General features: G+C 33.4%; 5 protein-coding genes and 2 non-coding genes across 9 annotated transcripts; 4 read left to right on the top strand and 3 right to left on the bottom strand.

The window, feature by feature from the left end:
- Positions 1–902: 902 nt before the first annotated feature.
- LOC131616400 (polyadenylate-binding protein-interacting protein 3-like) lies at positions 903–7,200 on the top strand. Of its 2 annotated transcripts, none has more exons than XM_058887722.1 (15): positions 903–1,102; positions 2,158–2,320; positions 2,415–2,576; positions 2,874–3,010; positions 3,224–3,414; positions 3,691–3,874; positions 3,976–4,152; positions 4,691–4,794; positions 5,215–5,281; positions 5,398–5,431; positions 5,694–6,001; positions 6,110–6,256; positions 6,410–6,505; positions 6,599–6,655; positions 6,897–7,200. In XM_058887722.1, exons 2-15 carry the CDS (start codon positions 2,185–2,187, stop codon positions 6,930–6,932), a joined length of 1,836 nt encoding a protein of 611 aa, XP_058743705.1. In that variant the 5' UTR covers positions 903–1,102; positions 2,158–2,184; the 3' UTR covers positions 6,933–7,200. The 2 variants fall into 2 exon arrangements, with proteins under 2 accessions (XP_058743705.1, XP_058743704.1); XM_058887721.1 differs by having other exon boundaries at positions 904–1,102; positions 3,976–4,209.
- A 9,724-nt stretch (positions 7,201–16,924) lies between these two features.
- On the top strand, positions 16,925–19,103 carry LOC131618177 (nuclear transcription factor Y subunit A-3-like). Its single transcript, XM_058889438.1, has 5 exons — positions 16,925–17,043; positions 17,200–17,430; positions 17,827–17,924; positions 18,249–18,416; positions 18,493–19,103. The coding sequence occupies exons 2-5, from the start codon at positions 17,226–17,228 to the stop codon at positions 18,847–18,849; spliced, it is 828 nt and encodes a 275-aa protein (XP_058745421.1). The 5' UTR covers positions 16,925–17,043; positions 17,200–17,225; the 3' UTR covers positions 18,850–19,103.
- Positions 19,104–20,752: 1,649 nt separating this feature from the next.
- On the bottom strand, positions 20,753–20,825 carry TRNAK-CUU (transfer RNA lysine (anticodon CUU)). Its single transcript has one exon. It is a non-coding gene; the product is annotated as a tRNA-Lys (tRNA).
- Positions 20,826–30,660: 9,835 nt separating this feature from the next.
- TRNAK-CUU (transfer RNA lysine (anticodon CUU)) lies at positions 30,661–30,733 on the bottom strand. Its single transcript has one exon. It is a non-coding gene; the product is annotated as a tRNA-Lys (tRNA).
- Positions 30,734–39,266: 8,533 nt separating this feature from the next.
- LOC131616399 (PHD finger protein ALFIN-LIKE 4-like) lies at positions 39,267–43,166 on the top strand. 2 transcript variants are annotated; one of them, XM_058887719.1, is made up of 5 exons: positions 39,267–39,518; positions 41,071–41,103; positions 41,910–42,138; positions 42,251–42,386; positions 42,569–43,166. In XM_058887719.1, exons 1-5 carry the CDS (start codon positions 39,422–39,424, stop codon positions 42,839–42,841), a joined length of 768 nt encoding a protein of 255 aa, XP_058743702.1. In that variant the 5' UTR covers positions 39,267–39,421; the 3' UTR covers positions 42,842–43,166. The 2 variants fall into 2 exon arrangements, with proteins under 2 accessions (XP_058743702.1, XP_058743703.1); XM_058887720.1 differs by having other exon boundaries at positions 39,268–39,518; positions 42,572–43,166.
- Positions 43,167–47,660: 4,494 nt separating this feature from the next.
- LOC131618176 (uncharacterized) lies at positions 47,661–50,329 on the top strand. The gene is made up of 8 exons (XM_058889437.1): positions 47,661–47,906; positions 48,007–48,099; positions 48,577–48,632; positions 48,895–48,990; positions 49,109–49,186; positions 49,505–49,567; positions 49,642–49,815; positions 49,944–50,329. The coding sequence occupies exons 1-8, from the start codon at positions 47,720–47,722 to the stop codon at positions 50,124–50,126; spliced, it is 930 nt and encodes a 309-aa protein (XP_058745420.1). The 5' UTR covers positions 47,661–47,719; the 3' UTR covers positions 50,127–50,329.
- A 4,178-nt stretch (positions 50,330–54,507) lies between these two features.
- LOC131616398 (uncharacterized) lies at positions 54,508–56,356 on the bottom strand. The gene has a single exon (XM_058887718.1). The coding sequence runs from the start codon at positions 55,748–55,750 to the stop codon at positions 54,701–54,703; it is 1,050 nt and encodes a 349-aa protein (XP_058743701.1). The 5' UTR covers positions 55,751–56,356; the 3' UTR covers positions 54,508–54,700.
- Between the last annotated feature and the right edge of the window lie 15,733 nt (positions 56,357–72,089).

Below are 72,089 nucleotides of genomic sequence, written 5' to 3'. Positions count from 1 at the left end.
GGAGAACCACGGTTCGATCCCCCGCAACTGCGATCGGGAGGGGGCTTGACCCACTTGATGCCAGAGCTGTTCCCCCGAACCGGACTAAACCGGTGGTTATAAACCAAAAAAAAAAAAAAAAAAAAAAAACATAAAGTAGTCTCACCAACACTTTAGAATATTATATATTACGTCATTTTATTAAACACTAAAATAAAAACACATAATATTTATTTTTATCTTTCTCATTTTTTGAAAAGATTTTTTTACTTTTTTTTTTTAATTAAAAATTTCATAACTTAAGACACATTTTAAAACAGAGGTTAATGGTAGTATACTTTTAGTGTAAAAAAGGATTACACATACATCTAATTAGAAGATTTTACATCTAATTAGAAGATTTTAAAGTATCAAATCATAAAAATATTTTAAAATTTACAGCATGACTTGGTACTTTATATCGTCCTTGGTTGACAGTGTAAAAATAATTTACACTGTGAGTGCACCATCTCTTTTCTCTTAAAATATCTATAAAAATATAAATTTTAACATCAAAATTTTAATTAAAATATAAAAAATAGATACTGCTCTAGCAAGGGGAAATTATTTTTACACTATCAATCAATGACAATTATGTATTCTGCCAAATCCGACTATAATATTTAAATTATTTATATGATTTAACACTCTAAAATATTTTGATAAGATGAATGTGTAATATTAAATTTTTAAAATATTTATAAAAATCCAAAAAAACATTAAAATATTATATTTAATATCAAAATTTTAATATATTTTGGTAATAGTAATAAAAATAGATGTCCATGTTGTATATGTAAATGATAATTTTACACCTATTATTACAAAAATAAATATTATGAATCTGCTATTAATTATTTATTTCATTGTTTCGTAGCGTTATTTTTATTTTTATTTTCTTCCTTGTTTCAAAAAACCGATGCAGTGTTGATTCTGAATTTTGGATCACGACGGAACCCTCGTTTCTCCCCTTTCTCTCTCCGTCGCTGCAATTGCTGCCTCCGTCGTTTTCATCATTCCAATCCCTAATTAACCCCCCAACTCACGCTCTTGCATTTTCACCTCCGATCAAGAGTTTCCTCAGGTATATCATTTTCGATCCATTTTTTTTTCTTCTTTTTCCTCTTTCGATTCCGTGGAACAGCGAAACGAATAGAGAAGTTTGGTTTTTTTTTTTTTTTTTTTTGTGTTTAATTTTGAAAATTAGGACTTGGTTGGATCGTGTAAATTGGTATTTATGGTTATGAATTTATGTGATTTCATGTGGTAGTTAATTGGTTTTGATGTGTGTTGCATTTTATCGATGATGATTGTTGTTATTTTGAAGAAGGATAGGAATGGGGATTTGAGGTAAAGGAAAAGGGGAAATTTGTAAAGTTAAGATCTTTTGCTGATTCTCTGCTGACTTGAAGTTGGGATTTCAAGTTGACTGTTGGCGGTGTTTGAATTTTGAAGACCTTGTATTTGTTTTGGGAGGGGAGTTAAATTGAGGGGATTAAGGTTCCATTTTTGTGATAGGTTTTGGAATATAGGAATGGTTTTTAGGTTTCAAAGATTGATTTTTTTTCTTAGGATTGAGATATGATTATGTGGTGATTATTATACAGATAAGTTGCATTGATATAGGTATAATGTTTTTTTTAAAATTTTTTTTTTATGGTGAAAGCTAGTAAAAAATTGTGAGGACCGGGGACATAGGTTTCATTGCTAATGAACATAAGGAAGAACTTGATATTCCAGTTGGGAGGGGAATGGCTAAAATGAGGGGAAATAACAAGAAGAAACTGGAGAGTAAAGCAACTTGAGTTTTCAAGGCTTATTACAAAAAAATACTTTAGGAATAGGAAATTCAGTCAAGACTCTTGAATGTAGAATTATTTTCCGTCATTTGATAGGCCATTATGGCGTAATTTGATCCATGTAGCCGACCCCACTTAGTGGGATAAAGCTTGGTTGTTGTGGTTCATTATTACATACCAAATCTAACTAAATATGGAATTAATTTTAGATTACTACATGACTGCATGGATTTTGGCTGCAGAAAGATATCAGAATCTTGTGTGCTTATATCATATTGTATCTTTCTGCTATGCAATGCTGTATGTGTGTGTGTTTGATATGACTTTCTAACTGCTCTAGGTTAGTGGAGCAAGGCTGTGGGTGAAGATGAATTTGCAACAAGTTGGGCAGCCTAAATCTTCTAATGGATATGGTCGTCGGAAATCTGAAAAAGATGGGGCATCCAAATCGGATAATAAGATTCCCCCTGGAAAATCAAATGCTGGCAGATTAGCGAGTACAGGTGAATATCTAACCCAAGCTGTTTACTAACTTCTCTTTCATTTACTGCTTTATCGTCATTGAAAAAACTATTTTAATGACACTTACTTCTGCAGGTGCAGTGACAAGTAGTAAAGGTGGTAGTTATGAGAGTCCTTCACGTGATCGACTGGTATATTTAACAACATGCCTTATTGGGCAACAGGTGGAAGTCCAGGTGAAAAATGGATCTATATACTCTGGAATATTTCATGCTACAAATTCTGAGAAGGATTTTGGTATGTTCTGTTATGTTTGTGTTATTGATTTTGATTTTACTGGAGACAATATTATTCTTAGCTTCATCCTTAAATAGATTCTTGTTTTCTATTCCAGTTATTTTATAGAGATAATACTAAAGTAGACTTATTTAAATGACAAATGTTAGTTAGTATTTTATTGGAGGTAGGGATCAAACCATTTTCCTCCTTATCATTCCACTCCTTAACTTCTCTCCCCAACCAACAAGCCAACCTTATATCACGTAATTTGACATTTATTTACTGCTCATATCATCATCATCGCCGTTCTTTTAGGTATCATCTTGAAAATGGCTTGCTTGACAAAGGATGGGTCTTCGCAAGGGCCGAGCTCCGGTGCGGAATTTGTCAGCAAAGCTCCTTCTAAAACTTTAATTATACCTGGAAAAGAACTTGTACAAGTTATAGCAAAGGTTTGCTATATTTTATTTATTTGCAACATAATTTCAGTCAAGTTCTGCAATGTTATTCTTTTTTTTTTTTGCTTTTAAATAAATATGTATGGAATTAGAAACTGAATACTACTGAACAGCATTGGAAAAGTTTTAGTTCCAGGATTAGGTGAAGTTGATTTGAAAACAGTCAATTTGTTCATTGACGGTATCTTTTATGTATCATTTTGGCAGGATGTTGCTGTTTCTACAGGTGACCTAGCCAGTGAATCTCACTATGATGTGCATCAGGAGATCATGGTTGATTCGGTAATATCTCAACCTCGTCATGTTGATTTGGGGAGAGAATTACACCGATGGGTGCCTGATGAAAATGTTCCACAATGCCCTGAACTTGACAATATCTTTGATGGCTCTTGGAATAGGTAGTTTTATATTTCTCTTATCATCACTAATCAAAATTATACAGAGGGATATTCACAAAAAATCTGGTCATGAATTATACTTATATAGTTATTATATAATAAAGAGTAAAGGATTTTGTGGTAGGTCCTTACTTATCAGGATGAGGATTACTTGAGTGTATGATATTGCTGCTACCATTCTTAATATCCTGCTTTTCTTTATTCGTTTTTTCTTTCTGATTGTAAATTTTCACAGCTTCTCCATTTTTTTACCTTGACATTTTTGTATTCTTCTAGCTCTAGGGGCTGGGATCAGTTTGAAACAAATAAAATGTTGTTTGGAGTAAAAAGCACATTTGACGAGGAACTCTATACTACAAAGCTTGAAAAAGGGCCTCGGATGAGAGAATTAGAGTTGCAAGCACTAAGAATAGCAAGAGAAATTGAGGGCGAGGAAACCCAAGATATTCATCTAGCAGAGGTTGGTGTGGGTTCAGTGCATTTTCGCCCTTTGGAAATTTCTGTATATTTTATTATTTACATGTGTGAATGAATTCCTCAAACTTTAATTTTTCTCAACAGGAAAGAGGTCTTTACCCTGATGACTTTGATATTGATGAAGAGACCAGATTCTCTTCCGTATATAGGGGTAAAGGTGTTGACGATGAATATGACGAGAATGAAGACAATTTTTTGGATTCACAAAATTCCGAAACGTTTGGTGATATTTCCGATTCAGTCATTAAGAGACCAGGAAAGGTAAGTGGTGGGAAAGGCAAAAATGGAGCTCAAACATGGTCAAATTTCTCCACTATGGTATCTCTTTAACCAGTTATTTATAAGTGTTTATTTAGTTGGTTTCAATTATTTGTCAACTTGAAGGTTCCATTGGCTTCTGAGCTTGTCCTTTCTCGTGATTGAATCCTACCATACTGTGTATATGTATTTCTTTAGCTACATAGAGGCACCACCCTTGATGTTGTTCACACTCTACCTGAATATTATGGTTTTTTCAGTTCCAAATATTTACTGGTCCAGTATGCTCTCTCAACCTTGCTTAAACAATTTGTGTTCTGTTCGGTTTTTCAAGTTGGCGCATCTTTTGTTTTGATATAATCAAACCAGTGCTTCTTGAACATCTAAATATTTTAACAAATTATAAAACATTTGTCCAAAATAAGTAGGTACTAAGTGCTGCCCTACATTTTGCTTTGTCCTCCCTCCTCTCTTATAAAGTAATAGTTATAGAATTCAGCATTATATTTTGTTTTACCTTCTTATACTTGATCACTTACAGTCATCTCAGTCAAAAACTGGTGGAGATGGTTCTTATGATCATGCTAAGCAGTTATCATCTGAAGTCTCTGGTCAAAGTTACTCATTTTCAGATGTGGAAAGCAGGTTTTTGTTTTTTGCTTTTATTTAGTTGTTTTATTTGCTTAGCTGTAATTTTGTGAATTTTTTTCACCAAGGGTGGCTTTTCAAATAAGTATTGATAGAAACCAGAAAAATATGAACACTGAGTATTATTTAATGCAAAGCATTGCGCTTGAAGCTCTTACAAAGGAGGATGAAACAGAAACTTTAAACCAGAGTTCTATGAACTCCTAAACCCGAGCGAATTGCTCCTAAACCAGAGAGTAACTCTTCTAACAACTTTCTAACAAATTTTCTGAATGAGTCTCAACTTCCCTTCCCTCTCTCCTTTTATAACTGAATATCCCCTTAAATTAAGGAAATATTCTAACTAACTCTCATTAGACCAAGAGTCCCATCAAATATCAATTTCATTAAAATTTCTCCAATCATTTTAACTCACAGGATTCAGGATAACTCTGTTTGTGATCTAATTGGAGCCAATGGTAACACCAAGGAAGAAAATCAGACGGTGAGTTGAAGTTTCAATGTCACAACCCTCATACCATGTCTTCATAAATAACTCACATCTAATTGCTGTAATCTGATATTCTTAAATCTCATTCTTTTTTGCATTACTTGTTGCAGCAAGCTGAGGATGTACAGCTGTCAAAATATCAGGGTTTGTGAAATTTCTCTGAGCTCCCTATGAATTGATTATATCTATAAACCTTTATGTCTGAAGCTGTAAATTTAATGTGGATGAAACTAAACCAATGCCATTTAAGTGGTTATTCTGTTTATCATAAATAAAGTGCCGAAGCTTTCTAGTACTACCAATGCTACTTATAAATGAAAGCTCTCACCTACTTTTGAATTTCATTTGGGTGTTGCTTCTTTAAGAAATATTTGCATTCCTTTGATAATGGCAATTCTTAGTGCAGATTTGAAACCTGCACCTAACTTGAAGAAAGACGGATCTGATAAAGTGGGATTAACTCCTACTAATGCCTCCTCCTATGCCCCCTCTACTCATATTTCATCAAAGATTGATGAAAAAACTGGATCACATGGAGACTTGACTGGGGGTTCAGAATCTGTCAAAGCAAGTTGGGAAACGAAGTCCTTAAATTCACGAGGAAGATCAGATTTTGCAGCAGGTTCGGCCACGTATTCTGGTCCAAGTTTATCACCAAGTTCTTCACTTGGTTCACTGTCTTCAGACAAATCAACTCTGAATCCCTATGCAAAGGTGTGTCTGTTATTTATAGAATAGGACACCACACTCGCAAATGCTGGTCTTTTTAATTACTGTTGTGGCATGTCTCAGCTTTCTTTTGTGGTTTCCTTTTGTTTTCAGGAATTTAAACTGAACCCTAATGCTAAGAGTTTTGTTCCGTCTCAAGCACCTGTTAGGCCTCGCTCTCCAGTGTCTGATGGTTCCTTCTATTACCCAGCTAACGTTTCTACTGTACCGAGTATGCCAACCATGCCAATGGGTGTCGGAGTAAGTATTTCTTGGAAAGATAGTGTCTACTCTCCTATGAATTGAACTAGTCACTCCATAGGAGACTCTAAATTTCTTAGTCAGGTTTAATAGTCACACTCTATAATCTGACTTCTCCTTACAACCTTGATTATGTCGAATATGGGTGTGCAGGTTGGAACTTCTTTTGCCGGGCCACAGCCTATGATGTATAATCCACAAGTAGCACAAATGCCATCCCAACCATATTTTCATCAGAATGGACCACAGGTAGGATCCACTTTCGGTTCTCTCTCGTTACTTTTATGTTAACATACAATATAAATATTTCAGAATGATTAATTTTATTAAATCTAATTACAGTATGGACAAATTCATGGTCATCCTAGACAAGTTCTATACATGCCCAATTACCTACCCGTAAGGACTCTGTTTTATTCTTTAGTGTTAATTTTCTAATCTTATTTGATGAATGTTTTTTCATTTATCTTTTCTCTGGTTTGGAGACTTAACACGCGTATGCTTTGATTTTATGCATATCAGTTTTGTTGTTTTTGGCATTATGACAAATATCAAACCAGCTACCTCAATAACTATATACTTTTAGGTAAACTTTCACGGTCAATTTATTGTTGGCTTAATCTCTTAGTTTTTTTTACAGGAGACGCCGCCGCCATATAAGGGACGTAACTATTAATCGCTAAGTTGACTATGTTCTTGACAAGTTAGCCCTTGCTTGAAAAGAATTGACGAAGTGAGTTTCAAATGAAGAAGATAGTTTCAGCTTATGGAAGGATTCTCCATAGAAGTTCCTTATTTTACAAGCAAGCGGTTCATTCTGGAACATAAGTTATTGATCTTTTGATCACTCACATCTTTTGTGATTCCTGTGTTTTCCTTAATGTAGTAGCTGCTTTACTCAGATTGGCACTCTTTCTTTATTTATAATGCAACAATTACTCTAATTAATGTGTCTCCCATGGTTTAATTACTACTGCACAGTCTTTTGACCTATAGTCACGCCTACAGTGCCATGGTTGTTAAAATCGAGTCTTAACTCGGAAAATTGTCATATTTTATATTTTTAAGGTATAAATTGAGTTAAATTGTTTGTATAATCGAATTTGGGTAAAATCAGTTATCCAAATTAACATGTAGTAAACTCTGAAATTGGATAGAATTGAAAGCAATTTTACTTGATTTTATTTGAGTTATCTGATTTTATTTGATTTTAAAGAAACTAACTTTTGTTTTATTGGGTAGATTTAACTCTTAACAATTTTAAATTTTTTAAAAAATGTTTGTATAATTTGGGGACGGACATTTACTTCATTTGATACAACTTTATGAACATTCGACATATCAGTAAGAAATAGTAAATCAACAATTTGTTTTCTCAGTTGAAGGAACACTAATAGTGTAGTCCTCAAGCTAGGTCTCTGTGCATTGATTTTTCTTCCCCAACACGTAAACATTTTCTGCCATTTTTAAGAATATTGATTTAGAAAACTACTTATTATGGTGTCAATACTTAGTGAACCTGTAATTAAAGTTCATAAACTCCATTTTTTTACCAATTATTCAAATTCCAAAGAAATTCACTTCACTTGATTATGTGAATCACAATCACATCTCACCTGCATTAGAAGACTAGAAGCCTTCGGAGTTTGGAAACAACAAGATCAAATACTTCTTAATTGATTACAATCAGCCGTCGCTCGCGATATGCTTCATCGTGCATTAGAAGCCTTGAAGCCTTCAGAGTCTGGAAACAACAAGATCAAATACTTCTTAATTGATTACAATCAGCCGTCTCTCGAGATATGCTACATCGTGTCATTGGCGGTAAAAGTTCAAGGATACTTTAGGACAAAATCCATACACATTCTCAACAATTTCTAAGGTGAAGTTGTGTCAACTTTAACCTGAGCTCTAATATGCATAGTTGGAGAACTGAAAGAATTATGTCTAAGAATTTCTGTTATGAGTTCAATCTGTGTTTGGATCTATATATGCTACTGTTAAATTAGCTTCGTTTGGCAGAACACCTTGATATAATCCTTGAAGTGGCTATATATGCTATTGGCGAACTAGTTTCACCGGGCGAATACATAGATATAATATTCAAAATCTAATTATATTATGAAGAAGATAACAAATAAAATGATACGACAAATAAAGCGTTAAAGAGATAAGGAAAGAATACGTCAAATTTATCCTGGTTCAATCAAAAATCAACATCCAGTCACCAAGGATATCCTCCTTGAGATTTTCACTACCAACTGGGTTTTTTTAGTTCAAATATAAATAAGAAATTTTCTTTAGGAAGAGGTTTGGTAAAAAACACATGCGAGTTAGTAAAAAAGTTCTTTCGATTCACAATTTCAACTAAGCAATCCACTTAAAAAAGATCCATAATAAAATAATGTCTAATCTCAATGTGTTTAGTCCGAGAGTGAAGTAGCGAATTTCTAGTGAGATTTATGACACTAGGGTTGTCGCACTTAATTGAAACATTTTTTGGTTAATACCTTGACTATTGCATGATTCCGATTATATATGCGCAACAACTAACTACAACGATGTATTCTGCTTCGACAATGGACAATGCAACACTTGCTTGCTTTTAACTATGCTAAGAATAAAGAGAATTTCCAAAAAAATCCAAAAAAGTGGCACGTTTCTGTGGTACTAACCCTTTAAGATATCATAAATCCTATATGTTGTGTGCTAGTGAGATATCTCATAATACATATAAACAAATATGATTCTTTGGATATTAGCTTGAAAAAATGCACATATACACTAAAAATATAATATGAGAGTGACTAGTGGTAAGATAAAGAAGGGAGTCTACCATACCTCTATATTTGATTTCTTCTACATATTTGCCTCTCTCATCTTCATTTAAGTAATCATATGTGCTCATGTGAGTTGATATTTCTTTGTCATTTTTTATCCCCAAAACTTTTTCGAAATTTTTTGCAATATTTTTCTTGATTGATGAAGGCTCCTTATTTTGTTTGATGTATTTGAATTCTAAGAAAATAACGAATTTTATCCATCATTGACATTTCAAAGTCTCTTTGCGTTATATTAAAAAAAATATTTACATAGAGAATCGCCAATTACACCAAATATAATATCATCAACATAAATTTGAACAAAAAGGATGTCATACTTAGATTTTTTAATTAAAAAAGTTCTATCTACCTTTTCCTCTTTAAAAATTGTTTTCAAGTAAAATATTGCTCAAACACTCTTACCAAGTGCAAAAGGAACTTTTTAAATTATAAAGAGTCTTTTTCATCTTGTTGAAATAATTAGGAGAAACAAAACTTTTAAATTCGAGAGGTTGATCAACTTATACTTCTTTGTGAATGTAGCCGTTTAGGAACTCGTTTTTCACATTTATTTATAAGAGTATAAAATTCATGATACATGAGAAAGCAAGAAGCATTTGAATGACTTCAAAATTTCACTGAAATCTATGCTCTTTTGTTGATTGTATACTTTCCAAACAAATCTTGTTTTATTTCTTAAAACAATACTCCCTCTGGTCTCGTTTATAAGAAAAAGTTCACGTTTTAGATGCATTGAGTAAATAATGTATCTGAACATCATATTGTTCAGATACATTATTTATTCAATGTATTTAAAAAGTAGATCTTTTCTTATAATTAGGACCAGAGGTAGTATCATTTTTCATCAAATTTGTTGCGAAATAGCTATTTGGTTTCAAAGAGTAGATTAGTCATAGGTTTGGGAACAAGTTTTCAAATATTGTTTGTTTCAAATTGATTTAATTATTCTTGTATAACAAACGATTGTTGAACAAAAGACTCCAAGCACAAAATTTCGTTAAACGAGCAATTAGATTGAGCTCGAAAATGAAACTCTAACATGCTATGTATCTTAATTGAATAAAGTGGCTTCCTAATTGATTAGGAGCCGAACTCCCTCCTTTAATCGATTAGATGAAATCTCTAATCAATTAGACAATACATTTAACTTTCCTAATTAATTAGCATTACTTCTTAATCAATTAAACACTTGTCATAATTAGTTTTTAGAATAATTAGAAAAAATATAAATATTTAAAAATGGTTTTAGTGTGTTTGTAAATAGCCTTAATACTACAAGTTACTTTTGCTTAATTTAAGTTCAACGGATAAAGTACAAGATAAAAACACTAAAAGCTTTCACATCTTCAATTTCTTTTATTTGATCAGTTTGATTCTTTTTTAGTTTTTTATAGAGAAATTTGAATATTTTGCTTTGAATTTGTTTTTTAACCGATGATATTTGTGATTTATTTTTTTTTGTTCAATCATCATCATTAAAATATTTAGATGCACAACACATAAAATTACATAATTTTTTATGATGACAACACATAAAATCAATATGAATGAAACACAATAACTTTGGAATTTGGTACCAATATTTTTGAATAGTTTTTAAACTTAGTCAACAAAATATGTGGAAAAAAAAAAACTCCAGTCAACTTTTTTTTCTTCTTTAACTAGGGAGCCAGTGGATTTAGGTAAATGGAAGCATTGAAGAGGAACACAGAAGTCTATGAGTAATAAGAGTAGAGTCGTCAATATCATAGACTTTGATGTTGAATTGAAATTTCAAACCCTCAATTCTTTTTGGGATAAGGATATCCTCTAAATATAAACTCCTAAAAGTAAAATGTATGTGATCATTTATTTTTAAGGGCTTAAATAGTATTTTGGTTTTCAGTAAATTGGTGTGTTTTTTATTTTCGTCTCTAAACGAAATTGATCCTTTAATGTTAAAATTCTTTTGGTTTTAGTCTCTAAAATCAAAATTCGCAAGATCCTGCGAATTTTAACTTTAGGGACTAAAACAAAAAATGTTTTAACATTCAATAATCATTTCCAAAAAAAAAAAAAGATACATGGACGAAAATCAAAATCACGTCAACTTACATGAACCAAAAAACTATTTAAGCCTATTTTTAATTAAGTGGGTGTTGTAGTATGACGGGAGAAATTACTATAAGATAGTATCAAAAAATATATATATATATATATATATATATATATATATATATATATATATATATATATATATATATATATATATATATATATATATATATATATATATATGAGATATGATCAAATAACACAAGGTGTCAAAATTTAATTTGACACCAAAATATCATATGATATATATTACAAATGATTGAGCAGAAAAATAAAATTATAATTGAAAAAATAATTTATTGACAAATTTTGCTCTCAATGTATTCATTTCACATATTACACATACTTGGTGTATTTGTGGCGGTTCTCTATTGAGTAGTATTCACTATTTCTTTATAACTTTGTTTGATCAGAGAAATCACATAAAACGAAAATATTAATGGGGGTTGCAATTCAGAGTCTTCAAATTCCTCAATTAATATTTTTTTCTACATTGGATAAATTTACAAAGTACCTTACCTTTTGATTCTAAGTCCTCCATATCATAATCTTCTTTATGTTGTTTACCATATTTTGGGTTGCTATTAGTTCTTAAATCTCTTGATCTAGGTTTTATTGCATATTTAGAAAATTTTTAGTGATTTTAGGACTTTGACGCGCTTTAACATATTTAGTGATGCTATTAATTATTGTGAGTCCACCGTATTTAAGGTGAGAAAAATACACACAAGAAGGGGGTGATTTGTGTATAACAGTTTTTTTTTTTTAAACTCCAACTTTAGAATCTGACAATGAAGCTTAGATTCTGAACAACGGTTAGAGTTTGAATTAGATACAAAGTTTAATGTACAACGGATAATAAGATGCAGAAGTTCTGTTGATCTCTTGATCATATTCACATTGTTTCTTCTCTCATTGAATCTCTTACACTGTTGTGAATATGACTCACTCTACTTTCTTTTTCTCCATACTTCCTTTCACCCTTCTGGTTGTATATATTCTTTTTCTTTTGTTTTTGTTTTCATATCATATATTCAATCTCTCATATTCTCTTTAAATAGATGATGAAAATAGATCCGTTAAAGAGAGAAAGATTGAATATTCAAACAACAAAAATAGTCATTTGAAGTACTTTAGCTAGAACCAAGTAAAGTGAAGTAAATTTCACATCTAGCATAAAGATGTTGAGAGGAGCAGAGTAGAATGACGTTTGTAGTGCAAAACAATTAAAGAGACATGAGGGTGATGATACTGACAATGATACTTTTTCTTGATTGGACATAAGGTAGTGTATCGTTATCACGATATCTTCTTTAAGATGTCTTCTGATTAGGAACTTCCACTACTATGAAAAAACACATATAACAAAGATCGCGAAAGACCTATAATAACCGTTGAGCAACTATTATTAGGTAGAGTGTGGCTGTAAGTGAATTATTTACAATCACATTCTATTTTCCGTGATAGTAAACTAGATAGCGCGCTACATACAACCACTATTATATTAGACAACCATTGTTGTATATCTTTTAATAAAAGTTAAAAAAATGCAACAGTAGAACAACAACAACAACTAGAATAACAAGAACAACATCAACAACAAGAACAACAACAAGAAGAAGGAGAAGAAAAACAACAACAACAACAACAACAACAACAATAGCAACAAGAAGAAGAACAACAATAATAACAACAAGAACAACAATAAAAAAAAGAAAAGAAAAACAAGAACAACAACAACTAACATTGCTAACTCAAATCCATAATTTTCTTGTCTCATTCAAGTTGGAGAAGAGATGATGGAGTTTTAAAATTTGTTAATGAAAGAAATAATATTTTCGAGTTTTGTTTATGAAAGAAATGATGTTTTCGAGTTTGATTTAGTGGAGAAATATTATAGGCAAAATTAATCCAAATAGTCAATTCTATTTAGTGGAATAAAACTTGATTGTTAGTTGTTGGTTTGTTGCAAAATTTATCAATTGCTTTGGTGTGTGTAAAAAAATATAAAAGACATAACAACTAAAAATAAACTAAGACAATTAATTTGGTGTTGACAACATTGCTTTTTTTCTATCAAAAAGAGAACTCAAATTTAATTTCTAGAATCGTTCATTTGTAAAATAACTCAACCTTATAAACAAATTGGTGTTTTGTTGTTGATTTGAAATTAGTCTCAAAACTTATTCAAAATGATCTAAATTGTGTGATTACCTTAAAACTACTATGTATAAAATATACTAATTATAATGTTGTAAAAAGGATGCCCCGATGAACAAAGTATAAACTGTTTCTTTGTGATCAAGAAACACGCAAGGGTAGAAAATATGATAAAACAAGAAGAACAACAAAGAATTAGTTATAACTTCTATTCTTTACTTTCTCTTTAAATCAATATTACAAGTGTTACAAGAATTACCAAATAACAAATGAATTACCAGGTCGAAATCGGAAGTAAACACAGTGGTAGAAATGGCTTCTAACAAAACGTATGCGTGCAGTATAAAGATCTATTCAGTTTGCACACATAATCTCCATTTCCCTTTTTGACATACCCTTCAGGTTGCCTCATCAGGATCGTTTCATCTAGATCACCATAGAAGAACACAGTCTTCACATCCATTTGTTCTAGTTCAAGATCAAATTGTGCCACCATGGCAAGCAACATTCGAATAGATCTGTGCTTCACAACAGGAAAAAACATATCATTTAAGTCGACACCTTCTTTATGAGTGAAACCCCTTGCGAACAACGTTGCCTCATATATTATCGATGCCACTCCTTTGATTCCTTCCTTAGCTTTGAAAATCCATTTACAGCTGACTAACCTTGCTCCAACAGGTTTCTCGATCAGTTCCCAAGTGTGATTATCTTGAAGAGATTTCATCTCATCATTCATGGCCTTCAGCCATTAAGTCTTATTTCGAATTCTCATAATCTATAAAAAAGATCTGCATACCCACTTGCAGAGATTAAAGCATAAGCTATAAGATCTGCATACCCAAGTCTCTGAAGTGGCTTGATGACTCTTCTCGGCCTATCTCATGAGAATAGGTAGTCTTCGACAGTGTCCTGAACTTCCTCAGCATCTTCTGCTTCTTCTTCGACTTCATTTGGGATATGCAATTCAGCATCAACATGCTCCACCTCAACAGGAATCTCTACCTGTTCCAGCTCTTCGTCAGATATTTCAGCACTTCGAACAACATCATCAATTTTCTTAAAAGTCATTTCAGCTTCATTGAAGACTACATCTCGATTAGTGATACTCTTCTCGTGACCTGGCTCCAGGCACCATAACCTATAAGCTTGGACTCCTTCAGGGTATCCCATGAACATGCATTTAAGAGTTCTAGGTTCGACCTTGTCTTGCCTATTGTGAGCATAAGCTATGCAGCCAAATACTCCCAGTCTGTCGAGATCTGGTGGATGTCCCAACCAAACTTCTTCAAGTGTCTTCATATCTAACGCAGTCGAAGGACATCTGTTTATCAGATATGTTGCTGTCGAAACAGCCTCAGCCCCAAACACCTTCTTTAACCCAATACTAGTCAACATGCATTTGACTCTCTCCAAAATAGTTTGATTAAACCCTTCAGCCAAACCATTTTGCTGTGGAGTACCTGTAGTAGTTCTATGCCTTGCAATACCAGAGTCAGCACAAAAACTGTCAAACGTTTCACTGCAAAATTCAAGGCCATTATCGGTTCTCAACCTCTTGACCTTCCTGCCAGTCTGATTTTCGACCAGAGTCTTCCAACTTTTGAAATTCTCAAAAGTTTCATCCTTAGTCTTTTGGATGAATACCCATAATTTTCTGGAATAATCATCTACTATGGATAGAAAATACCTCGCTCCTGAATGTGATGGACACATTGCAGGCCCCCAAAGATCAGCATGGATGTAATCAAATGATCCACGTGTTCTTTATTTGCCTTTGTTGAACTTCACTCTGCAAGATTATCCAAGTACACATGGTTCACAGAACTTCGGCTTTTCGACTTTATCTCCATCAAGCAGATTTTATTTCGCTAATTCGACCTGACCCATTTCACTGACATTGCCCAATCTCATGTCCCAAATTTCCATCTTCGGTAAAGGTTTCGTGGATGCAACATTTGTCGAACCACTTACAACTTCAGCCTCAATGGTATACAAGCCTTGTTTCTTCACGCCTCTCAAAACTTCCTTCGACCCCTTCATAGGATACTTTTCTCTCCTTAGAAAACATATCCTTTCTTGTCGAATTCACCAAGAGAAATCAAATTTCTCTTCAAATCTGGAACATACATGACTTTAGTCAACAACCTTATTGACTCATCATGGAGCTTGAATCTCACAGATCCAACACCTGCAATCTTGCAAGCTTTTTTGTTTCCTAGAAATACAAATTCACCATCTTGATCATATAATTCCTGAAACAAGTCTTTGTTTAGAGTCATGTGCCAAGTGCAAACTGAATCCATAATCCACTCCTTACTCGAGTCACAGCTTGAAACCACAAGAACATCACATGATTCAAAATCATCTTGAACAATGGGTGAATTGCCATTATCCTTACCTCAGTGATCTTTCAGACGTTCAGGACGCACCTTTCTTGCGTGAACTTCCTTCTAAAACACTCTCCGACTACAGTATGTAGGTCTTTGACACCAGCATGTAAACATACTTCGACGACATACATATTTTCTGTCAAATCAAAAGCTACCATTCAACATAATAGAGTTTGATCCATTGCTCACATATAAAACGTTAAAAATGATTATATATAATAATAAAGGAAAGTCTAATTATCTGTTCAAAGTCACTCCATCAAAACATTGAGTACTCTCCTTTGGAGTCATACCCTAGTTTCTCATACAATATAGCTCTCCTTTAGAGCCATACACTAGTTTCACGCTATGGTTTGCTTCCTATTGGTAGATGCCATCAAACAATTTCAACATTTCATGTTGAAAAGCAAAGAATGTCCATAACCACCTCGAATATGTAAGGCATCCCACATTATATGTGAGTACTCTCTCAATCATAACTCATTTTACTCCTCTTTTTATTATTAATATAAATGTTAAAGTGTTACTTTTGCAGATTCACCTTATACAAATATATTGGAGATTCATTTCACGTCATCAATACTTTAATGTTTTCATACTATTTAACAACTATAGATAAGTTTAACACTATTTATTTTTAAATATATTATCAATGTTTTTATTTTTTGCTAATTCTCAAAAATTAAGATAATATTAAGTTAACTTATAATTGATAGGATAACACTTTTTACATATTTATTCTTTAAGAGAGAATTAATTTTTCCAGTCTTAATATTAAATGCCTAAAAATATTAAAAAATAACTAAAAGTATATTAATAAAAAAATAACTAATACAAATTAAATATCAGAGTTAATATAATAAAAAAGGATATATAAATCTAAAAAAAACTTAATATTTAAAAATTTAATAATATTTTTTTAGTAAAATATATTCAACAGAATTAACTATATACTTACATTTAGCACGTGTGTATATATACAAATAAAGTGTAAAAAAAGAAATATTTTTGTCATTAATAATAAAGAAAGAAATAATAACTCATATTGGGAAATTGAGAAAGGTGGTGTGATGAGAGAGTGCCACTTGATTGACGTGTGTTAATGCAAAGAGAGAGAGAAAGAGAGAGTGAGAGAGAGAATCTGTGGTTTAAGGAAACATCTCTTCAAGTTCAATCTACTGAACTCAACAACTACACAAACTGAATGAATGAATGTATCAAAGTACTAGAAAATCAACTACTAGTGTTTTTTGTTTGTAAGGTATCACACTTTGAAACTTGACATGCACAGATTCTGGTTAGTATCAAAATGATTTTTGACTTGTCTATGTGATTTCTCCCTTGTCAATAATTTTGAACGGTTATTTCTATGCTAAATCTTTGTTTCCCAATTCATTGTTTTATGAAGTCATTTATTTCAAGGTAACTGAATTTTTTTTTTCTATTCTAATAGGTAAGTGTTGAGTTGGGTGGAAAACAATGAAGCATTCATTGACATGGAGGACTCCTTCTGAATCTGATGTGCAACAATCTTCCATCTCTGAAAATCTTACCTTGAAAATGAGTGTTTTGCCACAACAATGTGAGAAGACTAAGGCCTTAGATTTTCAATTTCAAGATCAAGATTCATCTTCTACTCAATCAACTGATCAATCTTATCTCGAAGTCGGTTCGGGCCAATCAGGTAAAAAAATACGTATCTGCATCTACTCTTGTTATCACTTGTTTTTTTGTTACTTTTATCGGCCTTAGGTGTAGATTATCATGTTTTCTAATATGGTATCAGAGTCTATCCAATATTCGTTGGACCATCTGTTATCAAGCCGCTCTGGTCACAATCCAAACGATCAATCATGGATGTGAGGAGAGTGCGCTAAGAGTCTATCCAAGACTCTTTGGAAGTATACATCATCTTAAAAACCTCATTTGCAGGGTTCAATTAGGCGCAACTCAAATTCTAAGACAGAACGCAATTGTTACGTATTATGTCTCGAGAAATTGAATTTGATTTAAATAGATTAACAAGTAATTAGAAAACTTTTATCGCTTTCTAATTCATATTGATGAGTATTTTCTCTAGGTCCAATTTCTGTCCAGTGTAGCAACTCTTCTGCATTCCCTCATACTGAGGTATGCTTTAGTGGCCCGATTGCAGCTCCAAATGGATCACAGAATAATGTAAGATTTTATAGTCTATTCATTTCTTTTTATTACCTTCCTTTTGAATTTGAATGAATTTTGTCCAAATTTTTTGAGATACTTTCTTATAGTTGTTTGTTGCTTTGAGTAAATGCTGCGGTGAATGAATCATGTTTATGCCTTTACTATGCTTCTTAGAAGTGTATGTGGATTCTATATTGGATTGGTTTTGAAGCGAAAAATCATCGGACTCAATCATTTTGGTTTTTTAACTATCATCTAATCGGTTACGTTTTCAATTTATATCCGAATTCCATTGAGTTACTTACTTGTGGCACCGGTTCGCTATCAAAATCTTGCTAGATTCATCATGCTCAGCTAGCAGGAATGGCTCCGGTTCGGGTTCCTTTGCCTCTTGATCTTTGTGAGGAGCCTATATATGTGAACGCGAAGCAATACCATGCTATTATGAGACGTAGAGAGTATCGTGCAAAGCTCGAAGCTCAGAACAAACTCATCAAAAATCGGAAAGTAAGTGTACTTTTTGATTCCTTTCCTCTAAGGAAAATTTCTACCGGTTAACAACATTTTGAATATTGTTTTGCAGCCATATCTACACGAGTCGCGTCATTTGCATGCGTTGAAGAGAGCTAGAGGCACCGGTGGACGTTTTCTAAACACCAAAAAGCTCCAAGACGGCCTTAATGTTTCCACGACTACTCGATTGAATCCGAATGAAAATGTGTCTGAATCTAAGGCGAATCAAGTAGAAAACAATAGAGAAGGTGCTTCTGCAACCACATGTTCTGATGACACAAGTGCTTCTAATAGTAATGACATGTTCCAACAACATGAATCTGAGTTCAGATCATGTGGTCACCCTTCTCAAATGCAGGGTTTCTCGGCCGATATCGGTAGTGGTGGCGGTGATGGAAATCAAAACCATCTATCGGTCCTTATGTGACAGACATGCTTGGAACATTAGCCAATTATTCTTCTCCATTCAGATGAAATGGAGAAGAGTATCGCTAGTGTTCCACTGGAAAGTCATCCTTGGCTCATCTTATACTATGTCTTAATTACTACTTTTGCCTTGTTAATAATTCTAGAACAAGGATAGAGATCTAAGATCTTTGCGAGTTATCATGTTTTGTGGCTATGGTAACGTTTGGTCTAAGAAACACTTGGCCGAATTAAACCTACTTGTGAAAACTATATATTTATATTTATCATCTTAATGAGATAAGACTTGGTTGATGTCATCGTGGCAAGAAATATATATTTTTTCATGTTCCCAAATGAATGTTGATAAGCAAATGGAGTTAATGTGGTGTTGTAGGTTTGATCTTATATGCTGATGATTTTGTTGTTTTGAAGTAAGAAACTAGATTGGTTGCTATTCATGTGAGTGAATCACTAAGATAATGTTATTATATTAAAAGGTTTAAAGATTTCTTTATACCACATTTTACTTGTAATATCTAGTTTTTTAAAATTGGAATTGGTCTATATTTTAATTAGTTTTTATGTAACCTATATTTGAGGGGATCAAAATTTAATTATTTATATTATAAGGATTAATTTGGACACAACAATGTGGTCCTCGGAAAAATTCAACTTGAGTGGCCTTTTGACTTCGGTACCAATGAGTATTTGAAGATCATGAATGAATTGAATAGAGATTGGGCAACATTGAATATCTAAGATATGGAATTTTCTTAGTCAATTTCTATCTTTGATAGTAACTATATCTTTATTAGAATTAATATGGATTCAACACTTATATTATAGGGTAGGTTGAGATTTCTAACAATAACTTTTTCTTTCTTCTTTCTTTAAAATTGTTGTGTCCAGCTTGCGGGGAGTCGAACAGTTCATTGGATTTGAAGGGGTGACGTTGTAAGTGTGCATCGAGCCACGCGTCGCATTAAATGTGTAATGATGGATATGCTAGATGAGCCGGTGCTCTCATGAGCGCGTTTCTGGAGCTTCTTATAAATAGGAGGGAGTAGTGTTCATTTTCACTTTCGCTTCTCTCTCTTCTTAGTTTTCTCTGCATGCACCCTCCTTGCGTCGCTGTCTATCGCCGTCTTCCGTTGTTTGAAATTGCCCGACCACCGTACAACCTTCACGTAATTTCTTCCCTTTTCATTGTTTTTGCAAGTTTTAGCTTCTATTTTTTACTAGAATGCATGCGGTTAGGATGAACAGAGGGATAGATTTAGGCGTTTTTCAGCAAATGTTGGTGTCTGACGGTGGTTCTTCCACTTTTGGACGCCGACGTTGATGAGGATATAATTGAATATATGAAAATGCATAAAAAAATGAGAACATAATGATATAGACCCTCATGACGGGAAATTGTAAAAGAAATTAAGTTAAATGTTTTATATTTCCACAAGTTTAAAGAAATAAATAGTCGTATGCAGAAGTTAACTAACCAAAGACATAACATTTTGGGGTTTATTTGACAGGACAATTTATTTCCTTTATTAGTGAGGACTTTTGTAGGGATTGTTTTGGGTTACCTTCCCATCATTTTCATAATTTTTGTGTTTTATTTGTTCGATTATCTTTTTCTCCATGTTCTTTTAGTTGTGTTAGACTTTAGCCCCAAGCTTGTAATTTTCTTTTATTATTAATATACATTTATTTATAATACAAAATAAAATTAATCACTTTGAGGATTCTAAAAATATATTTTAAAATGTTTTAAATTGAATCACCAATACATAAATAATAGTAATAAAATAAATATATATATATCATTTTAAATAAAGAAAATCATAAAAATAATAATAGAAGAATGCCTAAAAAAATCAAATATATGAGAAGAATGTAAAAAAATAAATAAAAAATAAAACAAACGCCCACCGTGGGGCTCGAACCCACGACCACAAGGTTAAGAGCCTTGCGCTCTACCAACTGAGCTAGACGGGCTAATTGATTATATTGTTATTACTATTATTATTATTTTTATTATATATATATATATATGAACACTTACTCCAAATCTTAACCATTGATTTTCATTAATCTAACGGTTTTAATTGATCATTTAATCTAATTATTTTTGGAATTTTTTTTTTATATAAAACTTTAATTAAAATAGTTGGATTAATAATAATCAATGGTTAAGATTTGGAGTAACTGTTGAACACTCTTGGAGTAAATATAACCCTCATCAATATATATATATATATATATATATATATATATATATATATATATATATATATATATATATATATATATATATATATATATATATATATATATATATATATATATATATATATATATATATATATGTAAAATGCTAAAATTCTAAGTTCACAATCAAACAAGATATTGAAAAAGGCTTTTTACAACATTAAGTGGGAGTTTCTATGAGATTACTTGTTGAACTTTGGATTTTCTCACCATTCAAATCATTATGCATTGTATCATTTCCTCCTATTTATCTATTTATAAAATGAGAATAAAGTTCTATCCTTTCAGTTCTTCCATGATCTTCGACAAAGGAATTTGTTATCGTTTTACCTCTTCATCATCTGAATGGAGAAAAATTCTATTGCAATCACAGATGTTAATTATGGTTCTTGGAATCCAATTTTAATCTCTAAAATTATACTTCCTTTGTCGCACCTTTCTTTGTGGATGGTGTTCTCTTGTTCACAAAGGCGAATAAGTCTCAAATTAGAGTTATTGTCGCCCTCTTGGAAAGATTTAATCTTGCATCATGTTTGAAGACCAATCTTGCTAAATTTCGCACTTTCAAATGTTTTAACATCCCTCAGACTAAAATAAATTAACTAACTACAATATCAGGCATCCGAAGTACTACTTCTCTTGACAAAATACCTTTATTTTCCTATTCTCATTAGCAAAGCTAAAAGATCTTATTTTAACTTCATCGTGGAAAAAATGCAAACACACATGGTTTCTTAAAAAACAAGATTCTCAAAAAGCCTGGTAGATTAGCCCTTGCTATACCAGCTTTCACATATACCTCCTCTTACTACATGCAAATCAAATGGATCTCTCAGAATATTTGTAACACACTTGACCATATGATTTAAAATTTTATTTGAAAGAGTACTATCACCATATATATTCATTTGATTGAGTGAAAAAAATTACAAGCTCAAAGAAATTAAGTTTCCTGAGGTTCAATTAACAAGCTGGCTGATCGAACCCAAGGTCACTCAACTTTCCTATGTCATTAGGCTCAGTAGAGTGGGCTAGAATTTTAGCTAGCAAGTTCAAACCAATAACCACATTATTTTTTGATTGAAAAAAGAAACTTGTATTATAAAATAGTTCTAAATTACTAAGTTTCACATATCATAATTGCATTTTTTGGGATTGTATATTATATAAATAACAAAGAAAGGCGGGAAGAAAAAAAATATCACAAAATTAAATGAATGAAGAACACTAGAACTACAAAACAAAATTATAGCTATAAATAAAGGTAACGATTGTGAAAGAAGCTTTATCACATCTAACCAACCGAGCTAACCCGTGTTTGGATTCAAGCTGATTACATTCCATGTTGATTTGTGGTGCAAAGGCAATCAGCAACATAAACAAACACGATCTAAGTGATTGTTGTGTCATCTTCTCTTATGTATTTGAAATGGATCAACCCAAATTTTATCCCATAGTTTTCAGCCTAAGATTGTGAAAAACTATGAAGAACAAATTTGTATTATAGTCTCCAACAAACGGTTATATTCACATCAACAAACGGTCATATTCAAAACACAATGTTAAATTTCCCATTTCCCCCAAATAAATAGCAAAATAAATAGCAGTTCCTTGAATTTCAAACATGTTATGGGTCATGGAGCTCAATAACAACAACAAATTAAGAACTTGAAGAAAATGAAAATCTAACGAACATATTCATCAATCATTAATTAAAATTATATAAATATCTCTAAACCAATATACAACAAAAGGATAATGATAACATCAGCAACAAATTAAATTCACCTATTTACTACATGATTTTGTAAAGGAAGAATGCAATGACATAAGACCTCTAACGAGTGAAGATGGTAATTACCTAAAGTAGAACAACAAGACGTGTTATCACAAAAGAGGCGTGCGAGAAATGAAAAAAATGCAAGTCAGATATATATATATATATATATATATATATATATATATATATATATATATATAGAGAGAGAGAGAGAGAGAGAGAGAGAGAGAGAGAGTGTGTCTTTTATATGTAAGAATATGCGAGAATGAATGACATATTTATCAGCCTTTAGATCTTAGTAGATGATGGAGATTTAAAAGCTCCCTTTAAATAACATAATTGAATCTCCTTAGTTTATTATTTCTTTTTAACTCATTAAAGTTAAAATTAAATTAAATTGTTTTTGTGTATCCTATAATTTGTTTTCTTTAGATATCTTTAAAAAATTATGAAAATAAGGTGAAAAAATTTATTAAAAAATCATAAGTTTTTATAAATTTCCAAAACAATGCAAAAAAATTTATATCAATAGATAAGTTCAAATAAGTCAATTTAAACAAACTATAAGTTGATTATGTTGTTGGGTCTTGTAAGTGTTTGTAAGCCCAACTAATGTTTAATATAACCATTATTGGTTCATTAGGGTAACAACAATAAGTGAATGTTACGTGCAATACATACAAATTAATTTTGTTGTCTCTCTTTCTCTTTTATGTGTATGTGTGGTTCTAACAAGTGGTATCTAGAGCCTAGAGCTCTTGTTTCCTAAGTATTCAAGATTTTGTGTCTATGTTACTTGTTCAAAAAGTGAACATGACAAGTTCTTTGTAAAATCTTGAAAATAATTTTAGTGGGAAACTCTCGTGTTCTTGACAACAAGAGTTTAGATAAATTGAACAAGAAAATCAAAGTGATCTTTGGTTTTCAAGATGTGATGGAAATGGTGAAAACATACTCACAAGATTTTCCTAATGATGCTTCAAATACTTAGGTTACTTCCCATAATGAATCGAAGAAGAAGATTTCAAGGCAATGTTTTTCATTCATCAATGTTTTGATACTGTCAATTTCAAAAAAAAATAAAGAAAGAGAATGTTACTTATTCGAAGAAGAAGTGGGATATTATTGAAAATGGTCATGCTGGTGATAAAAAACTCAAGAAAGTTCACTTATAAACATTGACAAGCCATTCAAATGGTTGGAGATAGAGAACAATGAGAAGGTTGTTGAACACTTGAAGAAGATCATGATGATCGCCAACCAGATGAAGATTTGGGTGACGTTGTTTGTGGTCAAACCGTCATGAGAAAAATGATGTGCATTTTATCCTCCAAATTCGATTACATTGAGGTTACAAATGAGGAGTCAAAGGGTTTGTTAGTGTTGAAGGTTGCAGAACTAGAGTGTTCCTTTGAAACACGTGAACACATGGCGTAATAAAAAACACAAGAGTGAGTGATTGAGATGGATCTGCAAGCTCAAACATCCAAGAAAGATAATGGCTCAAAATGGAAAGGAAAGACAAATTTAAGAAAGACGGCCTTAACCAGATAACTCCAAGAAAGATGATCAAACCAAATCTTCTTCAAGAAACAATGGTGTTCATCAAGATAGGAATGGAAAGAACCAATGAGCATGAAATAATTTTTTGAAGAAAGAGTGGTACATTGTTGAAAATGGTCATGTTGGTGATGAAAAACTCAAGAAAATTCACTTACAAACATTGACAAGACCATTCAAGTTGATGGACATAGAGAACAATGTGAAGATGTTGAATACATTAACAAGATCATGATGATCACCAATCAGATGAAGATATAGGGTGAAGTTATTTGGGATCAAACCATCATGAACAAAGTGATATGCACTTTATCCTCCAAATTTGATCACATTAAGGTGACAACTGTGGAATCAAAGGATTTGTCAGTGTTAAAGGTTGCGGAACTGCAATGTTCCACTGAAGCACATGAACAAAGAGCGTCATAAAGAACCCACGAACGAGTAGCGAAGCTGGCTTTGTAGGCTCATACATCCAATAAAGGCAATAGTTATAAATGGATGGGAAAGAAAAAAATCAAGAAAGGGGGCCTTAACAAGATAACTCTATTTCTTTTTACTTATTGTATTGTGAATCACATTCTCGTCCATAGAACACTAAATATTATTTGAGATTTACACTAACATTTCTCTTCTAACGAGTCCTTCACATATTGTAATTTTTATTAAGGTAAATCTAAATTTTAAAAGGATCACAATTCAACTCTCCCCTTATTGTGACATTTATATCTACTTCAAGATTTTGTGCCCTATAATTTTCATCAAAGGTTTTGCCTCGATCCACTTTGTAAAGTAATTGATAGAGAAAATAAAAAAGTTAAATGTCCAAGTGTGATGGTAAAAGGACGCATAATAACCATCCCAACCTCAATTTTTGTTCTCTCGAGATATGGTCAATATATCTTCTATAGAACCTTGCCATGAGGATCATTACCATCATTAAATAGTATTTCATGACAATATGTTTGACATGGTATTCTCCTTAGACTTGTAATGTGACAAATAGTAAGTAGGACTTTATTGTAACCTCTTATGCTCCCATTTTATGGCCATTTGTAGATTGGTTAAGAAATCTTCATACTCTGCTTGATTGTTGGATGCGAGGAACTCAAATATTACCGTAACCTCTGTAACATCCCGATTTTTCTATTTTCATTTAATAGTTATTTTATAATTAGTATAATTATTTAATTATTATTTGGTGTGATAATTATTTAATTTTGTGTTTTATGCTAATTGGATTAATTAGACTATTAGTAGTATAATGAGTAATACTAGCTATTGGGCCTAAAACTTATAACAGAGGTAATTAGATAGTAAGTGTTACTAAGCCCATTAACTTAAGATAAAGATAGTAAGGAATTAGTTTATTTTCATAACACTATCATTAAGTAAGAGGAGAGTTCAAGAGAAGAGAAAGAAAAGGAATTGGGGGAAATCTTGAAGAAGAGGGAGTTTTGATTTAAGGTAAGGGAGAAAATCTTCATTTTCTTTAATATATATGTATGCAATGGGTAGTTGTATGCTTAGTAATCATCTCTTTATTTCATAAGTTTCATATGATAGGGTTTGATGAAAATTTATGGGATTTGTGAGATTAATCATGTTTAGTGATGTTTAAATGTTAACCCATGAATAGAAACATGCTTAGGACCCACATATATATATATATATATATATATATATATATATATATATATATATATATATCTTAGATTGCTGTTTGGATGAGTTTTTGTTGATTGAGAATGATCTTTGCATTGCTGTCAAAAATGAGTTTTCCCCCAAAAATCGCACAGTCGCGCCGCGGAAAGTCTTGGTTGCGCCGCACGAAACTCTCTGACTTGACTCGTGCCGTGGAGGAGGTAGGACGCGCCGCGCCAATCTGTTATGAAATTGATTTTTTGACTAGGGATCCTGTATGCTTATGATTTTAGATTGATTTCCATGAATTTTATTAATTTATTCAAGGATGTTTGGATAGGTTTTGAATAAAAAATGAATCGATACCTGATACTTGTGTTTTGGTATATGTATGATGTGAATTTGTTAATGGAGTGAATAACATGAATTGACTGTGTGCTATATGTTATAAATGATCATTAAATGCTAAGTGTATGTTTGTTTAATGATTGATGAGTATTGTGCAACAATTTGGTGAATAATTTGAGTTGTGCGAATTATGTGATATGCTTGGATAATTAAGGCTCTGTGATAATCTTAATTGCAGATGTTGTGAATATTGTTGCACATGCATTCATGGGGAGTTGGAACTCCGGTTAGCTTTGATCCTTGTGTGGAAATAGAGGTGTGACTTTGTTCCTTTTGTGGATTCGGAAGCGATGAACTAAATATTCATATTTTGAGGGCTTTGGTCTTGTCCGGATCGGAAGTGTGGCTCTGGTTTTAATCAGGAGCGGTGGGCTTTGGTCGAGTCGCATTATGTGTTATGTGATTAATTGAATGAATGTGTTTTGCTTGTGTGGTATTGGTATTTGTATTATGTGCAATAATTGTAGAACTTGCTCAAATTATGAAGAGTGATGAATGATAATGCTATTGTATGCTATATTCATTGTTCATATATTATGTATTCATTATGATGTGAATTCTCTTCCTTCTGTTTGAATGATGTTCATGGTGACATCGCGCAGGTTCTGACGAGTTGCGTGTTTGCACGAGGATTTAGCCGAGGAGCTTATCAGTTATTTCATTTTGCTTTAGGTAGTGATTCAAATGCTCTGATCATGTAACACTGGGCGGTTTGAATTCATGTTTTTAGATGTTTGGATATTTATTATCTTTATTGTGTTTTGACATGATATTTTGGATATGTTATGTTGAAGGCTATGTTGCCTAGTTGTTGGAGTTCATATAGCATATGTTGATTATGTTAATTTGAATTGGTAGATGAATATAGTATGACATGTATTCATTGAAATTATTTGAGGATTATTATTCCGCGTGCATTATGCATAATTAATGAAACACGAAGTTTTCAATTTGTGTTATGAATTGATCAGGTGCATGTTTGTATGTTTTGTTTTGGGTTTTCATCGCTATGGAAACAACATGTGACACCCTTTTGTTTATGCATTGTATTTTACTCTTTGAATGTTTATAATATTTGAGGTTTAGAAAAGGGGTGTTACAACCTCCACTCGAAGGTCGAGGTCATTTTCCGATAAGACTTGGGAACCACTCGTCTTAATGTTGGATGGTCCATCCATGAATATTATCCATTTGAGTGATGCTTATGGCTTGATTCTTGTAGTTTCAACGATGAAATTGACTAGTACTTAGCTTTTAGCCCTTTCCTTGGTTTGTATGAAATGTCAAATTTAGAGAGTTCTACATGCCACTTTTTCATTCTTCCTGCTAAGTCCAGTTTGAAAAGTACTTGTCTAGTAGGATATCTAATTCTTACCAAGTTACCATAATGGGCTTCACAAGGAAATAATGCATCAACTTTTTTATCGTTGTTACAAGGGCAAATCAATTTCCTCCACCTTCTAGTATCGCACTTCCAAACCTTGTAATACTTTTTTGATTGAATAAACAGGTTTTTGGGTAATGTATGTTTCACAAAGCAAAACTTCCCCTGCCACTTCGTGAGAGGTAGATGCCAATTGTCTTCCATTACTAGGTTGTGCTAATACGGGTGTCCATGATAACACTTCTTTGAGTTTGGTAAATGTAGCTTCAGAATTTAATGCCTATTCAAACATGGGTTCTTTCCTTAGTAATTTGTAAAACGCCAACGCATGGTGAACAAACTTGGAGATAAACCAAGATAAATATATCATTATTCTATACAATTTTCAAATGCTCTTTTTAGTTCTTGAAGCCTTCATGTTGACCACCACCTAACATTTGTCTGGTTTAACCCAAATCCCTTTCTCTATGAGGTAGTATCCCATAAACTTCCCAGGTCTTACTACGAAAATGCATTTTCAGGGGTTTAGCCGCATGTCATGCCTTATATCTTCTCAGAATATGGAATCCTCTTTGTTAATTCCTCGTGCATAGATTTGGGTAAGCTTCCTAAATTCTAATGACTTTAGAAAGATCCTCTCTTACATAGATTTAGATGAAATCCCTGAGTTAAGCGCCAAGTAGACATTACGTGACAAATATTATTGACTTTGACCAACAAAACTAACAAAAAGGACAAATGTGCAATGCTTGAAGAATTAAGTGATTAAGTTGGTCTTTTTGAAAGTTAAGGAATCAAAATGAACTCCCGAAATATATATAAGGAAAAAAATATATTTAACTTTTATATTTATATTTTAATTCAAAATACAATATACATTTAATTTTTTAATACAATGTATTCATGTTCTTTATATGCCTGGTTTTTTTAATACAATGTATACCTATTCTTTAATGCAAACTTTTTTTTTTACTCAATCAATGCAAAGTTTTTCCTTTGACTCAATTAATATGAAATGAAATTTATATAGCTTTATTAATAAATATTATGGTTTTATACAAACTTTTAATTATTTTTACTAATTTTTACTAATATATAAAACCCTAATTTCTAACATAATTGTAAATGAACAAAAAATTGTTTCCAGCGGCGCGTAAAAAACTCACATGTATAAAATGTATATGTTTAATAATTGTTTCTTGTATACAAATTTTTAATTATTTTTACTAATTTATAATTTTTTATTAAATTTTCTCTCATTTTTATCTTTGAAATTGTGATTTAAGAATATAAAAAATAACCTCTTTATACAATTTTATATTAATAAGTTAAATCAATTGTAAATTTTACAAAACCCGACAAATACTATATACATATATATTTTAAATTTTCTCTCTTATGTATTCAATATTTTTCTATTTTTAATTAATGTATAACAAAATCTCTAAAATTGAATTCTCCATGATTTTATTTTAATTTTTAGAATTCTCATTTTTGGAGTAAGTGGTTTCCCTAAAATAAAAAAGAAAGTGATAAACTAATCTTTAATTTTGAAAAAGTGAAAAATAAAAAGACCGGGAATCTGATGCAGGTGGATGTGAGTTGAATTCCAACTTGCAATTGCAAAGCAACACCAATTTATTTATCTCAATTAAATAAAAAAACAATATATATTTTTTCGACGGTAACAATAATAATATTAATAATAATAATAATATAATAAAATAACATTAACAAATCCGAATAAAAAAACCTTAAAAAAAGGGAAGAATAGAAAGAGTTATTGCTGTTGTGTTTGGTGTTATGTTGTGAAACACACAACTTGCACTTCTCATACTTTGCAGAGAGACGAGAGAGAGAGAAAGCGAGAGAGAGAGAGAGAGAGAGAGAGCTGGTGCTCTCATGAACGCGTTTTTGGAGCTTCTTATAAATAGGAGGGAGTAGTGTTCATTTTCACTTTCGCTTCTCTCTCTTCTTAGTTTTCTCTACATGCACCCTCCTCGCGTCGTTGTCTACCGCCGTCTTCCGTTGTTTGAAATTGCCCGACCACCGTACAACCTTCACGTAATTTCTTCCCTTTTCATTGTTTTTGCAAGTTTTAGCTTCTATTTTTTACTAGAATGCACGCGGTTAGGATGAACAAAGGGATAGATTTAGGCGTTTTCAGCAAATGTTAGTGTCTGACGGTGGTTCTTCCACTTTTAGACGCCGACGTTGATGAGGATATAATTGAATATATGAAAATGCATAAAAAATGAGGACATAATGATATGTACCCTCATAAATAGACGGGAAATTGTAAAAGAAATTAAGTTAAATGTTTTATATTTTCACAAGTTTAAAGAAATAAATAGTCGTAAGTTAACTAACCAAAGACATACCATTTTGAGGTTTATTTGAGGACAATTTATTTCCTTTCTTAGTGAGTACAGTTGTAGGGATTGTTTTGGGTTACCTTCACATCATTTTCATAATTTTTGTGTTTTATTTATCGATTATCTTTTTCTCCATGTTCTTTTAGTTGTGCTAGACTTTAGCCCCAAGCTTGTAATTTTCTTTTATTATTAATATACATTTATTTATAATACAAAATAAAATTAATCACCTTTGAGGGTTCTAAAAATATATTTTAAAATGTTTTAACTTGGATCACCGATACATAAATAATAATAATAATAATTAAAAATAAATATATATCATTTTAAATAAAGAAAAATCATAAAAATAATAATAGAAGAATGCCTAAAAAAATCAAATATATGAGAAGAATGTAAAACAAATAAAACAAACGCCCACCGTGGGGCTCGAACCCACGACCACAAGGTTAAGAGCCTTGCGCTCTACCAACTGAGCTAGACGGGCTAATTGATTGTATTAATATTATTATTATTATTATTGAGGAAGCGTATATGTGCCTCCATTTAAATTTAATAGTTGATAATTAATTCTCACATTCTCATAAGATATTATATATATACATATATATAGAGATATATATATATATAGAGAGAGAGAGAGAGGGGGAGAGAGAGAGAGAGAGGGCATATCATATGAGAATGCCATATTTATATGAGAATGTGAGAATGAATATAAACCATTGAAAAAGGCTTTTAACAACATTAAGTGGGAGTTTCTATGAAGTTACTTGTTGAACTTTGGATTTCCTCACCATTCAAATCATTATGCATTGTATCATTTCCTCCTATTTATCTATTTATAAAATGAGAATAAAGTTCTATCCTTTCAGTTCTTCCATGATCTTCGACAAAAGGAACCTATTATCGTTTTACCTCTTCATCATCTGAATGGAGAAAATTTCTATTGCAATCACAGATGTTGTTAATTATGGTTCTTGGAATTCAATTTTAATCTCTAAAATTATACTTCCTTTGTCGCACCTTTCTTTGTGGATGGTGTTCTCTTGTTCACAAAGGCGAATAAGTCTCAAATCAGAGTTGTTGTCGCCCTCTTGGAAAGATTTAATCTTGCATCATGTTTGAAGACCAATCTTTCTAAATTTCGCACTTTCAAATGTTTTAACATCCTTTAGACACAAATAAATTAACTAACTACAATATCAGGCATCCGAAGTACTACTTCTCTTAACAAAATACCTTTATTTTCCTATTCTCATTAGCAAAGCTAAAAGATCTTATTTTAACTTCATCGTGGAAAAAATGCAAACACACATGGTTTCTTGAAAAACAAGATTCTCAAAAAGCCGGGTAGATTAGCCCTTGCTATACCAGCTTTCACATATACCTCCTCTTACTACATGCAAATCAAATGGATCTCTCATAATATTTGTAACACACTTGACCATATGATTCAAAATTTTATTTGAAAGAGTACTATCACCATATATATATATATATATATATTCATTTGATTGAGTGAAAAAAATTACAAGCTCAAAGAAAATAAGTTTTCTGAGGTTCAATCAACAAGCTGGCTGATCGAACCCAAGGTCATTCAACTTTCCTATGTCATTAGGCTGAGTAGAGTGGGCTAGAATTTTAGCTAGCAAGTTCAAACCAATAACCACATTATTTTTTTGACTGAAAAAAGAAACTTGTATTATAAAATAGTTCTAAATTACTAAGTTTCACATATCATAATTGCATTTTTTGGGATTGTATATTATACAAATAACAAAGAAAGGCGGGAAGAAAAAAAAGATCGCAAAATTAAATGAATGAAGAACACTAGAACTACAAAACAAAATTATAGTTATAAATAAAGGTAACGATTGTGAAAGAAGCTTTATCACATCTAAACAACCGAGCTAACCACCCGTGTTTGGATTCAAGCTGATCACCTTCCATTTTGATTTGTGGTGCAGAGGCAACCTGCAACATAAACAAACACGATCTAAGTGATTGTTGTGTCATCTTCTCTTATGTATTTGAAATGGATCAACCCAAATTTTATCCCATAGTTCTCAACCGAAGATTGTGAAAAACTATGAAGAACAAATTTGTATTATAGTCTCCAACAAACGGTTATATTCACATCAACAAACAGCCATATTAAAAACACATTGTTAAATTTCCCATTTCCCCCAAATAAATAGCAGTTCTTTGAATTTCAAACATGTTATGGGTCATGGAGCTCAATAACAACAACAAATTAAGAACTTGAAGAAAATGAAAATCTAACGAACATATTCATCAATCATTAATTAAAATTATATAAATATCTCTAAACCAATATACAACAAAAGGATAATGATAACATCAACAACAAATTAAATTCACCTATTTACTACATGATTTTATAAAGGAAGAATGCAATGACATAAGACCTCTAACGAGTGAAGATGGTAATTACCTAAAGTAGAACAACAAGACGTGTTATCACAAGAGAGGCGTGCGATAAATGAAAAAAATGCAAGTCAGATATATATATATATATATATATATATATATATATATATATATATATATATATATATATATATATATATATATAGAGAGAGAGAGAGAGAGAGAGAGAGAGAGAGAATGTCTTTATGCGAGAATGAGTGACATGTTTATCAGCCTTTAGATCTTAATAGATGATGGAGATTTAAAAGCTCCCTTTAAATAACATATTTGAATCTCCTTAATTTATTATTTCTTCTTAACTCATTAAAGTTAAAATTAAATTAAATTGTTTTTGTGTATCCTATAATTTGTTTTCCTTAGCTATCTTTAAAAAATTATGAAAATAAGGTGAAAAAATTTATTAAAAAATCATAAGTTTTTATAACTTTCCAAAACAATGTCAAAATTTTATATCAATAGATAAGTTCAAATAAGTCAATTTAAACAAACTATAAGTTGATTATGTTGTTGGGTCTTGTAAGTGTTTGTAAGCCCAACTAATGCTTAATATAACCATTATTGGTTCATTAGTGTAACAACACTAAGTGAATGTTACGTGCAATACATACAAATTAATTTTGCTTTCTCTCTTTCTCTTTTATGTGTATGTGTGGTTCTAACAAGTGGTATCTAGAGCCTAAAGCTCTTGTTTCCTAAGTATTCAAGATTTTGTGTCTATGTTACTTGTTCAAAAAGTGAACATGACAAGTTCTTTGTAAAATCTTGAAAATAATTTTAGTGGGAAACTCTCGTGTTCTTGACAACAAGAGTTTAGATAAAATTGAACAAGAAAATCAAAGTGATCTTTGGTTTTCAAGATGTGATGGAAATAGTGAAAACATTTTGGCAAGATTTTCCTAATGATGCTTCAAATGTTTAGGCTACTTCCCATAATGAATCGAAGAAGAAGATTTCAAGGCAATGTTTTTCATTCATCAATGTTTTGATACTGTCAATTTCAAAAAAAAAATAAAGAAAGAGAATGTTACTTATTCGAAGAAGAAGTGGGATATTATTGAAAATGGTCATGCTGGTGATAAAAAACTCAAGAAAGTTCACTTATAAACATTGACAAGCCATTCAAATGGTTGGAGATAGAGAACAATGAGAAGGTTGTTGAACACTTGAAGAAGATCATGATGATCGCCAACCAGATGAAGATTTGGGTGACGTTGTTTGTGGTCAAACCGTCATGAGAAAAATGATGTGCATTTTATCCTCCAAATTCGATTACATTGAGGTTATAAATGAGGAGTCAAAGGGTTTGTTAGTGTTGAAGGTTGCAGAACTAGAGTGTTCCTTTGAAACACGTGAACACATGGCGTAATAAAAAACACAAGAGTGAGTGATTGAGATGGATCTGCAAGCTCAAACATCCAAGAAAGATAATGGCTCAAAATGGAAAGGAAAGACAAATTTAAGAAAGACGGCCTTAACCAGATAACTCCAAGAAAGATGATCAAACCAAATCTTCTTCAAGAAACAATGGTGTTCATCAAGATAGGAATGGAAAGAACCAATGAACATGAAATAATTTTTTGAATAAAGAGTGGAACATTGTTGAAAATGGTCATGTTGGTGATGAAAAACTCAAGAAAAATCACTTACAAACATTGACAAGACCATTCAATTTGATGGACATAGAGAACAATGAGAAGACGTTGAATACATTAACAAGATCATGATGATCACCAATCAGATGAAGATATAGGGTGAAGTTGTTTGGGATCAAACCATCATGAACAAAGTGATACACACTTTATCCTCCATATTTGATTACATTAAGGTGACAACTGAGGAATCAAAGGATTTGTCAGTGTTAAAGGTTGCGGAACTGCAATGTTCCACCGAAGCACATGAACAAAGAGCGTCATAAAGAACCCACGAACGAGTAGCGAAGCTGGATCTGTAGGCTCATACATCCAATAAAAGCAATAGTTAAAAATGGATGGGAAAGAAAAAAAATAAAAAAAAGGGGGCCTTAACAAGATAACTCTATTTCTTTTTACTTATTATATTGTGAATCACATTCTCGTCCATACAACACTAAATATTATTTGAGATTTACACTAACATTTCTTCTCTAATGAGTCCTTCACATATTGTAATTTTTATTAAGGTAAATCTAAATTTTAAAAGGATCACAATTCAACTCTCCCCTTATTGTGACATTTATATATTCTTCAAGATTTTGTGCCCTATAATTTTCATCAAAGGTTTTGCCTCGATACACTTTGTGAAGTAATTCATAGAGAAAATAAAAAAGTTAAATGTCCAAATGTGATGGGAAAAGAACGCATAATAACCATCCCAACCTCAATTTATGTTCTCTCGAGATATGGTCAATATATCTTCTATAGAACCTTGCCATGAGGATCATTACCATCATTAAATAGTATTTCATGACAATATGTTTGACATGGTATTCTCCTTAGACTTGTAATGTGACAAATAGTAAGTAGGACTTTATTGTAACCTCTTCTGCTCCCATTTTGTGGCCATTTGTAAATTGGTTAAGAAATCTTCATACTTTTCTTGATTGTTGGATGCGGGGAACTCAAATATTACTGTAACCTCTGTAACATCCCGATTTTTCTATTTTCATTTAATAGTTATTTTATAATTAGTATTATTATTTGGTGTGATAATTATTTAATTTGGTGTTTTGTGCTAATTGGTTTAATTAGACTATTAGTAGTATAATGAGTAATACTAGCTATTGGGCCTAAAACTTAGAACAGAGGTAATTAGATAGTAAGTGTTACTAAGCCCATTAACTTAAGATAAAGATAGTAAGGAATTAGGTTATTTTTCATAACACTATCATTAAGTAAGACGAGAGTTCAAGAGAAGAGAAAGAAAAGGAATTGGGGGAAATCTTGAAGAAGAGGAAGTTTTGATTTAAGGTAAGGGAGAAAATCTTCATTTTCTTGAATATATATGTATGCAATGAGTAGTTTTATGCTAGGTAATCATCTCTTTATTTCATAAGTTTCATATCATAGGGTATGATGAAAATTTATGGGATTTGTGAGATTAATCATGTTTAGTGATGTTTAAATGTTAACCCATGAATAAAAACATGCTTAGGACTCCTATATATATCTTAGATTGCTGTTTGGATGGGTTTTTGTTGATTAAGAATGATTTTTGCATTGCTGTCAAAATGAGTTTTTCCCCCAAAAATCGCACAGTCGCGCCGCAGGAAGTCTTGGTCGCGCCGCGCGAAACTTTCTGACTTGACTCGCGTCGTGGAGGAGGTAGGACGCGCCACGCTAGTCTGTTATGAAATTGATTTTTTGATTAGGGATCCTGTATGCTTATGATTTTAGATTGATTTCCATGAATTTTATTAATTTATTCAATGATGTTTGGATAGGTTTTGAATAAAAAATGAATCGTTACCTGATACTTGTGTTTTGGTATATGTATGATGTGAATTTGTGAATGGAGTGAATAACATGAATTGACTTGTGTGCTATATGTTATAAATGATCATTAAATGATAAATGTATGCTTGTTTAATGATTAATGAGTATTGTGCAACAATTTGGTGAATAATTTGAGTTGTGCGAATTATGTGATATGCTTGGATAATTAAGGCTCTGTGATAATCTTAATTGCATATGTTGTGAATATTGTTGCACATGCATTCATGCGGAGTTGGAACTCCGGTTGGCTTTGATCCTTGTGTGGAAATAGAGGCGTGACTTTGTTCCTTTTGTGGATTCGGAAGCAGTGAACTAAATATTCATATTTTGAGGGCTTTGGTCTTGTCCGGATCAGAAGCGTGGATCTGGTTTTAATCAGGAGCGGTGAGCTTGATACTCACAATGGTACCACATACACGAGTCAAATTACTTGCATTTCTAGTCGCATTATGTGATTAATTGAATGAATGTGTTTTGCTTGTGTGGTATCGGTATTTGTATTATGTGCAATAATTATAGAACTTGTTCAAATTATGAAGAGTGATGAATGATAATGCTATTGTATGCTATATTCATTGTTCATATATTATGTATTCATTATGATGTGAATTCTCACCCTTATGTTTGAATGATGTTCATGGTGACATTGCGCAGGTTCTGACGAGTAGCGTGTTTGCATGAGGATTTAGCCGAGGAGCTTATCGGTTATTTTATTTTGCTTTAGGTAGTGAGTCAAATGCTCTGATCATGTAACACTGGGCGGTTTGAATACATGTTTTTAGATGTTTGGATATTTATTATCTTTATTGTGTTTTGACATGATATTTTGGATATGTTATGTTGAAGGCTATGTTGCCTAGTTGTTGGAGTTCATATAGCATATGTTGATTATGTTATTTTAAATTGGTAGATGAATATAGTATGATATGTATTCATTGAAATTATTTGAGGATTATTATTCCGCGTGCATTATGCATAATTAATGAAACATAAAGTTTTCAATTTATGCTATGAATTGATCAGGTGCATGTTTGTATGTTTTGTTTTGGGTTTTCATCGCTATGGAAATAACATGTGACACCCTTTTGTTTATGCATTGTATTTTACTCTTTGAATGTTTATAATATTTGGGGTTTAGAAAAGGGGTGTTACAACCTCCACTCGAAGGTCGAGGTCATTTTTCGATAAGACTTGGGAACCACTCGTCTTAATGTTGGATGATCCATCCATGAATATTGTCCATTTGGGTGATGCTTATGGCTTGGTTCTTATAGTTTCAACGATGAAATTGACTAGTACTTAGCTTTTAGCCCTTTCCTTGGTTTGTATGAAATGTCAAATTTTGAGAGTTCTACATGCCACTTTTTCATTCTTCCTGCTAAGTCCAGTTTGAAAAGTACTTGTCTAGTAGGATATCTAGTTCTTACCAAGTTACCATAATGAGCTTCACAAGAAAATAATGCATCAACTTTATTATCGTTGTTACAAGGGCAAATCAATTTTCTCCACCTTCTAGTATCGCACTTCCAAACCTTGTAATACTTTTTTGATTGAATAAACAGGTTTTTGGGTAATGTATATTTCACAAAGCAAGACTTCCCCTACCACTCCGTGAGAGGCAGAGAGGTAGACGCCAATTGTCTTCCAATACTAGGTTGTGCTAATACGGGTGTCCATGATAACCCTTCTTTGAGTTTGGTAAATGTAGCTTCACAATCTAATGCCCATTCAAACATGGGTTCTTTCCTTAGTAATTTGTAAAACGCCAACACGTGGTGAACAAACTTGGAGATAAACCAAGATAAATATATCATTATTCTATACAACTTTCAAATGCTCTTTTTAGTTCTTGGAGCCTTCATGTTGACCACCACCTAACATTTGTCTGGTTTAACCCAAATCCCTCTCTCTATGAGGTAGTATCCCATAAACTTCCCAGGTCTTACTACGAAAATGCATTTTCAGGGGTTTAGCCGCATGTTATGCCGTATAACTTCTTAGAATATGGAATCCTCTTGGTTAATTCCTCGTGCACAGATTTGGGTAAGCTTCCTAAATTCTAATGATTTTAGAAAGATCCTCTCTTACATAAATTTAGATGAAATCGTTGAGTTAAGCGCCAAGTAGACATTACGTGACAAATATTATTGACTTTGACCAACAAAACTAACAAAAAGGACAAATGTGCAATGCTTGAAGAATTAAGTTGGTCTTTTTGAAAGTTAAGGAATCAAAATGAACTCCGGAAATATATATAAGAAACAAAAAATTATATTTAACTTTTATTTTTATATTTTAATTCAAAGTACAATATACACTTAATTTTTTAATACAATGTATTCGTGTTCTTTACGTTTTTTTTTTAATACAATGTATATATATTCTTTAATGCAAACTTTTTTCTTTGACTCAATCAATGCAAAGTTTTTCCGAAATAAATTTTATATAGCTTTATTAATAAATATTATGGTTTTAAATGAATATATATATATATATATATATATATATATATATATATATATATATAATTATTTTACTAATTTATAATTTATTAAATTTTCTCTCATTTTTATCTTTGTAATTTTGATTTAAAAAATATAAAAATAACCTCTTTAGGCAATTTTATATTTATAAGTTAAATCAATCGTAAATTTTACAAAACCCGACAAATAATATATATATATATATATATATATATATATTTTAAATTTCTCCTCTTATATATTTAATATTTAATCTATTTTTAATAAATGTGTAACAAAATCTCTAAAAATGAATTCTCCATGATTTTATTTTTATTTTTAGAATTCTCATTTTTGGAGTAAGTGGTTTCCCTAAAATAAAAAGGAAAGTGATAAACTAATCTTTAATTTTGAAAAAGTGAAAAATAAAAAGACCGGGAATCTGATGCAGGTGGATGTGAGTTGAATTCCAACTTGCAATTGCAAAGCAACACCAATTTATTTATCTCAATTAAATAAAAAACAATATATATATTTTCGACGGTAACAATAATAATATTAATAATAATAATAATAAAATAACATTAACAAATCCTCAATAAAAAAACCTTAAAAAAAGGGAAGAATAGAAAGAGTTATTGCTGTTGTGTTTGGTGTTATGTTGTGAAACACACAACTTGCACTTCTCATACTTTGCAGAGAGACGAGAGAGAAAGCAAGAGAGAGAGAGAGAACCACCTCTCACTCCATCTTCACTCTCACTCTTCTACTGCCTGACCACCAGAACCTACAATGGACTCGCGCGCTCAGTATAATCCTCGTACCGTTGAAGAGGTTTTTAGGGATTTCAAGGGTCGTCGAGCTGGTCTCATCAAAGCTCTCACCACTGGTATATCTATCTCTCTATCTATCTATCTAACCAACCCAGTTTTTGTTTTTTTGTTTTTGTTTGAATCGAAATGGTTAACTTCGTTTTCTGGTGTAAAGTAATGTGCTTTGCGTGTTGATTTCGAGATTTTGAAGTTTGTTTTTCGATTTTGCTTTATGGGTCAACTGAATTTTCAAATGGGTTTTGTTTTTTCACATATCGCTGTTTTTGTTTAAGCGGTAATATTTGAAAGTTTCAAGTTTGCGTTTTTTTGAACTTTGTACTGTTTACAACTTAGCTAGCTTTGAAATGGGTTTTGTTTTTAAAGGTTGCTAGTATTTTATTTTAAAAAAAAGTTGATGTTTGGATGAAACTGATGATTGATGATGATACCTGATGGAATGATGATTTACTGTGGTTAATTTTTGTCTCATTTTGATGTGTATGATTCGTGTGTTATGAGGATGGGGAATTGAGTTTTGTTTGTTGGATGAAACTGATATGGTTTACTAGTACTGTTTTATTTATTTATTTGAGAATTGGGTTTGCTTTGTTAGGACCATATGTGAAACTCCTACTTGGGGTATAGAGTTTCTTAACTCTAAGAAACCGTCTTTATCGAGTTTCACCGTTGTAAATGTGATGATAGTTTTTCTACAAAAACCGGTCATTTTGGTTTTTCAGAAAATGCTACGGTAAAAGTAACCGATAAAGACGGTTTCTTAGACCGGAAGGTCGACCAAAAACTTGAACCAGAACAGATGTTGACCGTAAATAACAATTGAAAAACACGAAAAATTCAATCCAAAATCAACCTCCTACAGGGGTGACAGAGTAATGGGCGCCACCGGTCCCCGAATCAAAGAGCACACCAGGATGGAGATGCAGGAAGCCTCAGAATTGGCACGGAGTGAGAGAAAAAGGAAGATGCTGGCCTCGACGTGGTGGTGCAGTGAGCTTGTGATGATTATGAGAAAGAGAGATGATGGACATTGAGAGAGAGGGATACAGAGAGACAGTGAGAGAGGGAGAGGGGGAGGGATATAGAGGGTCTCTAAGAAAGATGAGTGATTGCGAGATACTAATGTATTTTGGAACCTTTTCATTTTTACACAAGATAACTCTTGTAATTAATGCTAGGCAACTCATTTTTAATTAATGTGACACAATTGATGAGTAGTGACATGTGTAACCTATTTTGAGTTCTTAAGGGTTGAACCATTGGAGTAGCAAATGTGCGAATGTGGCATCGTGGACCCCACCTAATGGTGAGATAAGAATCCAAAGCAGGTGTAAGATAGGAGATGCTCTGAGGAAGTTGCACACTTGCACTGCATTTATTTTTTCTTTCTCTTTTAGTTGCGGTTGACAAATGTCTCTCAGTACACCTTTTTTTGGACACAATCCTTTCAGTACACTTAACTTGTGTTTGCATTTCAATACTTGTATATGACATTTTGTGCTTCAATGTGGCCTTGAGCTTTTTGACTATGTTTCTTTTAAATTATATATATTAATGCTCTAAAATTTTTTCCTTGCTGATGAATTTTTCTGTCTGGTTATGCTGTTGCAGATGTTGAAGATTTCTATAATCAATGTGATCCTGGTAAGTTACAATCTCTTTTCATTTGGTAGTTATGTGCCGCATCATTTGTGTTTTAATATGAAGCATTGACAGTCCTGGGATTAAGTGTGTCCCGGTTTTGGACAAATGTCATGTTGGTGTCCAAAACATGCATGTCACCCATACGACACATGTCGGATAACCCAGAGTGTCCTAAAAAACTCCTTTTTTATTGCTCCGACACACCTTGGACACTCCTCAAATACACCATAGATTCATGCAATAATAATGGACAGCTCTAAAAAATTAGAACAAATTTTTTTTCTTAAAAGTAATATAATAGTATTTTAATTAGGTGTTTGAAAAATTATTATATATGAATGCCTTTTCACATACAAACAGCTTCATCTTAACGTTGATTACATTAGTTTCAGTTTTTTGGTAAGAGATGGATAAAAGAAGGTGAGATACTAGCATATCTTGTTTTGAATTTTTAAAAAAATTATACAATACATTATATGTGTGTGTGCTTGCACGTTGGTGTCCGCGTCAGAGTTTGTGTTTCATGTTTACAAACTATATTAGTTAGATGATCTTGTAAGTAAGTAACACCTATCGTAGTTTTTGCATCAAGCAACATTATAGTCATTTTCTTATCTTCTCGAGGCTCCTAACAGTATTATTTTCACTACAAATATAAGTATCATATTGCAGATCTTTTGTAGCTGCAAGAAATTTTTTGTAGAGAAATGGTTACTTGCCCTGTTGTAGAGGTTATAATAGGGCTTTACTTTTTCGGTATTCTATTTGGTACTTGTGTTTTATAAACCATTACTTGATTTTTTCAGATAAGGAGAATTTGTGCTTATACGGCTTTCCTAGTGAGCAATGGGAAGTTAATTTACCCGCTGAAGAAGTTCCACCGGAGCTTCCTGAGCCTGTGCTCGGAATCAACTTTGCTAGGGATGGCATGCAAGAAAAAGATTGGCTGTCTTTAGTTGCTGTTCACAGTGATTCATGGTTACTTGCTATTGCCTACTATTTCGGAGCCAGGTTCGGGTTTGACAAATCTGACAGGTATTTCATATTTTAACCATAAATCTTATCTGCATTTTAGTTCTCTTGTATATCGGTTTTCCTTATATATCTGTTGTTCATTCATGTACTCATGACATATATTGTGATGCAGGAAGCGCCTTTTCAATATGATCAATGAACTGCCATCAATATTTGAAGTTGTTACTGGTACAGCAAAGAAACAAGTTAAGGAGAAGTCTTCGGTTTCAAACCACAGTGGAAGCAAATCCAAGTCCAGCTCAAAAGTGGTAAATAATATTTTTCTACTCTAACCTATACATGACAGATACATCTACTTTTTATACATACGTCTGTGATACTGTGACGGTGAAGAGCTCTGATTGGTTTTCAAATGTCTGTTTTTAGATGCATGCCCTATTTAAAATTAAGCAGCTAGTTAGTTTTCTCATCTAATTTTTGTCTGGTGAAGCAGCGAGCTCCAGAACCTCAGGTTAAGCAAACAAAGGCATTGGAACCTAAAGACGAGGAGGAAGAACTGGACGAGGAAGATGAAGATGAACACGGAGAGACCTTATGTGGTGCATGCGGTGAGCATTATGGAACAGACGAATTCTGGATTTGCTGCGACATCTGTGAGAAGTGGTTCCATGGGAAATGCGTGAAGATCACACCTGCTAGGGCTGAGCATATCAAGCAATACAAGTGTCCATCATGCAGTAACAACAAGAGAGCTCGCCCATAATTATCACAACAAGGCTTGGATCGTTTTCTGATCGTGTTGTTGTTCTGTTGTTTCTCGATCTAGATGTTGAAGTTATTGGATAGTTTCTGTTTGGCACATTTCGTAGGTGTTTGTTTTTTTTCTAGTTTATGGTAGAATTGTGCTGTACTGTGCTGTGGTGGTTTTGTTGATGTTGTTGTCGGCTGCAATTCAGTTGATGACTTGTTGTGTTTGTTCAATCTGTAGTTTATTGTTGTTTATGAATTGTGGTGACTTTGGAAAGTGAAATCTTTTCCTCAATGTTAAAGGGGAAAACTAGGATAATGAAACAGAAATTTATTTTAAATGATGTCTTGTTACTTTCTTTGTTGCTTGCTAGCTTGGTAGTGGGACTGTGGTATCCCTCCAAAATTTGAAATTATGTAAAAAAAAAAGGAGTGAACTATAGGTTAGTATATTTTGGACTTAAAATTTAAGAAATTTCAATGAAGTTGAAAATTAACAATCAGTTTTTTTGAGACACTTCTGGATTGAGTTACACAGAGATTTATTAGCGATTGTTTTTCACAAATACATGATACACACCCTCTTGATTGTTTATGATAGAATATGAAATTGAGCTTTAAGTTATTTAAAATAATTTATGTTAGTTGGGCTTATCTTAGATATTATTTAGTTAGTCTTTTAATCTTTGGGCCTTTATGTTACTACCCACTATTGTCATCACTATATATGTACTCTTAACGAGAGAGTGGAAAGGAATCAATGAAATCAAAGTTATCTTTATTTTAATTTCCTTTACTTGTAGTGTTCTTCCTCTTTTAGTTAGAAAACCCTAATTTTATAGTCTTGATAGGAATCTTCCTATCAATTGGTGCTTTCATTCATGTACTCAAATTCTCCAATTGATTATCCTTATCACACACCTTCATTTCCATACTACTCCACCATAGACACCACTCCTACCACACCATCCTTTCCATCATTTCCATGGGAACTTTTTACACCTTGTTACATTCATGGATCATCATCACCAAGTTTGTATCCAAACCATGGGTATTCACCACATCCACCTAATCATAACTCATATTTATCCTATTCATCATCTCATTATCTATACTACTACAATAATTATCATCAACTCCAACCAACAAACACCTCTTCTACAATTTTTTATCAATATCAAATCCATTATAGAAATAGAAGAGATTTTCAGAAGTATCTCCAAGTGTCTCATTCCTCTTTTAAGAAAAAGAAACAAAAACAACTCAAGCCAGGAGATATGGAAAAGCAATTTTTTTCCCAACTCAAAAAAGTGTTGTTTCAAATCTCAGAATCAATCACGGATAGCGACGACGAGTTTGAACCATTGCCTCCTTCTCCCATCATCCAACTAAAACTGAAGCGTTTGAAAAAGGCATATAGGGTTTCCGAAAACCCCAAACCTTCATCTCCACCTAGGGTTTCTGAAAACCCTCTACCTTCATCTCCTCCTATCAAATTACCCGAAGTCGAAAACTATTCTGGTTTGGAGGACTCAAACGGAGAGTCTACCAACAAAATTGAAGGTTTGGCTGATAACAATGTCACTGAAACTGTCAAGGAAGATGGTTTGGGTTCTAGGAGGGTTTTGAAGTTTGATTCTGTCGATGATGAACGTGACGACAAGTCTACCGAGAAGACGACGGAAGAATTAGAGAAGAAAGAGAGTAAGAAGAAAAAGAAGAAGAAACAGCCGAAGGAATGTATCAAGCTGAGAATGAAGGAAGGAAAAATTGAGAAGGAAACACAGGAGACTCTCGAACAGTTTCGAGCTGAGTCCCAAAGACTTCTTCGAGAAACAAGAGATGTTGCGTTTAAACCTATTCCTCTGGTTCAGAAGCCAATTCCGTTGCTACCGCCTCCAAAGCCACCAGATCCTACTTTCGACATCAACAATTGCGTCACTCATCCACAATTTCCTCGGGTGCAGGTTCGTCTTTATGTTGTTGGGGCTATGGGTTATCCTTTGAGTTTTGCTGAGAGTTGGAAGGGGAATGATCCTTGTGTTAATTGGATTGGGATTACTTGTAGTAATGGGAACATTAGTGTTGTTAATTTTCAAAAGATAGGTAGCAGAATGCTTGATCCACTAGTGTCTATGCCTTCAAGAGATGGTGGGTTGACCGTCTCTACTTCTAGGGAAGATTATGCTTATCTTCTATTTCTGTGCCCAAGAAGAATAGATAGGATTGAAGTGGTAGGTGCAAGGCAGATAACAGGGGATGTTTCTTTTAGTGAAAGATTGGTTGAGGTGATTGAAGATGATTCTAGCTATTGGGAGGTGATGTCATCTGCATTGTCAGCTGGTTGGCTAGATATAGTGGTGAAAATTTTGCGGTTACACGAGTCTTACCAATTCGATCAGCTCAGCTACTGTGAGTTAGAAAATGGACTGCTGGAGGCAGTTGTTGTTCTTATTTCCATAAAACTTTCTTGTCAAATGTTTGATAGAATGATTCAACGAACTTTGGTATCATGGAATTCAATCATTATTAGTTCTTCTCAAAATGAAATTGTACACGAGGCTCTGAGTTTCTTCCATTCGATGAAGAAAGAAGGGTTTGAGCCAAATGGATTCAGTTTCACAGGTACACTCACAGCATGTAGCCGTACTGGATTGATTGAAAATGGACATGAAGATGTTGTTTCTTTTATTCCAACAACTGGTTATCTGTTTAGAAATTGGCCTATGAACATCCCTTTGATTCCACAAATTGAGATTCACACTTACTTAATTGTAATCCTAGCTGCTCAGTCCTTGATAAAAATTATGAGTGAAAATCTTCATTCACAGGTTGGTATTATTGTTATACACGGTGGCTGTCCAAAGAAAAGTCATGCTAATTTTTTAATTGAGTGTCGGATTCTTACAAGAAGATCTTTTGTGAATATGTATCGTGAAGCGAGCTATTATTGGTTATGTCTACTTATCTATGGTGCATGGTATTTAAGTCGTGAGGATTTGAAGACATTGGTGCTGCCACCACAGTCCTTGTTGTGTTTACTTGACAAAGGTCTCGCGAAGATTGCTGCATATATGGTTCAAAATTTTCTGTTAATAAACTTTGGTTATGGAATCTTTGGAGTAATGGTATCAGATGGTGGATTCTATAGGCAAGCAAGTGATATACCAAAGCCATTTTGGATATACTCGTTGCATTATATTTCTTTCCATAAATATGCATATCAAGGGTTGTTCATGTGGAAGCATACTCGACAATGGTGGTTGGGTGAGGATGCAATTAAGTGCATCTATGAAGAGGATTGTTGGAAAACTGCACAAATTTTAGAGTTTTTTTTGTTCAAGCAGTGGGATCCAGGAAAGAGTAATGTAGTCACAACAATTTAGCAACTTAAGTGTTATTTTACAGCCTTGAGGACAAGGTTGTTTTTGAAGGGGTTGGTAATGATAGAATATGAAATTGAGCTTTAAGTTATTTAAAATAATTTATGTTAGTTGGGCTTATCTTAGATATTATTTAGTTAGTCTTTTAATCTTTGGGCCTTTATGTTACTACCCACTATTGTCATCACTATATATGTACTCTTAACGAGAGAGTGGAAAGGAATCAATGAAATCAAAGTTATCTTTATTTTAATTTCCTTTACTTGTAGTGTTCTTCCTCTTTTAGTTAGAAAACCCTAATTTTATAGTCTTGATAGGAATCTTCCTATCAGTTTAGGGTAGAAAAAATTAGAGAAACATTATGCAATTCCTATCCTAGGCCAGACAACATCAAATGTTCTTTAATTCTTTGTTTATGAGTTGAAAAGAAATAGACAAAGAAAACCAATATCAGTCAAAGGCGAAATGAAGATTCGAAATTCAACCTCTGATGTAAAATGTGAGTCATATAAAATCGATCTATGTTGGAGGCGAGGATGGGAGAGACAAAACCTGTCTCCAATTCACCTTGTGTCATACCTAATCACATGTAAGAGGTAGGGATTGGAGAGACAAAATCTGCCTTCAATCCATATCGTCATATTTAATCACATGTTCGAGGCGGGGATGAGAGAGACAAAATCTGTCTCCAATCCATCTCATCATACTTAATTACATGTCTAAGGTCGATAATCAACCTCCAATCTATCTTGTCATACTTAATCACATGTCCGGGGCCGAGATGGAAGAGACAAAATCTGCCTCTAATCCATCTCGTCATACCTAATCACATGTTGGAGGCGGGGATGAGAGAGACATAACCTATCTCCAATCCATCTTGTTGTCTTGTCATACATAATTACATATTTAAGATTATAAGAGTCGTTTGATTAAGATACCTAATTATGTATTTATAATTATAAGAGCCGTTTGATTAAGATCAAACCGTCTAAAAATAATGCATGTTTTTATTTTGAAATTCAAATTTTAAATTTAGACTATTCAATCTTAACAATACATAAATGAGGAAATCGCTAAGACTATATTTGAAAATCATAAAATGAAAGGAATGGAATGAAGGGAACCATAATGAACAAGTCATTTAATTTTTTTTTTGTAAATTTTAGGAAGAAACAAAGTAAATTCCTCATAAATATGATGATAAGTCATAGAAATGAAACTCATATCATTCAATTTTACTCCATACGATTTTAAACAATTTAAACAATGGAATAACACTATATTCCTTTTCATACCCCCACATTGGAGAAAAGGTGTACTTTACGGAATTTGAGTTGATCCAACGGTTATTATCACAAAAATTTAGTTTCTTAACGGCTGCGATAAATATTTTTTTTTTAAAGATATAATTTTCAGTTGTTATTATTATTATTATCAATAAAATAGAACAATTTTTTAGGTGAGAAATGCGTTATCCTTTCTAGCGGGAAGAAACAACCACACTACCAGCAATGGTGTTGGTTTGTGCTTCTTCCACCCTTTCACTCACAAACTTTGTTCCTCTCACTTCTCAGATTCCAACAACACCTTTTGGTTCCTCTTTCCTATTCAACAACAGAGTTGCCAATGTTTCTGTTTTTGTTTGTCATGCTAAGAAGAAAATCAGTTTTGTTGATCGAATTCTTGATTACATTGAAGGTGTGTCTGGTTTATATTTTTTTGTTGTTCTTATAATAAAGTTTCATTTTTTATGTTTTTCCAGTTCTGGGTCTTTTTTGATTCTGTGTTGTGTTTTTAGGAGGTCCTAAATTGAGGAAATGGTATGGTGCACCTGGTCTCCTTGAAAAAGAGGGTACTTCTACTTCAGATGATGCTAGTGAAGATTATCCAGGTAGATTAAGCCTCTATTTAGATTCATAGAATTAGAATTCAACCTAACTCATTCCTATAAAACTGAGTTGTAAATTGAAGATTCCCCTACAAGATGATTTTGTATGAATGAATTAGGCTAAACTCCATTTCTATCATGGTATCACAAGCCTATCGATTTAGACCACCGTTTATATGGACATATATGAATGAGTTAGACCCGAGTGAAATTATTTTCATAACCATTTGAGAGGTTATGGAAACAAGCTGACAGTAGCTTAGCTGATTGACAGATTACACCATAAGCTATCTCCATAAGCTTTCTGAAACAGTCTCATTCGTGCTTATGTTAGTAAATAAATTCAAATAAGCCAATCCAGATAGACCGTAACATGATTCGTGTTGATATCTATAAATAAATGTTTATCTTTATGTTTGTATTTAGCTGGATGTGTTTTGAGTAATAGTGATTTTGTTTGACTCAATTGTCTAAAAGCAGAAGATGAAGTTAGGGATGCAGTCCTGGTAACAGATGGAGATAGTGAGATGGGTCAGGTTTGCTTGCCTTTTTTTTATACCCTATTCGCTTCACTTGATTAGTTGTTGCCAACATTGTAATAGTAGTTGCGTTGTGATTATTGATACTGCATAGAATCACAGTCAAGTTCAGCTGATGCGGTCTTAATCACATTCGCATTGCAACCTTGATGCCGTGGCTGTGATTATTCATATATGATGTTGTTTCCATAACATGTCATAGATTGATTGGCATGGATGACTGAATTTTGATTTGTGCTGTGTTTTTTGGTTTATGAAGATGGTGATATTGTCATTGATTGTGAACAAATCTCGAGTAAAGGCATTAGTAAAGGATAAACGAGTTGCTCTTGAAGCCTTTGGAAATTACGTTGAGGTAGCTGAATTTAATTAGCAGAACCGCCAACACATAGTAACTTTATATATTGTTTGTTTATACTTTCTCTATTTGTTCTTATATTCATATTATTGATTATATGATACTTGTCGCGAAGTCAATGGTAGGAGATACAGGCGACAGCCGATTCCTCAAGAAAGCTCTACGAGGAGTTAGCACAATTATATGCCCAAATGTATGCATAGCTTGTCATGTTTCCTCTTTAGACATGTTTGAACTAGCTTACGGTTTAAATAAATCATTCAACTGAAATAAGTACACCTTCTGGTCACTATTATAAACAACGACTCTCTTTTCAAATTCATTGAATAATTAATGTATCAGGTGTATATATAGACCAACCATATACATTAGTCATTCAATGAAATTGAACGGAGAATATTTGCTTATAATTGTGACCAGAGTGGTATTTAGTTTCTAATTCATAAAGAAGACCTAAGTTTGTATCGGTTATCCAAAGTTAAATGGTTGAATGATTTCATTCCTTTTCCAGGAGGGTTTTATTTCTAGTGTTGGGAGCCTTCAAGGGGTAAAGCATGTGATCCTCTTATCACAGGTACTTTTTTCTTAAGATACAGTATTCCCTAGCACTACAAAGACAACCTTAGTTTTGTTTTAACAAAGTTGCAGTTGTCAGTTTATAGTGGTAAAATTGGAATTCAATCTATGATGAAAAGCAATGCAAAGAAATTGGCTGAGCAAGATGAGTCTGTATTGAGTAGCTCAGGAGTTCCTTTCACCATAATCAGAACTGGTGAATTACGAGATACACCTGGTGGAAAGCAAGGTTTTACCTTTGACAAGGTACACTCTATCAGCTTTAATTTCCTAGACTCTATCACATAGACACGTGAATAGAATGCGCTAGACGTTTATCATTAGATAAGATATACGTGTCTCCTACTTATATATTTGTTTGTATACGAGAACAGGGTTGTGCAGGTAGCGGAAATATTAGTAAAGAAGATGCCGCATTTGTATGTGTAAAAGCTCTGGAGTTTGTTCCACAAACTGGATTCATATTTGAAGTGGCCAATGGGGAAAATAAAGTTTCAGATTGGAAAGAGTGTTTGGCTACATTGATGGAGAAATCAAGTCAGCAACCTCTTTCGTGAACAATCATAAGACATGCAGTGAAAATATGGCTATGTTGATAAATCAGAACAAAATTTGAGTTTGTGTTTTGACTCTGTTCTATTGAAATTGAAATGAGTAGTCCAATCCTCAATATGTTGGTTTGTTTACTGCAACAAGTCCAAGTTCCTGTATCCTGTATTTATTTCCATTAAAAAAAGCGCCATTTTCACTTTTTCCTTTATGTGAACAAAATTATTGTTTTTTGGGCTAGAACTAGAACCACACGTTTCAATGAAGTTTTTGTAATTGTTGCATCTTAATATTGTATTGAGACAGTACCATAACTTTCTAGCAAAGCTGTGATTAAGAAACAAGTGACTACTTGTTTCATAAGCTTGTTCACAGATACTGCAGATAGAAACTGTAATGCAACCACAAATTCATAATTGGTCATTTGTAGGTATTTTGTGATGAAATAAACGCCATATAAGGAAGAATTATCAAAGTGATTAACAAAGTGGCCACATCCAAGCTGTGATGAGTTCTAGACAAGATTTATCAAAGACTTCTCACCAATTTCCAAATCTCTTTGCAAATTGTTGCAACATGAAATAGGATTCGGGTTTGATACTGAGTGTACCAAAGCCTTTGAACCTTTGAAAAAACCCCGATCACAATATCTGTTATCTTTGCTTTAGACTGGGAGAATCCATTTGAATTCATGTGTGATGCAAGTGATTATGTTGTCGGTGGCAGTTTTGGGCCAAAGACATCGCAAAGTTTTCCACTCTATCTACGATGATTGTATAATCGTGATTAAGCTATGAAACACGGATACCCCAAACACGACACTAACACCGACACGACAACATCGATAATAAATTGAAAAATGAATAAATTAAAAATAATTACAAGTGTCCGTGTCCGACACGAACAAGTCATTTTTCAGAGGTGTCGGTGCTACATAGATTAAGATTCAGTTGAAATATAATATTGTATTTACTTCCACATATCTATAAAAATGCTACAACATCTAGTCACATATCTACAAATTTTAATCAAATATATCATCGAGCATTCTTTATATCTAAATTATAGATCAACTTGCATCATTGAGTCTAAAACTTTATTTTGCATGTTGTCAACCAAAAATGTAATATTTTTATATTTACTCAAATTATTTGTATAAAGATATTGAAATTTAGAACATCAATCAATCTTTGTGAGAAAACTATTTAACTCACACAACATCCTCCCTTCTTACTTAAAAAGTAAGACAAAAGGAAAAATCAGAGAATGGTGTTGGTAGTCCCATCGCTTGTGAGAAGTTTTATATGGAGGCTATTTTGAGATTTTCTTCAAATAAGATTAAGTGAAAAAAAAGAAGTTAATTTCGATATAAAAAATGCGTTAAATGTGGTGAGACAGGCAATTTCTTGGCACCTATTTGTCACTTGTAATTTATCTATTGAAATTTGAAAATCACTTAGTTTGTGAAATTTTATGGAACCTCATATTTTACATGCAGATGATATGGTTAATTTGTTTTTAGTATAGAAAAAGTTATCAGAAATGCAGAGTAATATGTGAATATGTGTGTGCGTGTGTGAAGTATTTGAAAACTTCAAAAAAATTTATAAATTTTTTGAGAAATATTGCTGAGTATCTCTAATGTTTTACCATAGAGCTACTGCATCTTTCTAAGACAATTTCTTATTGCACCTTGTATAACAGGGGCGTTATGAAAATCTCAAAAGTTAAATTTGGAGATACATCTCCAAACGCACTAAATATTATTTTTTGTTTAAATTTAGTTCGAAAATGAATCTTCGAATTCACTCTAGGATAAATTCGCAGTTATATCTCTGAACTATGTGTGGAGTTAATTTGGAGATGCATTTTAAAATTAGTGTGTTTTTTTCAAAACCAGTTTACTAAGATTGTGGTGTTTTCAATCCAAACTAATTTTAATTCGATTAAAATTGCCGTTATTTACTTCAATGATTAATAAAATGAATATTATAGAACCGAGTAATGCGTTAATAAGACCAAATATTATAGAAATCAAATATAATAGTATAACAATTGTTCTCCAAAAGTCGATGAAAAATAAACAAAATACAATAAAAAACATAATCTATTTCAAATGCTAATGCTAGCTAATGCATTAAAACTAACCTATTTGAGCTAATACACTAATTAAAAATTAAAATAAGCTAAATGAGAAACTTACTCAAAAATGTGTTGATGAAGGTGTAAAGTGATCTTATGTTGAATGCAGTAGTTAGATGGAGTTAAGAATGACAATATATAAGTGGGAACTGGAAATGGGTAGAGTGAGGTAGAGAGAAGAGATAGGTTTGAGTTTCAAAAAAATGGAGAAGAGGGAGAGAGAAGAGAGTCTGTTGCGAGCTATAAATATGCTCACCTAGTTCGGAGATGTATCTCTGAAATAATTTTTTGAATTTAAAATAAGGTTTATTCAGAGATGTATTTTCAAACACACCTTACAAAGTCCTTTGAAGATACATCTCCGAATTAACCTATATGAATAAATTGGAGATTTTGTGCATCTGGAGATACATCTCAGACATTTAAGAAATTTCGTACAGGACTTGAGAGAATATACAAGGGTGCAATGCAAAATTACCTTTTTAAATCAATGGAAGAAATTATCAAGTTATTTCATAGTCAAGTGCAACTTGGTTAACAAATAAAATGTTATTTTAATTTTTTTTTGTTTAGAATTATCAAACTCTTTATTATTTTTTCCCTTCAAACTTTTTTAGAGTTTTCTAGAAGAAAAAAAATAGGGGATTTTTGTTCGCATTCTTAGTGATGCTTACCCGCCATGGTGAAAAATTAGTAATATCTCTAAAATGGTTTAAAATAAAAGATTTATTAAAATATGTGAAATTTATAACAAACTCACCACCTAAGAGAAAAACTTATTGTCCTGAAGATTAATTTAAAACTTAATATCTAAATTCTCCACTAAGTTGTAAAATAAACACACTATCACGAATTTCAAATATATTCAGGAATTAGTCTAAAAGTTAACTTTCAGACTCACATTTCCATCAATTCTTTAATAAAATGGAGTTATCTCACTTATGAAGTGTTTTGACATATATTAGGGTAGTTTAGAAATTTAATTCTAGACTATGCCAAAGAATTTTCGAGTTTCATAAGGCGACTCTTCACTAAAGATGTGAAGAGCAACCCAACAAAAAAGAATGCAGTCCATGAGTTAAGTATAATAGTAAGCTATATGACTAATCCTCAAGTTCATGATCTAACATCATCTTGTATTGTTAATTCTAGTTTAATAACAATACGAAAGACAAGAGTTTTTTTAATCATATTTAAAATCATTCTTTTTCTTTTGACAAGTGACATGTTCATAGCACTAGTGCTTCAAGCCTTCCACTAGTTAAGTTGTAACTTGTAAGCTACATAATGAATCTTAAAACTCAATAAAACCAAGATGCACCCATCAAGACTGTCAGAAGTTGAATCTTGTCCAAAACGAACAATGCTTAAAACAAAACATGAATTCATTTTAGCACTCCTTAATGTTGCATGTCAATTTAGTGTATAACTGACAGACAGCATTATTAAAGACTTCCACATGTATGGAAAAAATAAACCCTAATTTATAGGATGAGATTATTTAATTGATTGGTGGGCCTAAACCTAGAGAAAACAACAATTTTAGTCTCTTCAAGACTATATAGAGAATAATGTCATTTCAAAAGGGAGCTAGCTACTATGTAGTAATTTTTTTTTGGGATAATGGACTAATATGTAATTTCCTAACTTAGCAGTGATCTAACTAACTCCTCTGGTCCACCTTCTCATCATGTTGGTAACCCTACCAATCCAACATTCAACTAAAGTTATCCACAACTAACCTAATCTAGCTATATATAATATAAAAATACAAAATGCATACAAGTTGAACCTAACCTAGCACTAAATAAAATAAAAATGCATTCAAGTTGTTCCCATTTTCTGATAACTAATGAGTAGAGATCCTAGCAATTTCTTTAAAGCACTTAATAATGTCACAAAATCTAGAAATGTTTCTTTATAAACCCTAAACTATAGTCTATATCATAGATCTATAACATATTAGGTATCAATGAGTATAAAAATACATCAAAGTATCTTGAATGTTGTACTCAACTCTGTTCTTTAAGCCTTTTTAATAGATAACATGATAAACCGGCTTCAAGTTGAAAACCAAAACTACACAATATTGAAATCCACTGGATTCTTAGCTACTAGATGCTATTTTAATTTGAAAACTGATAGCTACCCATTTTTTAAATCAGAGGGGCACATGATTAACAAAAGAAACTTCCAAATTAGCATGAAGCATATGCATGTCTTTAATGAGAAAGAAGAAATGTAATGTGTTAGAAAAAAAGAATTTATTTATATATACATCTGCAATGACTTACATTGATCAAACAGTCATGCTAGCTAACCCAAACAGAAGGGAAAAATGAGACAAGAGAAAAGACAAGAGCAGAATTTAGACAAAAGAAGAGGGGAAAAACCTCTTTCCCTCTCTCTGTGTTCTTTGTTGTTGTAATTATATCATTCATCATGTCAAAACATCTTGACTCTTTGCAGAAAGTCGTTTAAGCAACTCATAGGTTGTGATCATTGTTGTTGCAGACACTGACATTGAAGCCCATCTAGGTCCTAATCCTCTATAACAAGCCGTCCAACCGCCTTCCTTAACCAAACCTCTAACCGTCTGCATCACAGTTGGTCCACGGCGGCCATTCTCATCGCCGTCCAAGACTTGCAGCCTTGTCTTGATTGTATCCAATGGCATAGTAATCAACGCAGACATACCTCCCGCCATTGCTGCACTGACCCCCTGAACAGCCATAATCGTTTTCGTATCCGGCCTCAATGCATTAGTCCCGTTGTTATTATCACTCCCCTCCCCACCTTTCTTGCTACTCAAGTAATATCCTACTCCACCCCAAACCATCCTTTGTGTAACAGAATATGATGCCCACCATACTGCATTACTAGGCGCATACGTCAAAACCGATATCCCAAAACCTCTATACAAACCCCTAGGACCATCCGTCTTAACAATTTTCCTAAACGCATCAATTCCATTCACATACCTAACCGAAGAACCCTTAGGATCACTCGATTTACAACCACCTTGAACCATCAACCTTTGGCTCACAACATCAACCGGGGTCCACACAAGCTGAGCCGCCAAAGCTGCAGTCAAACCAGCAACTGCATTAGCAATCGCAGCAGCAGTCGGTTCAGCAAGTCCAAAACCAACCGTAGCAGTCCCCACATTACTCTTAGTAACCTCAAGTGCAGCCATATATAAAGCTCTAGCAGGAATCGTACCCATCAACGAAGTACCAAACCCACGATACAAAGCTCTAAACCCCTCGCCCTTAATCAACGAAAACGTAGTCTTGATACAAGAAACCTGAGATTGAGCAACTTGTTGCCTAGTTTTCAACACAACAACCGGATACAATGTCGCTGAAACACCAGAAAATAAAGCAGCACCAAGGAAGAAAAACTTCGATTTATCAAGCATTTTCCAATCAATTTCAGCTGGGACATGAATCTCTCCCTCTGATTCATCCTCAGCAACAGTCATGCTCATTTTAGCCACTTTCACAAACTCAAACCCAAAACCAAAATCTATTTTTTTTTATCTTACTTCAAAAACACATTCAAACCCTAACACTATCACTATCACAATTTCACAAACCCTAACTATACAAAAATTCCCAAATCCAGCAAAGAAAATTGGAAACTAAATATGACTGTACAAATTCCGCAGATAACAACAACGTAGTAACGTAAATTGGAATCGAAATTACTTTGAAACAGAGTTACGAGAATGATGAAATGGGGTTAATTTTTCTCCTTTTGTGAAACCAGGTTTTGGATCGAACATGTGAAACAATAAATAGATCTAGCATTTCCAAATCAAGAACGAGAGTGTCATGGAACGGTTCATACCGGAGAGTTTATCTATCACGGCGTCGCCGGCGACGGAAAGTTGGAAGCATGTCGGAAAATTGGTGGCAAAATCGGCGTCGGAGAAAGATATATGAAAGTGAAGTTCAAAATTTTGAGAAGGATTACCGGAATGAGAGGTGGATTTGAAGGTGAAAATGGAGGTGGGAGAAGGACACGTGTCAGTTGTGGATTAGAGCTAGGTTTTGTTGTTTGTTATAGTTTTTTAATTTTATTGTTTGTTCGAGATAGAAAGTTAAATGACGTGGTAATCCTTATCCATTAATTGTTGGATTGAGGGGTTTTAAAGAAATAGTGTAAAGAAAGTTGGTTTAAGTATGCATTTAATATCATAAGTCTAATCATATTAGTTTTAATATTTTAATTATGTTTTGTTGACTTTCGTTCGATTTTGTTTATTCTTTCACATAATTTTATTCAAAATAAATAATGCATCACTTCTAAACTCTTACAAATTATTATATAAAAAAATTAGTGAATTGCTAAAGAGACACTATAGAGTACTACAATACTAGAAGTATCTTCAGACGTATCATAAACACATTCGTTTTTAAATTAGATTTTAAGGTTATGTTAAAATAAATTACGAAAATGCATCTCTGTCTATCTTATAGAGATGCATATCCGGACGCTGTTTTATCAAAAGGACGTCTAATCCTTTATCCTTTCTCACTTTTCAAAATACTTTCTCAAACTGAACGTTTCAACTCTCAAACTCACATCGTCTCAAAATCATTCAACTCACTTCAAATCTTCTTCCATCAACATCAAATTGGTCAAATAACTTACTCAACATCAAACTTAACTCACGTTTGGTAAATTTTTTATTTTCTTTTTAAATTTTAATTTTTTTATATACATTTGTAGAAATTGCATTGGGTTATATAATAGGTAGTTTAGATATGTCATTTACATGAACAATGTGTTTGATATGTTGTTTTATTGATCAATACATTATTTTGGATGTTGGCATGGATTGCATTTTCGCCAATGACATGTTTATGAGCTGCAAATCTTACAAAAATGCATCTCTAGAATTTTTTAAACGTTTTGTTTCTCAGAATCCGGAGATGCATCTCTGTAATTTATCTGTCTCCCTTTTTTGCTCGACCTGATTGTTTTTCATCTATTTAATGGTTATGTAGTTTTCTTTTAAGGCATTAGGCTGATAGGTAAGATAGATTGACGAATGACAAAGTTGCATATCATGCATTGGTTCGAAGGGAAAGATCGCAAGCCTCGTAGACACCTAGTGTTTCTAGCTCAGTCGTTACAGGGCGTTAACTTCTAGGGCTCGTCCATCTTTGACTTCGTCATCCCATAGGAGACAAGTATCATCTACTAAGACACAGGAGGACCCCGAGTCTCCGCATGAGGCACATGAGGTTCCTCAGGCACCTGGAGCCCTGCAGGAGGCACTCGACACCCCCACAAGGGTTTGGAGGAGGCCCGTTTGACATATCATTGTTTCCTTTATACCCGCGCCATTCTTCCAGACATGTCTGGGACAAAAAGGTAAACGATGAAAATAAAATGAAAAATGTCTCTTCTTCATCTTACTTTGAAAGACATGTCTGGCGATGATTTATTTATGTTGCAGGATCGTGATGCTTTAAAATTTATTAACCATGGTCAGAAGATTACGAGTCTATAGGCGCCTAATCAGCAGTGGTTTCAAGATGTATTGCATCTGGGCTGAGAGACTTGATGGCAAGACCAACTATGCTACAGTTAACCATGATATGTGGTGTGTATTTGTATAGAGATGACACTCAAAGACGTCATCATTTCATCTCCTAAATAGTGAGATGTCTATCAAGTTATACAGTGTCTCGTGCCAACTACATCTTTTGATCAAGGGAGACTGTTAGACAATGACAAGATTACCAGAAATGAGCCGCTGGTGATGTTGGAAGATTATTTGGGAGTTTACCCAGAGGAAGCCGTGAGGGAGATAGAAGCTTCCTGAGGGGCTCATGCTAGGTTTAGATTCTCGAAAAATTTGTATACATAATAAATTCTTAATACAGAGCAGATTGTTGGTGATGATGACCAGGTTTCACAGCATAGAGCATACGCTATGAGAGCATACATGTTTTATTTGGTTAACATGTCCATTTTTATGACCAATAGTGCCACATATGTAAATGTGGTATACTTGCGATACTTCGATGACTTGGAGAAGATCCATGAGTAGAATTAGGGACCGCTTGTTTGGTCAACATGTACTCCAAGTTAGTCGAAGGATGTATGTGGAAGACAAACCAACTGACAAGCATCATCACACTATTGACAGTAGTATTTTTGCAACATTTAGTGTCATTTTGTAACATTTTTTTCTACGTCCATTTCTGAATCTTCTACTAATTATTTAAACTTAACATTTCCAGGTTTGCATTCTCCAACGCTTCCCACACATATCCTAACGGTCATATATGCCTACCTACAATGATGATATTCCATGTGCTTATACATTCACCCCACTCAGAGGGATCCAGAAGATAACTCCATACATAGTGTATCTTATCTTCATGGTAGTAGAGGATATACATTTTCATACATTCGTCAATCACTGTGAGACTCGTCCTTTGGATGACATTGTCTTCTACTCTGGATGGTTTTTTTGCAGTTCATGTTTGACATATACTCATATGCCTGAGCACGTCATGCGATAGTTTGGCTACTTGAAGTTTATTCCTAGAGACCCTTCAGAGTCTTCTCCTTCCGCTATGACACATAGAGATATGGATACCATGTTTAATGATTATCTTTATCTTATTGTACCGTATGAGGCCTAAAGTACCCAAACTCCTAGTGATTGGAGTGTTGTACACGACTACATTTTGTGGCATTTCAGAGTGTCACATCCTTATATGGTACCAGATGCTCTAAGAGATCCACCTATGTTACGTACACGCCAAACGCTAGGATCCAGGATACAAATCAAACAATCCTACACTAAGCAAAGTTACTAATGTATGTGTTTAGTTTCATATGTGTACTACATCTAACTTTAATATTTTGGATAATCACCTCTGTCACCTCATTATCCATAGGCTTTTTATAAAAAAAACATCTCATTTCTACCTCACTATATTTCGTATACGATCTTCGCAAGGGCTAATTTCAAAACAAGTTGATGCCAACCCTTTTTCCTTGTTTCTTTAGCAATCTATTGACTCTCTGCATTCCAACCCACTGGATTCCTTTTAATATGCAGCCACTTTAGTATATGTTTCCATATGCCTTTTTTTCTCACATTTAAAGAACAAATGTGTTATAGTTTCATCATGGTCACAGAAGAAGCATTTTTCTCAACACTGGTTCCAAATTTTTCTAACCTATCCTTGGTGGGCAGCCTTCTCATAGGTGCCATCCAAAGGATAAAGGTTGCCTGCGGTCTCGCATAGTTGTTGGGAAGGATATTCTTCCATTCTACTTGGGCTCTATCTCCACACAACTCTTTATACATATCACCTATTTTGTACCTCTGTTTGTGCATAACTTCAGCCCAATAAGTTTTACTCATCATTTGGTCTCTAGATTTAAAAATTTTCCGCAAAATCCAAGAGCTTTTTTCCATTATCTTCCAGCTCATAATTTATTGCCCTTTAAAATATTAGGTGTCCAACCAACATATCCATAATTTGTCAGGTTTCACGTGAATGTTCCACAACAGCTTACAAAAGGAAGCGTTGTTCCATGTTTGTAAAGAGGTGATATTCAGGCCACCTGCACTTCTCGGTTCACAAACTTTTTCCCAAGAAATAGGAGCTTTCCTTGTTATCTCATCCGATCCACTCCAAAGATAACTTCTGCATATTGATTCAATTTGTTTCACAACTTTTTGAGGAAGTGGGAACACTTGCATCCAATATGTTGTGACAACAAAAAGAACGCTCTCGATCATCTGGTACCTCCTTGCATAAGTCAATAGTCTAGATTTCCACTGTTTTATCTTACCTACAATTATGTCAATAAGAGGTATGCATTGTTGGACTGTAACTTTTTTACTCGACAACGACACACCCAAATATTTGAAAGGAAGTATTCCCTTAGAGAATCGTGTAGCTGCCATAATATCCTTCCCTTCCTTTACATGAACTCCACCAAAATAGAGTTTGCACTTTGCTGGATGAGCTTTGAGGCCTGTAGCTTGCGAAAACTTCTTGAACTCATCCATCATAATCTGAACTGATATTATGTCCCCTCTTGTGAACATAATTTAGTCATCTGCAAAGTTGACATTCGTAATGTTTAACTTCTCACAACGAGGGTGGTAATTGAAATCTAGGATATGTTTAAGATTCCTCAAGCAGCGGTATAAATATTCCATAATAAGCACAAAGAGCAAAGGGGATATAGGGTCCCCTTACCTTAGTCATCTCCTAGCTTTCAACAACCCCGTAACTTACCCATTTATTGCGTACCTGTAGGAAACAAAATTGACACACAACATGATCTAGTTAATGAAAGTTTCAGGGAAATTCATTTTCCTGCATTATGGATTTTAGAGCAGTCCATTCCATCGTATCGTAAGCTTTTGGATGTCCATTTGTATGGAAAATCGAGGGGAGATGTGCTTACGATTGTAACCTCTCAATAATTCATGAGCCATTAGAATGTTGTCATGAATAACTCTACCAGGTATGAACACCGATTGGCTTACATCAACAATTTCATTTATCACCTTGCCAAGTCTTGTTAAAATTTTTGAGATGAATTTGTAGATTGTGGTACAACAAGCTATTGGCCTCATACCCTTCATGTATTTTTACTCAGGAGTCTTAGGAATCAGGGTTACAAGGGCACAATTTGCAGTAAGATAGAGCTTATTTTGTTCAAAGAACTCCTGTATGGCAGCCATCAAGTCCACTTTAATTATGTCCCAAGTATTCTTGAAGAACTTGGAGTTGAATCCATCAATGCTAGGGGATTTTGTCTCTCCAATTCCATTGAGTGCATTCCAAACTTATTTTTCAGTGACAGGTTGTAGAAAGCTTCTTTTGCTCTCCTCTTTTAACTACGGGCCAATTCGAAGAGCTATAATATCCACATGTAGTAGTCTCTTTGTAGCAGTCCCCCACCAAGTTTTTATAGAAGCTCAAAATCTCTTCTTCTATATCTTTGAACTCAATGATGATGCTTACATTGCTATCCACAAGTTTATGAATCCCTTTTTTGTTTATTCTTCCCCTAATAGTTTCATGGAAAAACTTGTTGTTTCCATCACCAAGCTTTAGCCAATTAACTTTTGCTCTTTGCATTAAATTTTTTTCCTCTTCCTCCGTGGCTTGAATCAACATCTCAGTCCAATGATTTCTTTCCTGCATATACTCAGTATTGAGAGGAGCATCTGCAAGTTTCTCTTGTACTTGGTTGAGTTTACATTTATACTCCTGAATTTTCTGCACTTCATTGGTTATTCTTCTACTCAAAGTTCTTAGGCAAGGCTGCAACCTTTTGAGTTTTCTCCAAAGGATAAACATAGGTCTGCCATGTTCCTCTTTGGCCCAACTTCTCCTAACAATATCCTTGAAGTCAGCTTGATCAACCACAATATTTAAAAACTTGAACTGCGAGTATTTTATGGCTTGAAAGATTTGATGTCCTAAAGGTTTCACTTTAAGGGGGAATGGTAAGATATGTGGGTAATCAGCACCTCTATTTCACATTCAGGATATTGCAAAAACCAACTCCTATTGCATATGGCTCTATCAATCCTGGAATAAATAGTTCTAGAGGCATGTCTGTTGGACCAAGTAAAATGTGCACATTTAGTCTCGTGTTCATAAAGGCTGGCATCTATCATCATGTTCTCTAGTTCTTCAAACTCTATCACTTGAGCAAGGTTTCCATCGATCTTGTCATGTGCCTCGCTATTTGTTTAAGGTCCACCAAAGAAGTTTCCTCTTGATTGGTTGATTGTATGCATAAATTGTAGTCATCAACCATAATTTTTTGCCAGCTATATCAAATACTTCATAGTGGATAAATTGGTCAGAGCTACTCTTCATCTTTATGTCATACATGTTTTCCTTCCAAAGCACCCAAATTCTACCATTAAGATTATGGTCATAATTATTTATATATTTCCTGTCTTGTCCTAAAGCTTGTATGACTTTAGAAGCATTATTCTTTTTTACTTTGGTTTCCAGAAGAATCACACAAGACACTTGCAGAGCATTGAGATGGGCTGCTATCTCAATATGACTTGCTTTCTTATTCAAGCCCCTGACATTCCTTGATGGATCCTCCTCATCCCCAAGGATTTCAAAACCATTTCTGCAGCCAATCAGAGGAACTCTTGTAATAAGTACTGGTACTTCCTCTTCCATATGCCATTTGCCTTTACTTCTGTTTGAAGAACCTACCGTTGTCCATGCCTGGTGTTCCTCCTGCTCAGTTGTGATGCTGTCTGCTCCTTCCTTTTCCTCTATTGGATGCTGTCTTGCTATCCACTTCTTCTTGACTTGAGTTGTTTCTTACTTGACCAATTTTTTCCTTTCACAGTCATGTTCCACCCTATTGCAGGCCTTACAAAAAGGGGGTTTCCATTCATATTCTACTGGTTGGAGGAGTTTACCACCCTGCAGATCTCTGATGGTAATGGTTTCCTTTAGTTCAGTTGTGATATCCACCTCAATAAGCACTCTAGCATACGATACTCGAAGCTTCTTAGCCGTACACTTATCTGTCACCATAGGTTTTCCAATTGTAGTTGCAGTTTTTCCTATACTGCATTCTCCCCAGTAAATCAAAGGCATTTGGTGGAAATTTACACGAATTGGCATCACTCTAATAACATCTTCCTTGAGATTGAAATTTGGTTTCCACTCATGAAGAAACATAGGTTTTCGAAAAATGGTATAAGGTCCTCTTCTAAGTACTTCTTCCTTATCACTCTTTGTTTTCATTTTGATGATAAAATATCCTTCCTCATTGTAGAATAATTCTGGGAGTGTAACAAAATTCCAAGTATGCGCATAAATTTTTTGACCGCATTCATAGATAAATCCCCCATGACATATATGATTAAAGAGTTTTCCCAGAATACCAATTCAGATACAATGTCCTTTTCTTCTATGATAACTTCCATTTCCCCACCTACAATAGAAGGAGATGCAAAATCTATATCAAGACCATTAGTGCAAAGTCTATTACTTCTAATGACTTCAACCCATGGCTGATTGTCCTTCGCTTTTGTATCATCTGCTTCTTGTGTTTCTTCTTCAACTATGGGTTCCAGTATTGTTGTCGTCGTTTTCAAGAGTAAACTTGTAAGGTGAACATTGATTCCTTTCAACTGGGTTTCTGGTTGAGGTGAGAACACTCTCACGCTTGCCGGTGGAGTCGTCACCGCCTGTTTCCTTGGCCGGTCACGAGTCCGCCCATTGTTCTCAAAATCGCCGCTCTGCTAGGGTTTTTTTCTCTTAACTGGATCTTATAGTTTATTTAAACTATTTCCCCTCTTTTTAATTAGTTTAAAAATTCTAATTTTACAGTCTTGGTTGGTGAATAACACATATAAGAAATAAATAAACAAATAAAACAAAATATTTTGGAAGGAATCAACATTTTTATTTTAAAAATAATTTATACAAATTTATGTATTATTTACATAAATTAATATTAATATTGATTTATACTTTTAGTTGATATATCATCTAATATGTAAATTTCAAAAGTCTTTTGTCACTCATCCTAAATTACATGCAGTAATTGTTTTTACATATCAATTAATGACATACATCCTATTAACTCTAAATAACATATATTCCCTCTATTACCTACGTTTTCATCCAACAAATTAATTTATTAATGTGTATATCGAGTACATTTGAACTCAAGTGCTAAGTTAGTGTTAAACCTTCAACAAATTTTTGTATAGTTAATCATTACTAAATAGATTAAACATATACAAACTTAAAGAATTTTTTTTATTTAATATAAAATATTATTGAAAATATAAGTATTTTATATTTCACAGGGCAAATCCTAATTAAACTGAATCAATTTATTTTATATAAAATTATTGAAAATATAAGTACTTTATATTTCACACTTAATGCAAATTATATATATATATATATATATATATATATATATATATATATATATATATATATATATATATATATATATATATATATATATATATATATATGAGGAGGATATATTTATTCAAAGAGTAAGTTATTATAACTTACTCCACATCTTGACCATTTATTCTTTTCAATCTAATGGTTAAAAATAATAAGTAATTAAATATGGAGAGAGAAAATTATTACTTATATATATAAAGGAGGGATCAAATTACACTCGAAGAGTTACACCACAAGTTACACTCGTTCAATAACTTCATTTTAAATTAATATTTTTTAAAATTAACCGTTGGATTGAAACATATATAGACCATACCTATCATATAGACCATATAGAACATACTATCATATATTTTTTAATACTAGAAAGACATATTTTTTTGTAAAAGTAAATATAAATAGTTAGAAAAGTATTAATTTTGGTTTTAATACTAACAAGTATATTTCACACAAGTGTCTTTTGTTCTCTTTTCACAAATATGTATAAAAAGAAGAAATAAAATAAAATAAAAGAATAGAGGAAGACACGAGACAATAAGAAATTTATTTATGTTGGTGCATCTAACTTTTAAACCGTAAATGATGAATTATATAAATATTTTTTAAAAAATAATGAATTATTTTTAAATTTTAGGCGGATATTTAAACAAGTTTGGTAGTTTTATAGATTAAGATATAGTTATGAATACAATGTGTTAAAATTTTCAATCACTCTGTATTTATATCATATTTCATGTTTGTTCTCATATGATCTGTATGATTGTACAAGTTATATTTAATATATGAAAATAAATAAATAAATAAATAAATAAATAATTTTATAAAATATATTTTAGGTGTTATACATGTAGTTGGTGGCTTATTTGGTTATTAATATATGACTTAAAGAGTCATATTTAGTATATGATAATGATAGAGAATCGGTTGTGTGTGATTAGTTTAATGTTAAATTTTATTTATTTATTTATTTTATTATAAACTTGGTATGCATAAATTTGCTAAGTTGCTGAGTAGCATATGTAATATCTGGCCTTGTGGTGTTAAGGTAAAGAACCAATATGACCTCTTTGGAGTTTAATTGAAGAGTCAAGTAGTGTAGCTGCAGGTTTAGAACCAATAAGACCTGACTCTTGGAGAAGATCAAGGCAATATTTTATTTGAGATAGGGTGATGCCTTCTTTGGAATGAGCAACCTTGAGCCCTAAGAAATATTTCAGCAAGCCAGATCCTTAATGCTAAAATTGTTGTCTAAACAAGATTTAATTTTGGCAAATTCTTGCATAGAGTCACCAACCAAAATTATGTCATCGACATATACCAAGATTGCTGTAAATGTGCTAGAAGTTTTGAGAGTGAACAAAGAATAATCAGAGGCAGATTGTGTGTATCCTTGCTGAATAAGCAGAGCAGTTAACTTTTCATACCACTTATGACTGGCTTGCTTTAAACCATACAGACTCTTCATCAATTTGCAAACCTGATTTGATTTATCACAAAGAACACCCTCTGGTATGTTCATATACACATCTTCTTGTAAATCACCATGTAAAAATGCATTATTTGTTAGACGCTGGCCTTAGGATCTAGAGGGGGGGGGGGTGAATAGATCTTAAACAGTTTTGCGGAATTAATTGAACTTTAAGTGGAAGTGATTCTGAATCGACTCGCGTCTATTCCGAACCACTATTGAAACGATTGTATATGTGTTAAAACCACTAACCAGCTTGAGATAAACGATAAGAGAATACACTATAGAATCAATACGTCGCTCTATTGAAAAACAATTAACTTCTTATATGATGAACGACGTTTGCAATGCAGTAATGGTGAAAGAAGCAAAAACACAAACACTTGGTGATAATGATCAAATTGATGGTGATTCAATGTGTGATGGATTGTGAGGTTTATATATGTTCTTAATTCACAATCTTAACACTCGAATCGTTGATCAATTTGCTATTATAACCAAATTATGAACAAAACGTAAATGAAAAGGTAAAAGCGACAAGAACACGATATTTGTTTAGGCAGTTCGTCGATCGTCCTCGCTACGACTACGTCTGCCCCCAATTCCAAACTGAAATTGGGAAATCTTTCATTAATGTTGAAAGTAGTATATACAAAGAAGATAACAAAGCGATAAACCATAAACCAATTATGTCGATCCTTTGAATCTTCTTCCCCCTTAATCTTGAGTCAGATCAAGGTTATCCAAGAGCTTCACTTAATCCCTTTTCTGCAGTGTCTTGAATTGCCTTGAACCCTTGTTCTTCAATCTTCACACTCAGATGGATCCTCGATGAAACCTCTTGATAAAAACCCCCAAGAAACACCTATCTTGGAGGACAAAACCCGCAGATTTTATTCACCAAAAACCCCACAAATCTTCACCCACTAGGAATCTTCAATTCCGTTCCATGGACGTTATCGAACTCGATCACTAACCCTCAACGCAAGAATGATTATGTGTAATTGTGTTGGAGATGACGAAGAACGAAGATGAGAAGCCTTTGTGTATCTTTCAGTCGTTGGTGTTGATGAATAATTAAACCTTGGACAATATATATGAGAGCTAATCAGTTGGAGCAGAGAAGAACAAAATTTTTGGCATTCTTGATCAGTTAGGTCGACCTCTTGTAGTGCTTAGGTCGACCTAGCAGAGGTGCATAAGCTTGAATGGTATTTGCTCCCAGTTAGGTCGACCTGTTTGGGAAGTAGGTCGACCAAAATTCTCTTCAAGTGCGTTTTTGGGGCAAATCTTCAGTTTAGGTCGACCTAGATGATGTGTGAGTCGACCTAGCAGAAGTATGTGGAATTTTCTCCATTTTAGGTCGACCTGGGTTGACAGTAGGTCGACCTAACTGCTGCTTTTCTGCATTCTTCTTGTTTTTCTTGTGTTGAGTCGGCCTATATGCATAATAGGTCGGCCTGTTCTGACATGAGTGATCAATGCTTGCTTTTCTTTGAGTTTTCTGCTTCCACCTTGTTGCTTGTATGCTTATTGAGTTTGCCATGAATCAAAAACACATCTTTGTGATTGTAATCTTGTATTCACATACTCCCCCTTTTTGATGATGGCAAACCAGTAGTCGAAGCTTTTGTAGTAAGTGATAAAGACTCAACAAAGCTCCCCCGTACATTCAGCATCTATCTCTCAACAAGGCAATCTCTCAACAAAGCTCCCCCGTACACTCAGCATCTATCTCCCCCTTTGACAACATCAAAAAGAGATGCAACGAAAATAGAAGAGTAACGAGAGAAACATATATAAAATAATAAAACCGGAAACACTAGCATTCATAGTGTAATAGATAAAATGTAGACAGTGAAACCATAAGATCCAAACATGTTTAACGGTACACTTTAGCATTACAATAATCCAAGAAATTAACAAACCAAAACGAGTGTGACAACATATAGAAATTTAACATAATGATGATGAGATGAAATGCAATGATATGATAAAAAGATGGAGACTACATCCTAACGCCTGCCCCTTCTTCCTCTTCCTCTCTGAAATGTGTGAGGGCGATCTTCTTCAACTTGTTCCAACAAATCCAGCACAGATAGGTTGAGAGTGTTGAAGCTTTGGCTTATGTTTGCATGACGATTCAGAGCAGTTTCTTCAAACTGATTTTGTCTTAAGGTCGAGTTGGACGCAAATGTCTCAAATTCGTTCTTGTGGTCTTGAACCAAGCTGTATAGCGATTGATATTGACGTTGTTGTTCATCATATCGATCTTGTTGAAGTTGTTGCATGGTTTGGAACTGGAGCTGTTGTGTTTCAAAATGTTGTTGTTGTTGAAGTTGCATATTTTCAAGCATGGAGATGATGTTGGACTGATCCGGCGGAGGTGGAGCAGTGTATCCCCAAGGAATTTCTTCCTCTTGAGGAGGTACATATTGCCAATTTGAGTCCGTGTCATGAGCTACATCTTCCATGGTGTGATCCTCATCATTGGCTATTTCTTGATCATTTCCTTCTTCTTCATTCCCTGCAATGTGACCAAATTCAGTAGGATCATCATAGTTGTAGATGATCTTTCCGGTTCCCTTTTGAATAAGATAGTAGGTTTTTTTATTTGGATCCCAATGGTATCCCATGAGAGTTAAAGTTGTTTGGGAGAAGTCTTGATTCTGTTTCATGTGAATGTAGGACAGTCCATCGAGTTTCATGCCGAAATGGTTCACGATTGTTTGAATGATTGAGCCATAGCATAGAGCAGTAGTCTTCTGCTTTACCTCTTCAAACTTTGCAGTTAGAAAGTGTGGCCAGTGCACACGTGTCCTGTTTTGAATCAGGTACATTAACACAACCTCATTTCGTTCAATCCTTGAGAATCCGCCTGCTCGTGGTCGAATGACTCTTGAGATAATCCAGTTGAGGAGCCTAGGATCTCTTTTTAGGTGACCGGCTGTGATGGATTCATTTTGCTTGTCAAAGACGGCAGGGTCTTTGAGAATAGATTTCATGTAGGCGACATGATCATAGTTGGCCGGAAAGTCACCGTCTTCTATACGAACTTCATCTCCTAAGAGTGTAAGACCAAAGATACTTATCCAGGCTCGTTTGTCAACAATATGGGATCTCGACCCCATCTTAAACCTAAAATTACAACCTTCCTCTCTTGTGAACCCTGCATAGAAAGCCCTAACAGTGTTTTCACAATACGGTGTGGCACACTCCAAAAGGGGGTGAACATTTTGATGTTGAACAAGACTGACAACATCTGGAATGTGCATGTGCTTAGCAACATGTTGATTATAGATATACTGCTTGACTACCTTTCTCTTCATTTGCCATTTTTCAAAATTTTCTTTGCAATCAGGATGAACAAGGGCTACAACACTTACCGGTTGAGAGGATGATCCAGATGCGATTTCCTTTCCCTTTCTTGATTTTGGAGGCATTCTTGCTGATGATTTGTGTGAGAGGGATGATTTTTGACAACCTTTGGGTTTGAGGAATTAGGGTTGGCCGTACAAAATGATGTGAGAATGAGTGGGAAAGAAAAGAGGAATGATTATGAATGAATGGGGATGGGTCGAGTCGACCAACAGACCCAATTTTGGGAACTATTACAGCAGTGGGTCGACCTAAATGAGGACTGGGTCGACCTGACAGAAGTAGTGAGAAAAAGACACAATTTAGGTCGACCTAAAATGTGGGTAGGTCGACGTAACTGAGCAATTTTAGTTTCTGCTGAAAATATTCTTCTGTAGGTCGACTCAGATGCAATGTAGGTCGACCTAATTTGCTTCAAATGTTTAAAAAGCCTTAGGGATGATACTACATGATGGATTTATGCTTAGTTGCTTGCTTGTATGCCCAAAACATGATATGTTATGAATGGAGATGATAGACACATATATGTAATTGAGATATATAGATAAACATATATGAAGTCACTATAAGCATGTTAATTGATAGCATATTATAGTATCAATAAAATTTTTGGAAGTGAACAATAAACATGTTACCGCTTTCTCAATATGTAGGTGTTTTGTCATCATTGTGTGGAATCCTCTTGTCAGTGTGCCATACTCCTAGATTTGATGATGAATTGTCTTGATAGAATGTTTCATGACTTGATTGCTTGATTTTGCGAAAAACTTATCTAGTATCGATCACTTGATGTTCTCCCGGATGCGGGACAGGGTCCCAAACATTATTCTGCTTAGAATAGGTTTAAATCTTCTTGCGATGCAATTTGCCAATTGCACATCAAGTAATGAGTCTTTTGTGTTTTTCGGGTTAACTTGTATTTGTGATGTATCTTATACATTTGTGATGGCCAGGTCACCTACATTTCCTTTGCCAAGTATGGTTCTTCAATCTGTCTTTATAGATGACATACCAAGAGTGATATGTCTTCCTTTATGTGTCTTGAGCACCAGCTGTCAAGGGACCACCACCTTTCGGCGATGTCAAGACACTTTTCCTGCAAAATTAATTTAGAATGGAAGGTCCCCAATCTTCATTGGGTCCTAGGTGGTGAGTACAGAAGTTGTTGCACTTAGGCAACCATTGAAATACTCCTTTAGGAACTAAAATTCTCCTAAATTTGCATTTTTCAATGGTATGTCCCTTTTTGCAACAATAATGACAGGTAATATGATGAGAATATGCTGTTTTGCTAGTTGATACTTTTGGTACAAAAGTGTATTTGCTATATAAAGGAGTATACGATCTTTTGAACTTATTTGGATCAACCGCAAAAGTCACTTTTGGTTGTAGAGCCTTGTCTAACTTGGCTTTTAGATCTCTTACTTCTTTTTGCCAAATGTGACATGTCTCACAACCAAACCATGATGTAGGATCTATTTCAACTTTATCCTTTTGAATGTTTAGCATAGATTGTTTTAAAGCTTCCATGTCCTTTTCGGTCTTCTCAACTTTTGATTCAAGATATGAAAAAATTTTCTTATTTGAGGCCAAAAGTTTAAAAGCTTTAATTGCATCTCTATGTAGTTCTTCAAAGGCTAATTTTAATTGAGCATGAGATACCTTATCTACAAGTTCAGGTTTAAGATGACTTACACGCTTCTTTTTCTTGTGTTGATGAGCCGTAAGACATAAGTTTGTCAATTCTTCTTCATCGCTTGATGAGTCTTCACTAGATGAATCACTTTCCCATGCTATGAAGGCTCTTCTAGATTTGTTGTGACCTTTGCTTTGGTTCTTCTCTCTCTCCTTCTCAAGGTATGGACAATCCGGTTTGTAGTGACCGACTTTGCCACAATTGAAGCAAGGACCTTTGATTTTTCCTTTGTTATTGTCATCTTGTTTGAACTTGTTTGATTGCTTTCTATAGTTGATCAACCCTTTGTCAGAATGTTTTGCTCTATTTTTCTTTAGGTATTTGTGGTATCTTCGCACAAACAGTTCCATTTCCTCATCATCGGAGTCTTCATCATCACTTGTATCACTATCCTCTAGCTCTTGTCTTGAGGTCTTGGAGCTTGAAGCTTTTAGAGCTATTGACTTCTTTTCTACCTCTTTCTCCATGTTCTTCTCTTTCTTTGCCCTTTTCTCATGCATGTCAAGGCATTTAAGCTGTTGTTCATGTTCTTCTAGTTTACCAAAGAGAGTGGTGATGTCTAAGGTGTTTAGATCATTTGCTTCCTTTATTGCTGTAACCTTGGGTTGCCATTCCCTGTTCAAACATCTTAAGATTTTGTTAGTAGCAACTGCATTGGAAACAGGTCTATCAATAGAATTTAAACGATTTTTCAAGTGAACGAATCTCTTCTGCATGTTTTCGATGGATTCACCATCTTCCATGTGGAAGAGTTCGAATTCTTGAGTTAGCGTATTGATTCTAGCTAGTTTGACATCATCCGTTCCCTCGTGGGCAACTTGCAATGTGTCCCACATAGCTTTAGCGGATCTACAATGGGAAACGCGATAGTATTCATCAACTCCTAGAGCTGAGATTAGAATGTTTCTCGCTTTCCAATCGTATCCATATCTCTTTTCATCTTCGGCATCCCAAGTATTTTCTGGTTTTGGAACAACTGCACCGGCTGCATTTGTCATGGTGATTTGAAAGGGACCATTGACAATAGCTGTCCAGATGTTCCTATCAATTGCATTGATGTGGACACACATACAATCCTTCCAATAGCCATAGTTTTTACCGTTGAAAACTGGAGCTCTATTGTGAGCCCCTTTAGGTCCGGAAGCCATCTTTCCAATAAGTGTTTCACGTAGCACGGAATAAACCAGAGCTCTTGATGCCACTTGTTAGACGCTGGCCTTAGGATCTAGAGGGGGGGGGGGGGTGAATAGATCTTAAACAGTTTTGCGGAATTAATTGAACTTTAAGCGGAAGTGATTCTGAATCGACTCGC

The sequence above is a fragment of the Vicia villosa genome, linkage group LG7 (genome assembly GCF_029867415.1).
Source record: "Vicia villosa cultivar HV-30 ecotype Madison, WI linkage group LG7, Vvil1.0, whole genome shotgun sequence".
NCBI lineage: Eukaryota > Viridiplantae > Streptophyta > Magnoliopsida > Fabales > Fabaceae > Vicia > Vicia villosa.
The sequence above is the reverse complement of the archived record's forward strand: the minus strand, read 5'-3'. Positions and strand labels throughout refer to the sequence as shown.

Coding starts and splice junctions, on each gene's coding strand:
- LOC131618177 (XM_058889438.1), top strand. CDS start 17,226: ATGAAGCATTCATTGACATGGAGGACTCCTTCTGAATCTGATGTGCAA. Junction 17,925..18,248: donor CAAATGGATCACAGAATAAT/GTAAGATTTTAT, acceptor AAATCTTGCTAG/ATTCATCATGCTCAGCTAGC. Junction 18,417..18,492: donor AACTCATCAAAAATCGGAAA/GTAAGTGTACTT, acceptor ATTGTTTTGCAG/CCATATCTACACGAGTCGCG.
- LOC131618176 (XM_058889437.1), top strand. CDS start 47,720: ATGGTGTTGGTTTGTGCTTCTTCCACCCTTTCACTCACAAACTTTGTT. Junction 48,633..48,894: donor GAGATAGTGAGATGGGTCAG/GTTTGCTTGCCT, acceptor TGGTTTATGAAG/ATGGTGATATTGTCATTGAT. Junction 49,816..49,943: donor AAGGTTTTACCTTTGACAAG/GTACACTCTATC, acceptor ATACGAGAACAG/GGTTGTGCAGGTAGCGGAAA.
- LOC131616399 (XM_058887719.1), top strand. CDS start 39,422: ATGGACTCGCGCGCTCAGTATAATCCTCGTACCGTTGAAGAGGTTTTT. Junction 39,519..41,070: donor CATCAAAGCTCTCACCACTG/GTATATCTATCT, acceptor ATGCTGTTGCAG/ATGTTGAAGATTTCTATAAT. Junction 42,139..42,250: donor GGGTTTGACAAATCTGACAG/GTATTTCATATT, acceptor ATTGTGATGCAG/GAAGCGCCTTTTCAATATGA.
- LOC131616400 (XM_058887721.1), top strand. CDS start 2,185: ATGAATTTGCAACAAGTTGGGCAGCCTAAATCTTCTAATGGATATGGT. Junction 4,795..5,214: donor TTTTCAGATGTGGAAAGCAG/GTTTTTGTTTTT, acceptor TTTAACTCACAG/GATTCAGGATAACTCTGTTT. Junction 5,282..5,397: donor CCAAGGAAGAAAATCAGACG/GTGAGTTGAAGT, acceptor TACTTGTTGCAG/CAAGCTGAGGATGTACAGCT.
- LOC131616398 (XM_058887718.1), bottom strand. CDS start 55,750: ATGAGCATGACTGTTGCTGAGGATGAATCAGAGGGAGAGATTCATGTC.